The sequence below is a fragment of the Ambystoma mexicanum genome, chromosome 3q, assembly GCF_040938575.1.
Source record: "Ambystoma mexicanum isolate Mex_15411 chromosome 3q, UKY_AmexF1_1, whole genome shotgun sequence".
Classification (NCBI taxonomy): domain Eukaryota; kingdom Metazoa; phylum Chordata; class Amphibia; order Caudata; family Ambystomatidae; genus Ambystoma; species Ambystoma mexicanum.
The window spans coordinates 507,874,114-507,946,202 of record NC_090926.1 but is presented as its reverse complement, the minus strand read 5'-3'; positions in this window follow the sequence as shown (position 1 = coordinate 507,946,202).

Genomic DNA, 72,089 nt, shown 5'->3' with positions numbered 1-72,089 from the left:
TAAGAAAAACATTTATCAAACCTTCTACTGTCTCGTCATCTGTTTATCATCTAAAATCTGTGGGCGTGTCAAAGTATAGGACTTCACAGCCATCCTCTCGCTCCGTCCTCTATGATTGAATGCATTCCGTCTACCTGTTTCCTCCTGAAACCATGTGTTATACAACCCTCCACTGTCTCAGACTAACTTTCCCTTCTCTGATTTCCAAAGTGCACCTTAAGCCACCAGTTTTCCCAATTGAATATAGCGACTCCACTTCTTGTGTATTCCTGAGAGTAAGGGGATTTACACCAACATCACTAAGTGGTCCTGAGATGGTTCAGGAGCACACCCTCAAAACTTCCCCTACCTATCCCTATTTATGTGGCCTGTCCATTTTCAAATTTCTGGTGCATCGATCCAATAATATTTTTCTCCAATACTTAAACTGAACCGGATTATCAGAAAACATTTTAACCATTGCCAGACCAGAATTGCAAAAGTACAGAATTAACAGCTAGCCTACAGAACCCTATTATACCATAACTACCAGAAATCAAAACTGCCAGTACTTTAGCAGATCTGTATAAGGACACAGAATCATGATAATAAGCCATGCAAAGATATATAACGGAAACTGATAACCAACCAGAACTTCCAAACCATGTTAGCGTAACTCAGAAAAAAACCTGCATCTTTGCTTAGCCCACACAATCACACCACTTACCATCAACCTTCTCTTGAGCACCATTTGGAGTTCCTTAATCAGGACTCCTTACATCTTAGCTGTATAATGGGGTGTTCAACAAGAAGTGGGCCTGCAAGTCTGGCGGTGCACTCACCTTGTGCAACAGGTCAGAGTAGAGGTCCCAAATCTTCAGAGAAACCAGGTTCACATATCAGTTTCTGGCCGATATCAAACAGAGGCATCCTTTATTAATTGGCTTATAAAACAAGGGAACAGTGTCCTGCTGGAATCCCAGCAGAGTGATCTGTCCTGCCGTCTTGACCCCTCACTTTATAGAGCATTGATCACCTGGTAAAACAAAGGTCAAGAACACTACTAATATACTTTCAGCACACTTTCCCAACTACCAACAAAACAATAGACCAATTAACTATAGAGCAATCTTTCCTTTATGTTGATTGTTGCTTGTGACTTCATATGATGACTTCTGGTCTGCCAATCCCTGTTAAGGGGCACTTAACCTACACCCTTATGATGATTTCCAGTTGCAAATGTGTGGCTTGCTGTTCTTACCAGACCAAGTCGGTTTACTCCACTGTGAGAAATCCTTCGTCCTTCACCCATTTACCCTGGCTAGAAAGCAACGTTTAGTCCAGTTAATAGAGTGTATGCTTGACTGTGTCCACAGTCATGTCATTGGGAATGGAGAGTGATGCAATGTCTGCTAAAAATGAATAACATCTAAGACATATATGTGATGATGAGACAGCGGGCAGGGCCAACTTCATATTAGACCATGATCTAATGGGTCACCTGCTAAATAAAGTGTTTCCCTTCAATTCATTAAGCATTTATTTATTTGGAACTATTCTCTACACCATCAAACATAACAACGTCCCTGCTTGGCCAAAACCATGCTGTTTGTTAACATGTTCACAAGCTTTAATACCCCTTGCATAGTTTGGAGCTGAGGTTGGAGCAGTCTGTGGCAGTCTTTCTACCACCTCTATCGTGCTTGTGGGTGGAGACAACTTACAAAACCCACTACAGTCCGCGGAGCTGACACAGAGTTTGTAGCTGAGGTTGGAGCAGTCTGTAGCAGTCCGTGGAAGTGCCGGGGAGGTGGGTGCTATCCCCTGCCACCACGGACCTAATGGAAGAGGAGGGGGCGCGGCATTTGCGAAGTAGCAGGCCCACTCGAGAGGACTTGGGTCTGGACATGAGGAGCCCTCTGAAGAACCGGCCCCGCCAATGCCGAACTCTACTTGCAACCTCTACAGCTTTTACGACGTCGGCACCAAGCCAGGGACCAGGAGGTATGGCTCCATGAGAAATGAAACTCTTAGAATCGACATTAAACTGTGAAGTGCCCCCTATTACATACATACCGCTTCCCGCACCCCCACCCTTACTAATCCAACAAGTAAACCGCAGGAAAGAGAAAATACATGCAGTGGTTTCCAGCGTGCAAGACTCTTCTCACTCCCCCTTAATAGTTTAAAAACCTCCTGTGCCCCGCTTACCGGAAGAAGGTGAGGGCGCGGAGGGGGGGGGGGGCGAAGCAGAACCTTGGCCGCATCGGACACAGTGGGGCATCCGCTCTCTGATGACGGCGGGCGGGTTCCGGGGATCTGGGCGGACGATGCGGGGTGTTCTGGCGGTGACGTGGAGAGAGAAAAATCAGCGAGAGGAGCAAAGTCACTGGATGAGGTCTTTGGTGATGCGCCTCTCCAGAAGGCGCCTCTCCAGCAGGAGAACACTGCGGGTCGGGAGGGGGGAGCGGTGGGGGTGGGGAGTCAAAACACACCCCTAGACACTGCAGCGGATGTATCGGCCCAGCAGACTGTCGATTGTTACGATCTTGCCAGCATGGAGGGGTGGGAGGAACTCCAAGGAACACAACAGAGGCCGAAGGGAAAATTCAAATACAAAGATCTCAATAAATACTGTGATAGAGGTTTACTCTCAAATGATATGCCCAGATTTGAAGAGTCCTGACACAATGATCGTTTTGGACGATTCCTCATTTGAAGGAAATAAGAAATTTCAGGAATTTGAAAAAGAAGTAATAGTCAGCACTGAAATGGGGCTTGAACCAGGAGAGAGAAACCCTGAGTCCCTCTGCCCGCAGTCAGCACGCAATGATTTACACTCTACGTGCAACTTGAAGAGTTCAGACATCATTGTTGTCTCGGACAATTCCCTGCAAGAAGAAAAAAGGAAGCCTTTGAAGGGAGAAAAAGAGGAAACAGGGAACTTCAACACTGGGGACCTAACTGGAAACAGAACTCCTGATAATACCCGCCCCCGGCTGGCAAGCAATGAAGAACACCCTGTCTGTGGCCAATCATCGCCTAGGAAAAACCTCTCAAAAAATCCTGTGAGGAAACATTTACATAAACAAAGAGGCAGTAAGTAAAAAGACAATATTAGTGACGGTGAAAAGGTCTCAGAAAAATTGCTCAGGTGGACAAAATAAACGATTGGTGCGAAAAAACATCCATAGAGCAAAAACGACCACATATCTTGCAAACTCAGTCGCAAGATATTTCAGCAAACCACTGATTGAAGAATACTATAACAAGGGAGAACTATCAGATGCTGAGTCGCTCGAAGGGGACGTGTCTCATATAATTGTTACACCCAAAGAGGCAAGGTTTTCAGGGCCGGGGATGAGAACAGACCCCCCACGCCCAAACCTAAAAACAGGAATTAGATATTTTAAAGACCCTGAATTTCAGAAGGGGAACGATACGAAAAGATCCTCTATACAAAATAATACACAACTAAAAGAAGATGATGAGAATGCAAGAGACACTTCTGCGGAAATCCAAAAGCAAATGGTAATAGGGGGTCCCACCTCGGCACATGCAGTCAGTATACATGAAAAGGAGGCGGACCACCTTGAACCAAAGGAAAATATTGGGTCAGTCAGATGGGGAAAAGACCCAGTCCAAGTTGAAAGATACATAAGAGACTCATCACATGAGATTCAATCGGAAGAAAACGAACTTGAAAAAATGAAAGAAAAAGAACTACCCTATGGTGAAAAAACATAAGAGACTCCACACGGGTGGGAAAACAGCAAGCTGACACGCAAAAAATAACATCAAGTACAGAGTTTGTATTTTCAGCAGAAGAACCTCGGAGGTCCAACGAGAACAGAGCAGGCTTTATGCTAGATCCTCTTGTGCTATCACCTTTAACAAACAGGAGATTCTCAAACAGGTCTACAAATAATGAGAAAAGTACACCGACATATAGCAGAAGATCCTCAACAGGGAGCCAAGATAACGAGAAAGAATCGTCAACAAAAAAAACAGACATTTTTGAAATAATGTCTGCGATAAATATCACAATGAATCCATTCTGCAAGTTGTACGAATCTATACACGATACCTTAAAAGACCAGTTAACTATGGTAGCAATGCTTCATACAAAAATGATCTATGTTGAAGGATTTATCACGGCTATGGAAAAAAGGGGAGGGGAACCTCACATTTCTAACAGCCCATCGATCTATGTAAATGGCGAACAGAGTCAACAAAATAAACTGGATGCAGGGAATTACATCCTGAAAAAAAAAATCAATTGTTTCTCAGGCGGAGAATACAACAAAAACGACAGGGGAGGAATTAGTCGAGGAGGAAAGGAAAAAGCTGAGTGAAATCCTAACAACTAAAGAGAAACTGAGTGGCCCATGGAATAACCGTGAGGAACACGAAAAAGGCCTCCAAAGAAAACCACAAACTCAACAAGGAGAAACACAGCAGACTGTAACAAAGAAACAATCTACTAATGGTTGAGTGGTCATCATCTTGGAAAAAGATGCAATAGCATGATACCTGTTGAGGGTGATGGGGAAAGAGAGTTGCAAAAAGAGGCCCAAGGGGTCAAACACCAAAAGGGATTCCCTGAGTCAAGCCAGACTAAAACACAAAGTAGGGAGCATGAAATATATCCTCTCTTTGCCAACGAAAAAACTTAGACAAAAAGTGCAGGAAATAGAGTGATAACATCAGAATCAAAGTCACCCTATATGGAGAGGAAGAAGGACTTAAAAATCAACCAAAACAAGGGAACCCACGTAAATGAAAAAGTGGGAAGGAGAACTGTTTTCTTCCAAGACACGGAACCATCAATTGCAGAAGAAACAGCCTCATACCTCGTTTCAAACAGTCAACAAAAGGAAACAGAGGTGTTAGAAGAGAGTACCGACTTAATGGATTTATCGGTGTACTCAGTGGAAAACGAGGTCACCGATTTGAGCGAACTAATGCAACAACAGGAAGGTCCGACAAAAGAGGAAAGTATAAGAACTCAGGACAATCTAGACAAAGATCAAACAAGCCCCTTTCTCACCTTAAAAGAAAGGCTTGATAAATTAGCAGGGGCACTTTTGCATAGTAAAAGGGTTAAAATGCCCCCATTAGAAAAAGAAAAAAGGGAGGCAGACCCCAGAGGGAAAAAACTAGCTGAATGGAATTCGAACCATAGAAGCAGATCACCCCACACAAAAGGAACCAAGAAAACTCAATTCTGGGAAGAAGTTACAACGGTTAAAGGCCGAAAGAAAGAATACAATCAGAAAAAGCCAAGTGAGGAGAGAAAAACAAGAAATAATAGCAACCATAATTTAGAAAATGAGAAAGAGGTCTATATTCCATATAGTTAAAGAACTGGCAGTGAAAAGTCCTTCAAATTGGAACGGATGGGTGATATATGAGATAAACTGATACTGAATAGGAAGAACATAATGGCTTTAATCAATTGCATACCGAACCTGAGGCAGATTAACTCAGATGATATTAGATTCGTTGAATTCAGTTCTACGGGGAAAAGAGACTGTGTCTATCTACACATCCCTTCTCCAATCATTAGATCAATGATAACAACGGAACAGGAAAGTTTCCAAATGATGGGGTATGATTTGTATGAATGCTATGTAAGAAGTGGGAAGGTGCAGTATGACAAAAGACATGGGAAATTCAAAGGAGTACACAGTCAAACCAAGAGAATGTGCATGCCGGCTTCAGAGAATTAACAACTAAATTAACTAAAAGAGTGATACAGAAAGAAGACAAACTCATAAATTTAAAAAAGCTTGATTGTCTGGAGAGGTCGACTGAAAGACCAGAAAAAGGGATAATGGTAACGGAAAAAACCTCATTCCAGGATCCTTTGAATATTGGTAGATATATAAGGGACCTCTTCAGAGTCTGAAAATAACTTTTTCACAAGACGGTGTAGACAATGGAAATGAACAAACAGATGTGATTACTTCAAATAAGGGAGCAAAAAGTGACCCTTCCAAATGGGTGTGGTTTGCGACTGCATTAACAAAAAAGAGCTAGCCATCCACAGTGGAGATGAAGTGTGGGAAGGAGGGGTCAAGGAAGTAGAGAAAGATACCATCACAATGGAAAGTTGGAACACAAGAGGTTTCAGCCACCTTTTGGTAATAAGCGACGTAAATCTTGGGGACTTTGATATATTATGTCTCCAAGAGACATGGCTAACAAAGAAACCTTTCCTGGAAGGGTATGAAACTTACCTATCCCCAGCATCACGTTTGAAACAGGGACGACCATCGTCAGGTTTGCTGACAGCCATCAGATCATGGGTGGGAATCCAACATATAAAAACTGAAACATCAAATACTCACTTTCAAGTTCTCGTTTTAAAATGGTCAAAAATAATTGAGGATATCAATAAAGACCGGACAAAGAACGATACAGTGATTTTGATAAATACATATTGGAACCCTGCTGTGATTAAAAAGAGGATTTCCTGAAACTAGCAAATAACATATTGGAAAGATCATATAGGGAATGGGCGCCGAAATTCATTATCCTCTGTGGGGATCTTAACGCGGTCTGTCCCAAAAACAATACCTTCAATGGAACAAGGAAAAAAGTCCCACTAAACATGGTACGAGGCCACCTATGGAAAGAGATGATGTTGTCCTGGGATCTGCATAGTTTAGAGACATCAATGTCCCGCTGCGGTCCATCAATCTCAACATGGGAAAGAAGCAATCAGAGTGCAAATTTAGACCACATATTCGTTTCAATGGAAATGCTGAAAATTGTGGTCAACTTTGAGGTGGTGAAAACCTATAACAGCGACCATAATTTACTGAAAGTAAAATGGACCTCGAAGAGAAGTCTGAGACCAAAAATGACTGTGGACATGGAGACGTGTAAGTGGGGTACTAAATTGAGACTCCCGGCTAATGCAGTGGCATAATTAACAGACATCACCATCTGTGAGCTAAAAAAGCAAAGGGGGGGGGAAATGATAAAAATAATATTGATTATCAACCTTTGTTAAAAATCTATGAGAAGAAAAAGAAATTATGGCCAAATCCAGAGATAAAAACCCACATACATGAATTCAACAAATGTATATTGGAAGAGAGGAAAAAACTAAGGAAACTAAAATGCGTTGCGAAAAAATTAAACACCCCTGAACTGATGAATCAGGTAAAAACAGCACTGAGGGTGGATAAAAGCTGGCTACGACACCATAGAGCAACAATCAATCAAGCTGATGCTGCTGCAAAGTTAAATACAGTTTGTAGCAGGAGATCAAGAGATTTCTGGACACTGATTAGAACCATCTCGGGGGCCCAAGCAAACCCAATGAATAAACTTATTCCAGAAAGTCGGATGCCTTAATTTACCAATCCCACACACCTTAAAAACTCCATGGGTGATGATGTGGGACCAGGAGGACATTAAGAGAAAGCTTGCCCGTTTGAACAATTCAAGGGCCCCGCAGCCTGATGGCATAACAAACACAGATTTAAAAGAGCATCAAGTAGAAAGGGCGGAATTCATCCATGAGGTTATAAATAACTGTTTAATACACAGATCCATACCTACCTCATGGACAACAGCAATCATTGTGCCAATTTACAAGCAAGGACTGAGGGAGGACCCCAAGAATTACCGCCCAATCGCACCTCTAGATGTGATCGAGAAGGTGTTTGGGTCATTACTATTGGAAAAGTTTCAAAGATGGGCTAGAACTTCGGGCAATGAAGATCCACTCCAATCGGGGTTCGTAAAGGATGCAGGAACGGCTTTAAACATCTTGCTGTTAAGCTCCTTAAAAAGTAGAATTCATAAGGGAAGCCAAAAAATCCATCTGGCATTCTTTGACCTGGTCCATGCCTTTGACCAGGTTAACCGGGAAATATTATGGGAAAAATTAAGAGCAAAAAAATGTCCGTATTGTATTCTGGAACCCATTAGAGCCCTACATGAAAAAACTTCCATTAGGGTGCGTTTAAATCGGTATGGGCTCTTATCAGAACAAATTCCCATGGCCAGAGGAGTAAAGCAAGGGTGCCCCCTTGCCCCGACATTATTTAATTCATATCTTTGGGACATTAAAGATGGAGAATCAGAGATCCGCTCATTTCCACCAACAGTAGGAAGAAGTAAGATCTCAAGACTACTTTATGCGGACGATCTGATTCTATTGGATTACACACCGATTGGCCTGCAGCACCAATTAAATGAGTTGGCAGTTTACATAAAGAAGAACAACTTGGAAATTAACAAGGCCAAAACTAAAGTCATGACCATGGAAAAACAAAACATTAGCATAGAGCATTTCACATGGACCCTGGAGGGGGCAAAGATTGAACAAGTAAAGGAATTTAAGTACTTGGGGGTGATCCTAAGTAATAATAAACAAGAACGCCCAATGCAAAATCATCTTTTGGAAAAAACAAAGAAGTTGTCTAGCCAGGCCAAAGCGATAGAAGGCAGATTTTGTCAATTCACAGTAAACCCCCTGATACAATTCTATAAGGGTAAAGTGGTGCCTTCCTTAATCTATGGCGCAGATGCTATGCTGACGATTCCGCGAGAATTCTGGAAGCGTATTGAAGGCCTTTTTTGGCGAAGCGCTTTAAATCTACCAGCTTCAACGCCGGTAGTAACTATACACCAAGAATTGGGTTTGCAATCATTGGAATCAATGGTGATGAGAAATACAATGATGCTATATAGAAAGATCATAATCAGTCATTGCCCGAATGTAGCGTCCATCATTCGCACAGAAATTGAAGACCAAAAAAGTAATTTGCTGCTGAATTGGGTGGAAGAAAATCTAAAAATCCTAGATGAGATCAATAGCTCTGAGGATGAACTTATCCAAAACCCGGATAACGTTAAACAGAAATTGTGGGAGAGAGATTGGATCTGGACTACATCTTTGGAAAACAGAAGTACATTGATAAAACATCAACCACCAACAACAAGGAGCATAAATGATATACCGAACTATCTAAAAAAGTTTCCAAATAGGCGTGTGAGAAACACTTTTATGCGGTTTCGAATGAATTTGTTCCCCACAAATGAGATTAGAGAAATAAGAAAAGCCACAACGGACAATAGTTGCCACTTTTGCAAAAAGAAAGACCAAATCAAGTCACTACAACATCTGCTACTGTCATGTACAAGCTGGACGAATCTGAGAAGTAGACATATGGCACACATATTTAAAGAGTCGACAATATGTGGAGGGGAGGACTGGTGGAACAGATTAATAGAGGGGGACAATACCTCATACGTTATTGCGGTTTCGCAATTTTTTGTGAATTTGAAGCTTCTAGATTATGAATGAGATAGGACCGAGTGCTCCTTTGTTGATGTATTCCGCTATCCTCTTCACCAACTTGTGGACTATTGGGGAGCTTTCTTGTTCTGCCGCTCCCCTTTAGCAGGAATGGATATAATACATTGGGAAATGATGGGAACTTTGTTTTCTTGTAAACATTTCCTTTTTTTGTAAATTGAATCAAGTAAAATGAAAAAATAAATAAAAAATACCCCTTGCATACACAACTGCTTAAGAACAACCAGCTTGTTTTATGCCAATTTCACAATAATGACCAACACTGGTCTTATACATCAAATAATCATGGGATCTATGGGAGAATTGGACTGAGTTATGCTTCAGTCCACTCACTGAAGATAGATTTCTTGGGATTGTTAATGGACTGAATCCCAATGTCTGTGATGGAGATGCCTGTCTGGCTACTATTATCAAAGACTCAATTAATTCTCTTGCGCCTTTCATTACCAATATTATTTATTCCTTCTTTACCACCTGAGATATTTCTCAGTATTTAAAGTATTATGGATCACACCCATTCTGAAGAAAGAAACTCTCGATTTGAAGGTTGCAGGCAACTACCTCCCTATCATTAGTGTTCCGTTCTTATTAAAGGTTCTTGATAGGGCGGCTTACCTGCATCTGCAAGAGCACATCAATAAGCACTGTTTACTGGGTGTCCATCAGTGAGGTTTCCGTGCCATGCACAGCACCATGACCCTAATGCTTCATCCACAAGCTAATTTGGCTGAGATTGTGGATGCTGGTAGGGTTGCATTGCTCATGTTGCTTGACCTCTTGCCAGCATTTGATTTGATTGATCATTCATTGCTGATCGAAAGGTGAGAGAGCTCCTGTCATGTGGCGCCCCTCTAAGTGCATGTCTTTCGCCCACCCTATTTAATGTATACACACAACCGCACTTTGACCCGATGGATGGTGTCAGAATTAAGTATACTAACTATGCCAATGACACCCAGCTGGTCTTCTGGCTGAAGGGGAACCATGAACTTGATACTGCTACTTTTAACAAGATATATGATCTTATCCAGAACTGGATGATTGTCAACTCGCTTCCTCTTAATAATGACAAAACTGAGCTGATGATTGTGGACTCAGACAAGCGGTTAAAAAAGCTGGAGGCAAAATACAGTCATTTTAAAATGTTCAACTGTACCGTTCAGGGTAGCCCCTTTATGAAGACCCTAAGGGTTCTCCTTGACTCAGGACTCAATATGAAAAAGCATGTCCTACAGGTAAAAGCCTCTTGTGGATTCTTTATTGGTTAATTAACACATTGATTATTTTAATGGTCTACTGGCGGGTACTTCCAAAAACAATGTGAAAACTCTCCAGGTAGCCCAGAATGGAGCTGCGAGAGCAGTGTGGGGATGTGCCGAAGGGCCATATTACTGAGGCAAGGAAATCTATGCATTGGATCCCCATGTGCCATCGACTATCCAACAAGATTTTTACTCTCACTCATAAATGCATGTCGTGTAAGGCATCAGAGTATTTGACAAAACGCATACACAGGGTGCCTGTCATGAGAATTTTACACTCCAATGGATCCAACAAGATAGCAATTCCGAAAAACATGCTAAAAGACTTTGGTGGCACTAGTTTTAACATGTGTGCACCAAGTTTATGGAATTTCCTTTCAAAGAGTATATGCAGTATCTTATGTCTCACCAGCTTCAAGCAGGCCATAAAGACTTTTTTTTGTACTCCAATGACTAGGTTATTCTCTTTTCGGTCTGATGTCAGGCTCCTGTTCAGGTCTTCTATTTTGTTTGTATGTGATGCATCTGTCCTCTTTTTGCGCACACTGAGACCTTTGGATGTGATGCACAATATACTTAAATAAATAATAATAATAATAATAATAATAATAATAATAATAATAATAATAATAATAATAATAATAATAATAATACTAATAATAATAATACAATTCCTGGGCTACCACTTCTTATAGACAACACTGTTTCAGCACTAGGTCACTTTTTATAATGATTGCAGGATAACTCACTCAGACGTCTGAAAGACTTGAAAGAGGTTTTTAGCAGGACCTTTGAGAGGCTGTGCCCACTTGTGGCAGATCATGGAGGAAAGCGTTGTCAGTTGCTGTGCCCAGCAGTGATTATCGCCCCACTCCAGCGCCGGAGCAGGGTGGTAATAATCTCAAAAGGGTCCGAGCACCCTATTGTTGTTAAATGCGCCCGATCCCGCCAGAAAATTTAATTTCAAAATGACACTTCTCCAACCACGCCAGCTCGGGGTAGCCCTTGAAAGGCTCCCACAAGCTGGTGCCCTGGGGGCTAATGACACCCCGGGTGGTCGTCCAGCCCGCCCTGCCCTAAGGCCGGCTCTGGTGCCCAGCATAATACATAAAGCAATATGTTGTCAGCCACTATTAACAGATAGCTCCACAGACATGTGTACTCTATGACTGAACCAATAGACATCATTGGAGAATTGAAATATAATTCTAATTTTCAATACTTGTGATGCATGACAAGCACACCACAGCTGATTAAAATCTGTCTTTCAGAGGTCAGGTTTGTAGCATCATAAAAACTGCCACTGGTTAAGCTGCGGGTGGCTGTTGGAAAGAGAATTGCTGTGGCAGTCTTATGTGAGAATGGCAGGTGAGCAGAGGACAGAAGGCAGAGCGATCTGGAGAAGATAGAAGAACAGAGCTGACAGTTTTCGAGGTGGAGCAATATGTAAAAGAGAGCATGCACAGAGAGTAAAGAGCAGAGGAGGAGATATCAGCTAGGAAGCATGAGGAATGAGGACAAAGGAAAGAACAAAGCCGAATGAGAAAAGTGAGTGCATTTTGCGTGAAAAAGCTGGAGCAGAGAGGAAGTTAGCATGACAGAAACTGTATTTGACAAGGGAGGTTAGAGAGCGAAGAGAGCGTTCCTGCTGATGCAAAACGTATCAATATTGTGATGGTAGTGGCTGTGACAGCTAGTCCTCTGTGGTACATATCCAAGCTTTGTGGACCAGTGAGTTCTAAAGACAATTAACCAAGGTGTGGAAAAAACGAATGCAAGCCTACACCTCACATATTCAGGAGGCGGGGACGGCCATCTAATCAGGACTCACCATCCTAACAACAGCAACAGTATGGAAACCACATCTGCTGTGAGTGACTTTTTGTATGACCTCAAAGAGGTAATCCTCATTGATTTGAGGGACTGACTAACAAACCATGGTGCCAAAGCAAACTGTTTTTGCTCCTTTTTAGTTTTCTTAGAAATCCCTTCATTCATTTACCCAGGCCATCACTTGCCCTGGGCTCAAATAAATCAAAGTCATCTGTTTTTCTTTCAGTACCATGCACAAGCCAAGAAATCTCTAGCACATTTGATAACTGCTTTGGAAAACCCAGCAATCAGTAGTCCTCTCCATTCACCAGTCATCTTTGTGGGGATCTGGTGATGTTGAGGCTTTATGTCTCTTTAAACTCCTCTCATCACATAACAGACTTTTCCAAGAAGGCCCACTTTCAGCTGCACCTCCTCAGAGGCATTCTTCCTTTCCTCACCTCCCCCCAGAAACTCAATGTCTCCAGACCTCTGGTCCTCTCTAGGCTGCACTACTGAAAGAGCCTCTTCATCAATCTGCCTAACTCCTCCCTTTGCCCCTTTCAACTAATCCAAAATAGGACTGCAAGACTTATCCTTGGCTTCAAGACCAGGGACGGCATCTCTCCAGCCTTAAAACCTCTCCACTGACTCCCAGTTGCTGCAAGGATCAACTGCAAGACCCTCTGCATCACCCACAAGGCCTTCTGGGGCCTGGGACCCCTCAACATCCAACTCTCTCTCCCTAAACACCTCCCTGCTAGATCCCTTCAGTCATCTAGATCTAACTCCCTGCAGATCAGCCACTTTTCCCAGCAGAGAGTGGGGGATAGATCACTCACCACAGGTGCCTCCCTCTGGAATGCCCTCCCTCCCCATCTCAGACTTGACAAGAATCTCCTTAAATTCTGGAAGCTTCTCAAGACCTTCCTTGTTCTTCTGTCTTCTCTCTCACCCTCCCCTGCTAATGTCCCCATCTGCCTCTTGACTGGCTACCTGGTTCTCTCAGAGTCTAAAAGGGCACCAGCCCCCCCTAATTCCAGTTTACCCCTGCACTTGCTCTCCCCTGCCCCCCCCCCTGTGTTAGGAATCACCTGCAGTATCCTTGGGGACCACTACAGGTAATTAGGACTACAAGTGTAAGCACAATTTCACCGTGTTGCATGACTTTACATTGTGCTCAAGGCGGCCGACCTTACCACTGCATTCCTTGGACTCCCTTTGCTGTGTAAAACAATTCCTAATGCTTTGATTTCTGTTATTGAAATGGCTTTGTACTTTTTCTTCATTTGTGTGGCCTTCTAAAGTGTAGATACCTATACAGTGTTAATGTGTGCACGTATATACATATACATGTGTATCATGTGTTAAATTAGTATTGCTATCGCACACTCCTACATAACTTGTGTAGTTCTCAGTTTATATTACCTATGCTATTGTATGTTTATGTGCTTTGGTTAGGGCCTAATATCTGTCCCTATGTTTCCAGTCATGTTATTCTGTCATTGCCATTACTAGCATGTTTCTATCTGTTTATACTTGTTTGCTGGTTGCTATACTTCTCATGCAACAGCAAGAATTATCCCTACTACTAGCATATTATGTTCATAACCTAAATCTATCACAGCATGCTTGTCTAATCACTGGTTGATCTAGCTCCTACCATGCTTCTTGTCTCGTGGGCTTACTTACTTGCCCCTACGTGTCACATTGACCTTCGGTGTATATTTGTTGGTTCAAGATGTTTTTCACATGTTTGGCACATCTAAACCTACAGTGCATGTATGTTCTGATTTTCCATTTTATCTCTCAGTGAAAGGATATGGTAGGAATGACCGGGTAAACTGTTTAGTTTGCGGCCTGTAGTAAGATTCAGTGGTTGTTAGGCTGTGCTTGTCAGCGCCTCCCTATATTTGTAATTTGTAATTTGTCTTCTTCTTCTGTGTCCTACTGATAGGTATTGAGTGCTGCCTATCACTGGGGAAGGCTAACAACCTAGGCCTTATAGTAAGGCGTTTGTAAGAGGATCCCCCCTTATCGGTGCAACTCATAAATGATCCACGTCCTGCAGTTTATATATTGTTCACATTTTTGTGCATATTTTGTTTCATTACCTCACAAATTGCAGTGGGTTCATAACTTTGTGACTTTAACATCCTGACATGTTGGTTTAGTGTACCACCAACCTGTATGACCAAAATGTTTTGCCCGTTGGTCTTTTTCAAGTTTGATTGTAAATAATAAATCTCCAAGGTTAAACGTAGGGAGAATCTTCTAGTAGTTCATTGTTTAGATCGTGTGTATTCTTGCCGTTTCCATCTTGTTTATTTTTTAAGTCTAGTTAAAATTTCACTGCCTTGTATATTTCAAGATTTGCATGTTTTTTTCTGTGCTATAATTGTTGACATCTTGCAATGCTCTGCTTCGATTGTATATTTGACTTAAATTCAAGGGTTAAGTTCTCCGTCCTGATTTGCGGTCTGTACGGGAATGTGAAGGGATAGAGATATGGTAGGAATGACAGAGTAAACTGCAGCGGCCTGTATCGTTGGCCTTTGATGTGTGTCCTGATTCATGCTTCACAGGTATTCTTAGTTTCTATTTCCTCTTATGTGTGGGATGTAGGACGTTCATCTCAACAGCTGTTCATGAGAATAATATAATATTTCTTTAAGAGTTTGGAGGGAGATGTTATTTTGACTCAACTAAAGTTAATATGCAGTTTACAGACGCATTATCAATGTTAATGGTGCCTTTACCCAATTTTCCTTGTTAAGTATTCTAGCCTTTATTTGGAATAATGTGGTCATTAGCCAAGGTCACAGAGGGTATCCAGAGTCATCTGTTGAGGGCAAGGGAGGATGTGACAATCAGTTTTGTCATTGGTAATTCACACATTTTCTGCAGATAGATATGGATAGGTATTTCAGGGATAACAGGCATGCTTTTGGAATGTATGCACACTTTTCTTCAGTACCAGAGGTACAGTGTAAAACAATGTGTTTGTTAGGGGGCAAGCTTTGCGATTAGTCTTCAGTCTACCGGTATCTTTATACTGCCTATCTGATGAACAGGGTTGGCCAGTGGAGTGTCTTTTGTGTCTTAAATGGTTCCACACAAGATATGATTGGTAGTTTGCCATGGTATTTTCATGTGGTTGTATGTGTTGCTCTTGCTATATATATTCTTGCAGGATATGTCTCCTTACGTCTGTGTCCTCCCATCAAACTCTTTACACAATGTGTTAATTGGTCATCAAATGTGATAGATCCGTCTGTGATGACAGTCCTTTCTATGGTGTTGTGGTCTCATGTATAAATATCAAAGATCAAAGACCACCACTGTGATGATGGGCATTGTATAAATATTTGATAACACAAAATAAAGTGTATTTCAAAAAACGTTGAGTCAACTTATTGAGTCATGAGTGAAGCTGGGGGATCTTGCACACAGTCAATTTTAGAAACCAATCACCTTCTGATGGAGCATTGCATGCGTCTGTTACATAAGACATGCTCTCAAGCCCTGGATGGTACAAGGGCCATGTGTGTATATTCCACAGCATCCATGACATTGGGAGCCCCTACATGTTATGAAACCAACAGTTCGTGCAATTGATGGCAGCAGGAACAATGGGGACTGTTGTGTGGTTTCCCATGCATCTCATTATGGCAGTTTACACATGTTTGTGGATGCAGGAAAAGCAGGGTGGGTTTGCGTGATGTCCCAGAGCATGATGTAAGGTTCTATTGGGGCAGAAGGGGAAAATGAATAACTTCAACAAGAGGGACTGGTGGTATGATTTCCCTGTTGAGCTCTATATCTTGCTCTGGGTCTGCAAGGAGGATGTATACAAGACTGTGAGAGCACTTTAACTGATAACCATCTGAGTCAAATAAACTGTTCTATGGCAAGGTTCCGCTCATGATTTCGTGATTGCATGTCCGTCTGGTCCCACCTATAAGGACAGTCCAGTACTGAAATGCTCGCCAATTCTTCTCTGAACAAACCTGCCAACAGCAAATCCAGACATGTGGTCCTGCTTTGTTAGGCATCATCAGTAAGGTGAAGCTGCACCACTCTAAGCCCAGTGAGCAAGCAATCCATGTCTAGACGAAATCCCTAGAACATTGAGCAATGTTCTCATACCAGTTAATGTCACTATTGTACAGTTTTTCATACTGAACCACTTTGTGTTATACACCAGTTAAGGTGTCAGGGTTTGGAAGCAATTTATGAAATATAACTTTCAAATGTCAAGAGAAAGGAACCTGAACACATATATTATTACTCTTATGTAAGGAATTTCTAAAATATTCGATGATTTGTAGGAAACGTGTAGTGGGGGCTGGGCCAGACACATTACCCGTATTCTATGGCTGTAGCACATGCCACGTGATCAGGTGGTAGGAGTGAAGCAATAATATAACTGGAGAGCATGACTTGAGTTGAGTACCAAAAGATCATGGCTATAATTTAGTATGTTGTGCACTTTGTTTGAGGTGTAGCTGATGCGAATGGAATAGGCACAGTAACCATGGGACATGGCAAGACTGAAATCAATGATGATGCCATTTGTTACATCACATGCCATTTCCAATATCAATGATGATATAATTTAATAGGTTAGTTTGACATTATGAACACTTCATGGAAGGTAGGGTGTGATTTGCTAGTTATGGTTGCATTGCTATGCACAAATAATTAACTCATAAAAAACCACAATGTCCTATAAAATGAATTTTTATTGTGAATGCACAGTATCTTTTTTATTAACAGTGATAACTATCCAAGCAAAGTAGAGAACCATATTATTCATTGTTTTAATTGTTTTCGATGACTATATATGTGCACACACGCAATAAACACACTATAAACACACATACATGCATACATAGTAGTCATATGTAAAATAGATTAGCGTGGCAAACATAATGAAGTAGTACATATCTGTTATTTTAAATTCAAACTCTTCTTGTGTCTCCTGTTTCTCGGGTTTAGTTTTGTTTAGGAAGGAGAACGCATGGTTCACATAAGGCAGCTTTTTCATATTCTGTTAATGTTGGCAGTGGATTTTGTTGACATCTGATCAATAGTTTTAGTTTTTTACAAGTGAATTTATATTCACATTAAAATAGCAGAGAATTAAGTTTGCCTTTAGAACAGTGGCATTGTTCCATACATATATTAACTGTCAGGTATCAGTAGCAATTACGGATGATAAAGTGCCAATAACTTTGACAACTGTATGTGGCAGATTGATCATACCCTTAATACAAAATATTTAGGATGTTTGTTTACTTTTCTATTATGAATTCATAATTTAGAAGTTGAGCTGCTATAATATCCTAATAGTGTTCCAGAGTAGCAATAAATTCAATTTTCTGGCTACATGAAATCATAAATATATATAATTGCGAGTTCGGAAGTGCAATCATAACAGCGATTGCAAGGATGCAAATCATTACATTATGAGTGAGACGTCCTCCAGTGTTTAATGTGTGCAAGAAAAATGTGCTATGATTTGAAAACCAAAAATGCCAAACATAAAGCAAGTCATTTGGGTATGAAATAAGGAATACATATTGAACAGTGTATAGTAATGGGCGCATTAATAAGCCCTGGCAGAACAGTTTGGACAAAGCTCCAACCTGTACAATGTCCATTCTCTGGGGGTTCATCCAGGTCAAAGTGTGCACGTTTTTCGCAAGTTTGAAGATAAGAGGTTCGACCTTTTGTCTATACAAATGCAGGTAACAACTGGTGATAGTAACTGTTTTTCATTTGAAGAGGCGGAAGCAGCTCGGACTTACTAGGGAAAGGACTTGTAGTTTAGTTAGGTTACAGTAGACTTAAACTGATGAAAGGGTAGAGGTAGAATTAAGTAATTAGGATTTAGGGGTAAGGGGAACAGAATCTAGGGGTGGTGGTAGTTTCAATTGTGGGTGGAGATACAGTATAACACACATGCATGTTACATGTGGGGCGCACGCCCATAACACAGAGAACGGTATGTGCATTTAGTGGTCAGAGAAGAAGACCAAAACACTGAGAACCCCAGTGCATTTAGTTGTCAGAGGAGAAGGTCAAAGCACTGAGAACCACATGTGAATTTATTAGGTGTTGGAAAAAAAAAAAAAAAGGGCTGGGAACCCCATGCTTTTAATAGGTGGAAGGAGAAGACCAAAGCACTGAGAACCATGTGTGCATTCGGTAGGCGAGGAGAATGCCACATCACTAAGCACCACACATGCATTTACTATGCACATAAGAACCCAGAAAACTGAGAAACCCTTGTGCATGTATTGGAGTAAACTGATGAATTAAATGAACATGTCCAAATCTATTACAGTACCCAAAGATATTAGGAGACAGGGTATTTGTTGGGCATCTTTCATTAGCAGTTGTTTGAATTGGAGAAGCTCAGATAGTATGTGGACCTCGGCTACAATTATAGTGGTCAATCAATGCAGATACCTTTCTCTGACAATCCTGGAGCCTCTGTCTCATAGGAATGTGTTGTGTTGGGAGGAAATGCAATTGTACATGCAGTGCCTTGCCACTTGAATCAGAATCCAGAAGATGCAGTCATTAGCAAAGGGTGTAATTTGTGTAGCAACCAACCAAGGCTTAGCAACACAGGAGAAATCCACAGATAAAAAGGAAACATTGAATTCTGAAAATGTCTTAATTCTGATTTCCTTAGAAACAAATGACAATGATGAACATGTAAAAGATTAGGCTCCACCCCTAATGCAATATCAAGACTGTCCTTATTTGGCATTACGAGAGATACTGAGGGAGACCAGACAGAATAAGATAATAAGATAATGCAGGCATTAGGTACTGAGGGAGACCAGACAGAATAAGATAATAAGATAATGCAGGCATCGACTGACCCTTACGAGTGTCCAGTACTAACTCCGTACACAGGCAGCAAGTTTCAAACAATCCCCAGGTGCTAGCCCCACAAAGTCCTTTACAAAAAGTGTTTAGTGGTAGTACAACTTTGCAATCATCCACATCAACAGAATGGGGCCCTTCAATCAGTAGCACAAACACAGCATCCATTTCAAAGTACCCCAAGCGGACCCTATGAAGGAGCCTGGGTAAGGGCTTTTTTACACCCTCTTACAAAATCAGGAAAGTTGATTTATTTTACATCAGAAAAGCAAAAAGATCATCTTGACACCTATTATATATTTAAGAAAAGTGGCTTATGAGGAAAAGCATGTTTCAATGTGTGCACCTCTTCCCTGTGAGTCCACATGAGTTGCCATCATCTGCATACTTGACAACAAGAAAGGGAACCATGACATCCTTCAACGAACCCTTAACCTCAGGCCATGGGAAACTTCGGACCACCCTCCTGCATCACCACATAGGAGAGTCTCGCTGATTTACAGGTTTGTACAAGTTCACCATCTTCATGTGCAGATCACATTGTACACAGTTAATTTCACCCCGAAACGTGCCAGCCCACCACTGCTGAGGCTTTCCAGAAGTCCACAAAATATCAAAAAAGACTTCAAATGCGGTCTCTTGTCAATAACAAGCATTGGCAATGCCAAAATTGTGTGGGCTTTTGTGTAGGCTTGCGAAAACTCTTATATTAATGACAATAGTTTTGGATTAAAGGTAGTGCTTTTAGCGCCCCCTCATAGCCCAAACTCTAAACGAATTACAGTTTAAAATATTGTTGTATATGTTTTGTACTTATGCCCTTTAAGTACAAATCAATATACAGTATTTGAATTGCATGGTTTAATGTTTTTAGAGAGGGAGTACAGGGTAGCAGTAGCGGAGCAAGTGCAGTGTACTCTGGTGTTTTGACCTGGCCTCTGGAAGCTGCCTCGAGTCAGGTTTGGGCCTTTTCGTTGGAAGAGTGTTGCAGCAAGACACCCCATGGGTTAACTCAGATGAGATGCAAGACACAAAGTGTGGAGGGAGAGGGAAATACACAGGGTATGAGTCTTTTGCAGCTTGTGGCTCATGTTTGGCTGCTAGAGGCAAGCTCTGGATCAACTCCCACCGTGACTTTTCTGGCTCGCCCACCTCTACCGGTGCTCAAACGAGCTACTGGAATGCAATGACAATTGCTCCTTGCTCCAGGAAACCCCTAATGTAGCGGTTTTGATGGCAGTAGGGTGTGGGTTAAGGCTGATTCTATAAGCACAATCAGAGCTGTCAAAGTACATACATCATATGGTTCTACCAATGAGACCACTTCTCCCACCCACACCACAGATAATGTGCTTTCCCATGAAAGTATGCGTGTCTCCGGAGAGTTGCATGTGAGAAATAGAAAAGGGACTTACATAAAAACACATAGCCGTTGACAACGTTGGACATCTATTTGAGGTGCTTGTGATAAATATGGGGGCAATTCAAGCAGAGAATTAACAGAGGTGATTTGCTTACTGGTCTCATTTTAAATCTTAATATTTTTTTTCCAATAATAAGTAAGAGCGAGTATGGCCATGATTGTTCATTGATTATCAAACATCCTAATCATTAGAGGTTGAGAAACGATATAGTGGCAAATACTTGTGTTTAGCATTTGGTGTAAAAAAAAATGAAATATGGTTGGTGTTTTTTTTAAGCAAAGGCAATAAAACATTTAACTAAATATGCACAATTTGCTATAAATAAAAATAATTATAGGAAAAATACTTGCATTTATGGCTATTATGCGGTATAAGTGTCTACTTTTCATAAATATTTTGCATCCACTTGCCAAACATGGGTAGTGTTTTTCAACAAGGAAACTGTTGTCAAAAGAATTTTCATCAGTGTAAAAAAAAAAAACAAACTATAGATACATGGTATCTTTCCCAATCAAAGATGGCTGCTAGTTTTGGCTTGTTTCCAGAGAGCTTCCTTAGAGACAGTCATCCAAGCTGGCTGCCTACATGGAAGAGCTCAGAGCTCAAAGAGTTCTGAGATTGGCAGGAATGGGTGGGATTAGTCATAGGGATTAGCATGGCTAGGGGCAGGGAATGGGAGGAGATCCATATCCAAACAACACCAAATACACTGTGTATCTCTCCTCAAATGTCATCGCCATTAACAGACACTAAAGACTCTCATCCAGAGCCCATAATTGAATCTCATATGTTAAAGCTCTTATTTTAATGATAATAGTTTTGGCCCAAAGGTAGCGCTTTCGGCACCACTTAATAGCCCAAACTAAAAATCATGTAATAATGTTGGCAATACATGTAGTGACCTATCATTTTGTGAAAGACATGTTAAATCATAAGGCTCCTTGGCTTCATTGATACATGCTGGGAAAATCAGAGTCAACATGAACTTTACAACCACAACTCTATGACCATGTTGTGGATGCAGTGGAATGACAATGGACCACTGTGAGGGTAATACAGTACACCTAACAATGAACACGTGGAACAGTGAGTGCTGAAGGCACAGTTTGAATGGTCATCATTGGAAACTATGTCACACTCACCATTCCTTCCTCATCAAAACCCAGTACATGAGATGCCCAATGTATTTATTTATGTATGTATTCATGCATTTTTTATGTATTTATTTATGTATCTATAAAGAGAGGAACAATGCTGTTTTCATCACAACATAATGGATAATAGATACGAAATCAGATCAAGGGGGTGATGTTAAATGACATTCTGCCTAGGTTGTGGAAGGGAGTAAATGGAACAGTCACCTAGGGACAATACATGAGTGGACTTACATAGATTAAGGACAAGCAACGTTAGACATTTTTAAGTGCAGGTAGGCGGTACGGCCTGCTGTGTCAAATGCTGTTTACCAGAGGTCCTCCTTGTGCATGGAAGGGTTTGACAGCAGGTCCCATTGAGGAGTTGTTGTCTCTAAGATAGTAAAGGAGGCTGAAGTGCATTGGCCCACTCCTTAGGGTTTTCAAGTGGGTTTTGTAACAGCTGACTATGGACTTAATTTTGTAGATGCCTTGAGGGAAGGAAACCCATACATGTGAAGAGCTTTCTCCATGTTATTCATCTTTTGGTGACCGGCTACTTTAGCCGATACCCACCACTAAATGGTGGTAATTGTGTCACAAAAGATCTGTGCCCACTTTAGCCCCTACTATAATGCCTGGAACATGTGGTGACCTCTACCATGCCCTATTTCCCACCCTCATCAGCCTCCCCTTCCCCTGATTAGGAACTCCTCATGGGGAGCCTAACCCTCCTTTCTAGACAAGGACGCTTCAGTTCAACTTGTGTCCTGGCCCCTGTGAGGTGACTATCCCCATTCCACTCTATGTGCCCCATCTTCATTTTCATTCCTTAATGCTGTTTTTCATTCCTTTTTCGCACATTTCTTTTTTCCTTTTCTCACCTATCCACGTCTCTGCCTTCATATTTTCCCTACCATTTTGACATGTTTGCCTTCCTTTTTTTGCACTTTTCTTCCTCCTTTTGTCACCTATGCAGGCGTCTGCCTTCATGTTCACCCGTTTCTGCCATATTTCCTTCTCTGTTTGCTCCTTTCTCCCTCCTCTTCTTGCCTATCCAGGCCTCTGCCTTCATCTTCCCTCCTTTCTGCTGTTTTTTCCTTTCTTTGTCCATCCTTTATTCCTCCTCCTTTTCTAAGCTATCCAGTCCTCTGTCTCCATTTTTGATCCTGTTTGATGTTTTTCTGTCTTCACTTTCCAGCCCTCTCCCGTATCAAGTTGTCTTTTCTGATCGCTGCCCTGACCCATTTCCCACCACCGACGGCCTCACCTTCCCCTGAATGGGTCCTCCTTAGAGGGAGCGTAAACCTCCTTTCTGGCATTAGGACGCTCCAGTCCATCTTGAGTCCTGGCCCATGTGAGGAGAGTGCTCCCTTTCTCACTTTCTGTGCCCTCTGCCTACATTTTCACTCATTTCTGCCTTTTGGATTTCTCTTTTTGCTCTTTTCTTCCTCCTTTTCTCACCTTTCCAGGCCTCTGCCGTCATTTTCCTTCCTTTCTTACATTTTTCCTTATTTTTCACTCCTTTATTCCTCCTTTACTCAGCTACCCAGGAATCTGCCTCTATTACCGCTCCTTTCGGATGTTTTACTGTATTTTTCTCGAGTCTACCATCTTCTTTCTTTACACTTTCCAGGCTTCTCCCATACCTGGCTTTCATTGGTGAACTCTGCCCTGCCCTATTTCCACCCTTCACCTGCCTCCCCTTCCCATAATTAGGTCCTCCTCAGAGGGAGCCTAAACCTTCTTTCTGGGATCAGGACGCTCCAGTCCATCTTGTGTTCTGGCCCCTGTGAGATGAGTGAACTTCTTCTTGCTCTCTGTGCCCTCTACCTACATTTTTCCTCCTTGCTGGTGTTTTTCCTTCTCTGTTTGCTCTTGTCTTCCTCCTTTTCTGACCTATCCAGGCCTCTGCCTTCATTTTCTTCCTTTCTGCCATTTTTCCTTCTTGTTCATTCCTTTCTTCCTCCTTTCCTCACCAATCCAGTCATCTGCCTTTACTTTGCAATCTTGTTTGTAATGTCTCTTCTTTTCGCTCCTTTCTTCCTCCTCTTCTCACTTATCCAAGGCTCTGCCTTAATGCTCCCTCCTTTCTGCCATATTTCCTTCCCTTTTCACTCTTTTCTTCCTCCTTTTCTCAGTTATCTAGGCCTCTGCCTCCATTTTTGCTGTTTCTGATGTTTTAATATATTTTCTTGTTTCTTCCGTCTTCTTATTTTCTACTTTCTTGGCCTCTCTGTACCTGGCTTTCTTTGGTGACATCTGTCCAGCCCTATGTCCGACCCCCGCCTTCCTCCCCTTTCCCTGATTGTGTCCTCTTCACAGTGAGCGGTCTCTTAACAGTGTACCCAGTGCAGCCTTTGCCCGAGCAGCCTCTCTTTAAGGGCCAGAGCAAATGGTGGCTCCTGAAAAAGCAGCTCCACTCCATTTTTGCCCGTGTTCACCTGGAAAGCATGCCACCGTCAACCAGCAGCGACTAATAAGATAATTGTGGTCAAGGTGGGTATTGCATCAAAACCCTACCACTCGTACTACCTTACATAAATTTGCACACAGACGTTAGCCAGCTGGTAATTTTTTTCCAATCACTGGTGTTTCACAATTGTAGATGGTTTTCCATTTACTGATGTAGAGCAGTCTCAAATATGGGTACATGTATTCAGCAATCCAAACCAGCAAGAACATACACCTTGCAGAAGCCACTGCAAAGTATCAGAATCCATGCTTCAATTAGGCTACAATACACACACAGGCATGAAGAAAAGAAGCCCATTAGGGTAAAAAATTGCATATAAGCCTAACATAGCCCTGCAAATCCCTTTTTTAGGTAAGCACCCATATCTTTTGACCTAAACCCACCCCAGTTTGCATCAGCTTAAGAAACAAAGAAGAAGGTGTTCAGATTGATAAAATAGTTGAGTGCCGCTAGTTTGCATTAGCTTAAAACATTACATGAAAACTCCTAATCACGACTTTGGCGGTAACACCGGCGGTATTACCGGTGGTGGTATTAGCCCTACCGCCGAACTCCCTGGCGCTAATAGCGCCGGATCTCGAGTTCGGCGGTAATGTAATTCCCCATTGAGCCCATTCGGGAATGCCCCATTCCCTTTTGGGCTCAATGGGGAAAATGTGTGCTCTTACCACCGGATTTCCCGGCAGCGGTAACAGCGCAAATTTTCGGCGGATTTCCCCCCAGCCAAGAGATGGGGCGAAATCCGCCAAAGTCCTGATTTGGCAGACCCTTAAATCCGGCAGTCATAGCACGACCGCCGGATTTAAGGGTTACCGCCAAAGTCGTGATGAGGCCCTTAATCTGATTTTCCGTCTCAAAGAGAACTCTCCCGCACTTCTGAGCATAAAAAAGCAGGCAGTTTCTTATGGAAACACACACACACTATATATTACAAATAAAACATAGGGCCTGATCACGAATTTGGCGGTAACGGTGGCGGTATTAGCCCTACCGCCGAACTCCCTGGCGCCAATGCAATTTTTATTTGCATTGTACATATTATACATAGTGTTGACATGCTGAGTGAAAATTGGTGAAACTTTGAATGTGTGATAAGATTGGGGTGGAGACTGAATTGTGGGAGGTGGGCGTGTATGTTTTGGTAATTTTTCAGTTTTGAATTCTGGTAGTTGTTTTTGCAGTAGAGTTTTCTTTAGGATTCTTTCAACAAGTAAAGAGTTTGCCAAAATGGGGCCAGCACTTGTGATATATTGCTGAAGATTTTATTTTGTTTTATGAATTCTTCTTGATTCTAAGATTTAAGATTTGATGCGATATGATACAAAAGAAAAAATGTTTAGTGGGATTATCTATTGCAATAAAGAAACAAAAACATGAGTACTCCCTCAGAATACCTGCGTAGGCAAGTACCCTTTAAAGCCAGCTGTAGTAGACGCAGACCCTATTATAAGTCCCCTGCATACTGAGAACCAGTCCCTATGAAAGGAGCAAATACACCAAGTGAAAAATGAGCTTTAGTAATAGTGAACCTAGAAACCATAGTGCATACACATTTTTAAGCGGTAGTACACAAAGTAAATTGAAATTGTGCAGCACGACTCAGATAAGGGAGGGGCTTTGTCCAAAAGGGAATGCTGAGGCTTAGGCAGCAGGAGAAATACTATTGAAAATACATAGGGCAATAATTAAAAGATGTGCAAGCAGAAATTGAAGAACTGCAGGGTATAGATTATAAAACAGGTGAAACAGGAAATGAGAAAGAACCAGTGGGAAGTGAAGGAGAACTGGGAGACAGAAGAGGACCAGGAAGAGAGAATAATTATAAGATGTGCAAGCGGAAATTGAAGAACTGCAGGGTATAGATTATAGGACAGGTGAAACAGGAAATGAGAAAGAATCAGAGAGAAATGAAGGAGAACTGGGAGGCAGAGGAGGACTATGAAGAGAGAACTCCATGGGGGAGGCAACTGACACCCCATGATAGAACAGTGGCAGTGGTTAGCAGAAAAAAGAAGGGAAGAACACATCATAGCCAAAATCGGGAAAACATTTCCCAGTGATACAGAAGGGTGTAGGCAGATACGATATGTACCGTGGCCACTTATGGACAAGAATAATTTAATCAAGATGTCATTGCCTCTTACTGGAGGTGTTGGTAAATGGATTAGTGCAATATAAAAGCATATAGCATGGGCTACCTTATGCATTGGGGAGGGCGTAACCTGCTAGATTTCATTTAGGTGTTTTAATGGCATGAACAATGAAACATAATGAAGACCTTGCAGTATATATTCAGTCTATTTAGGAAATATAGCACAAGGAGACAGGGGAAAAATAGGAACAAGACACATTATTGTTTTACCATGTATATAGATAGAGTCTACCCACTGAAGTGCAAACAGAGCTAGACATAGTTGTGGGCATGGAAGCAGAGGCAAAGGGAGAAATACAGGCACATATAGTGCATTTTTGTAAGTGCAAGCATGAAAGTGAAACAGCAGTTGAAGAAAAGCGCTGCAAATGGAAGTTGCACTGGTACCAAAGAAGCTAGCGAAACTCAGTATGAAGAGAGTGGTAGTAAAACATCCTGCAGATACACAACAGCAGTCAGGACAAGCACAAGAATGGGGAAATTCACATGACAACAACAACAGATGGGATAGGAGAAGGGTCCATGAAGCATGAAACAACTCACAGAAGGGGTAAGGAGAAGGATTCTGGGGATAAGATCACAAATTGGGGGATTAGTAGTATTGGTGATTAGTTTGAAGCTGAAATGTAGGATCATGGGTCTGCCTATTGGTCCAATGATAGTTGAATATATAAAAACAGGTGAGGCATTTGACTTGTTATTGGATGAGGATGACTAAGAAGGACTGATTACATGGGTGTTAGGTGGATGAAGGTTGTGACAGAGCACAGTTATGTGAGTAGCAGTAGAGTGAATGTTGTCTATCTGGAGTTGACCTACAGTCCTTAAGCTGAGGGGTTTTAGGTGTGAAAACTGGAGCTGGGTGGAGTAACTCAGTTCTAGTGCATTATTTAGCAGCTTTTTTCTCTTGATATCTTTGTCATGAATTGTTTATCTATATATAGTTTGTATTATGTGTAAGTTGTATTATGAATTGTTATGTTATGTAAGAAATGGATAGTGGGGTGTATAAGATTAGGTCACTTTTCATTAAGGTTTATCAGTGAAAATGCATGGTCCCAAGCGCAGATGTATTAGAAGTTGGTAAAGTTAATGGCCAGTTGCAGGTTATCTACATCCTGTTTTTTCTAAATCCTGTTTTCTCTGTTATGTCATGTATTGGGTTTTTACACATCACACCCTTTTTTTTGGATGTGGTGTGGATGTCGAATTGCTATGGTATGTAAGGAATTGGTAATGTGGTGTATAAGATGCCAAATTAATGGAGTTGCATAGTGGGTTGGGGAAACAGTATTATTGATGATGTTTCTTCAGAAAGTTTTCTGGGGCTTGTAAGGGCATATGGCCTTTGAAACATTAGTACAGTTGAGATGGACAGTGAAGGGAGGATATATATGCTGATATCTTTTTGTTTATTAGCAGTAGTAGTTATTTGTTTGTAGGGAAAAAGCAGGATTGTGCATTCAGCTCTTGTGTTATTATGCTAAGATCGGTGGAATCAGGTGAGGTAGTTAATTGTGCATGCTTTTATATTGAGGATGGCTAAGGAGGAGTCATTAAATGGGTGCTGGGAGAAGCAAGAGTGTAATACACCCTAATGTGTTGTACAAACAAAAACTTCTTTATACTGTATTTGTTAATTTGGAACATTAGTGCTTACGATGGGCAAAGATGTTTTACCCATGAATGGCATCCTAAAGAGTTCTTGTTAAATGTGCACTTGATAATCAAAGGCATCTAAGCAGACCATCCTGAAATATTGATGCCTTCCCTTGGCTGTTATTATTGATGTATTGAACTGCTATGCTGAATTTCCTGTGAGGTGTCTACTTCAGCATGTTTATTTATTTATTTTGAAGCATGTATATCTCACTGAGCCCAAAGGCATCTGTGCACTTTCTTACAGAATAGAAATGTTACAGTTGCAGTTGTCACATAGAGAATATATACAAAACAGACATAATGCATGGTATTAACATTACAGACAAGACATAGTATATACAATATTTCCAGTAATTACAATATTTTAATGTGTGCGGTGTAGTGTGAGGGTGTGTGTTAGTTACCCCCGGCTAAGAGTGAAGAGGTGTGTTTTGAGTTCTCTTCGGAAAATCCAGAAGGATTCTTGTGATGTTTCTGCTTCTTGTCTGAGCATTACTGGAAGCAATGCTACATTACCGTTTTTCTCAAATGCAATTGTGTGGTGTTTATACATGCAGTAATTACTGTCACTGAATGTGTGGCGGAAAAGATTTAATCAACCAGTACAACTCTCTTTACCACATATGGTATTAGTATTTACCGGATTGATTTTCCGCAGACATTTTATCACTATCATCTTTGAGTAAAGCAGTGAGTACTTTGGTTTCACCTCTCTTCATGAACAGCTGACAACATTTCTGAGAATAATAACAGAGCCGCGCTGCCCTGGATGTACCTATTCAGAACATTTGTGTCCTGTTTTACCCTCCTGTCTCACTTGCACGTCCTCCCTCCATTTCAGTTTGCACTTTTCATTCTTGCACTTGTATAATCTGAATGCCACAAGGCCTAGTAAGATCATATATCTTGCATTCCCTCTGTCTTCCCTGCCTTGTCTTGTTGCCCCTAGAAATACTTGTGAACAGGTGTGTTATAATTGATTTATGATATCATATAATTTGGGATGTTCTTGGGGATATATTTGATAATTGTAGTTCATATGATAACTGTCCACCTCTAATCAGACTTGTTCCATCACCCTCTCTGTCACAGGCAGTGTCACATGTGCCCTCCACCTTAAGAACCTATGAGTCACTACCTTGTCACTCCCTTGTCACTCTCTATGTTTCACTTACCAAGGAGACATTCCAGTTGTCCCATGTGTGTGGCCATGATCCAGGGTCATGTTTTACAGTAGCATGAAGTCCTGTGTGGACCTAGAGATCCTGGTGAAACAGTGAGCAGGTCATGTCTGTGTCACATGTAATCTGTACATTTAGGGTTTGCTATTGTTTACAATTCTGGAAGACATGCTTCCTTCCGATGAGTGTCAAACAAGGCATATCACACATGTGTGCAATTCAGGAAACCGTTGGAGTTTGGGTAGTGGTCAATGATGTAAAATCATATTTTTATATTATCTGTTGCCCCTCTGATTTTCCGGTAGCCATGTGTGCTGTTGCATGGTGTAAGGGAGCTATTAATTATGTAAAAATTGGTGTGTATTTAGGAAGGAGAACAACCCCTTACACAGGTCAATTGCCAAAACTACAATTCCCTGCTGTCTAGGGTCACTGGGACAAATATCTCAGGATATATAAAGAGAACAGAGCTAATTAAACATTCAACCAAATCACACAGAAACAGTGGAAATAAACACAATGTTGCCAAACCAAAACCACCAAATTTGTAGGAAAAATAATCATACAATCATTTTTATTGTTGTTATAGACATATAGTGCTAAACATGTCTAAAGGAAAAATGTAGATATACCCTAAAACCAGGTAAAACAGGACCAAATACAAGAAATATACAAATGTAGAATTGAGAAGACTAATTACATATAGGACTAACCAAATGAACACAAACACACTGCAAATATTACATAACGGATTATACACAGATACATTTGTTGCAGTTCAAACAAGAAAGACCCAACATGTTTCTGTCTAATGACGTATAGATGTCCGACATTCATCAGGGGTAGTGTATTCTCTCACTCCAAAAAGTAAGAGTCCGTGTTGATCCTGGTCAAGGTGGATTTTGATAGAAAATCTACAAAAAAAAATCATACTATTAACTATTGAACTGTGGCACCCCAAACGGGATACAGTGACTACACATCTACTAGTTTTACAAGTAAAATGGCAAAATGTATGGCTTACCCTTTCACTGGCTGAGGATGAATCCACTATTCGTACTTCACAAACACGAACTGGATGCAAAGCGGATTGCTATTATTTCGGAAAGCCGGCTAGTATTACGTACTTCAATGCAATAAAAACAGGACTACGCATCTTTATGGAGCAGAGTGGACAGTCCTTCAAATACAACAAAGATGAAAAAAAGGACTACCTATATTCTTTCAGTGTAACGGGGTAGAAAGTCCTTTGAATACAGCAAACGTGAAACAAAGGACTACCTATATTCTTTCAATGTAAAATAGAGTGCAACCAAAGCCTTCCATCCAAAATCTCGCAAACCTCCACACCAGAACCTCACGAAGTCCAATACTGCTCTGTGCCTCAAAAAATCAGGGCGGGTCTGGGCATAAGGCAAAAAGTCCTTCAAATAAAACAAACATGATAAAGAACTAACTACATGGACAAGCGTCATCTTTCACACTTCATTCCCATTCATATCAGAAGTTTAGAACAACATTTCTTTTTAAAATGTAACATTTTTTGCAAATATGAAGTTTGGACACAAAAAACGTTCAAAATCATCAATACATGTTGGAGACCTACTTACAATTTACAATTTCATATTGACTCGAAATTAAGTATCCATAGGAGCTGCATATGGAAAGTGGTGGGTACAGATTCCTTTCTAGTTTAAGTGGTAGCAAGCAACAAGTTGCCAATGTCTATACATGTACATTATGCCACTCAATTCCTTTGTTTAAACCATTTACATGGCTCCCAATTAAAAAAAAATGTTCTATCGTCACACATTTTTTGTCCATATCTTCCTTGTTGGTACCATGTACACGTATAAGGATAACCCAATGAAGAGCTTCATGTGTGTGTCCCTTTTCCAGATAATGTTTGACCACAGGGGCTCCTAGCACTTTAGCCTTTATGCAGCTCCTATGTTCGATCATTCGGGTCTTACACTTGCGGTTTGTCTTACCCACATACTTCAAGCCACATGGGCAACAGATTAAATAGACCACATTAGCACTATTACAATTACAGAACTCAGTGATTTTCCACATAAAATCCAGACCAACATCCACTTCCTTACACATATAGGTGTATTTACACATTATACACCCTCCACACGGATAACCACCCACTATCAATGTGGATTGTTTCACTATTACACTTGGGCTGACGGGTAGACACAGGCTTTTCTGTTCACTCTTTTCTGTTCTGCAGGTTTGTTTCGCTTGGCCTTACAAATCCTGGTTTGGCGGCCTGTTAAAGTCCATCTCCACATGTGAGCCTGGCCTTGAAAGTTATATTTTATACTGAAAATATAAAGAAACAAAATGCGTGAACGTATTTATTTCAATTTTGTTTTTATACAGCTTTTATACAGCTTTTTTTGTAAGTTGCCATCAAGAAAACAATAACAACGAGCTATAAGAAAGGGTCGTGTGCAGGGAAGTAGAGTTAAACAGTATCTTTTTTTAAAAGGTGGGGTTTTTAAATCTGTAGATACAAATCCGGTAGGAAAAGCAACAATTTCTAGTGCTGAGGATAGTTTTAAAAATGTTGAAGTTGAAATAAGAGATATGCCAACACAAAGGGCCTCATTACGACCCAGGCGGTAAGTTACCGTTTACGCCATGGTGGTTGGCGGACTTACCGCCCCATTCCGAGGTTGGCGGGGCGGTAAGTCCCCAATCCCCATTTACCCTTCCCCATTCCCATTTTTGCCCCATAGGGCATAATGGGAGTGGGGAGGCGTTAATTACGCCACCGTAAATTACGGTGGTGTAATTAACAACAAGGTCCCTTAGCGCCAGGTTTTAAATCCTCCATGGCGCTAAGGGACCTCGGAATCAGGCGGTAAGGGTCGGCGCTGTTTACGCTGCCGTAAACCCCTTACCGCCTGGGTCGTAATGAGGCCCAAAGATTTGCTGGAACTGATGTTTTTATTGAAAGTAAAACAAGAAAAATGGTTTCAAATGTGTTACTAGCTAGTAAAGAAAGAAAGATTTTTAGAAAAAAAAAGTTAGCGAAAGTCCTATGAATTCGAAACGTACCACTCCTGAGTTTTTACCAATCTTGGAGAAGCGTGAAACCCAAATCTAGATATGTGATAAAATGATTTTTGGAAAAAGACAAAAGTAGAAGTAATCATTAAAAAAGCTTTGATATAAAAAGAACATTGTTCATTTTCATATTAAATAAACTTAAGACATTGCTTAAGGTGACTACACAAGTCTATACAAATATACAAATAGTTCCTGTGCTTACATGTGACAACTTTTGTGACATCCTTGGTGGCGAGTGGAAACACACTTCTCATATGATATGATATGGCATTTGTAACGCGCCTATACACAAGTGTTTCAAGGCGCGACGAGGCAGGGAGGGGGGAACAAGGGGAAGACAGACAACGATCCTACTAGGCCAGGTGTCATTCAGACCACGCAAGTGAAGGGAAAAAGTGCAAGGGGAAGGGGGGGGAGTGCAGTACAAATAAGTAGAATAGAAATAAAATAATAAATAAATAGGGCCAGCTGGTGGCAAGTGCAAGGTAAGTGCAGACAAGTGCTGGGGGGGGCTGTAGTGATACAGAAACAGTCCTGCAGTGCAGGGGTTGCCAGGGAGGCAGTGCAAGTGAAGAGTGACTGGGCCCAGGACCGAGGTCGGTGAGAGTGGCCCAGTTGCAGAATCAGTGCAGTTTTGGTGAAGAATTTAGCAGGGGAGAGGGAGAGAGAAAGCAGAAGTGAAGAGGAAGGTTTTGAGGTGCTTCCAGAACCGGAGATGGTTCTCCTCAAGTTTCAGGGCGGCAGGAAGGCTGTTCCAGAGGGAGGCCCCTGCCGCGGAGAGAGATCTACCCACAGCTCGTTGCTTCGAGAAGCAGCTGACCCTGAGGGAGTTGGAGACGGATGAGCGTAGGGCTCGGGAAGGAAGATATTTAGGAAGAGAGAGTTGAAGGTATTTAGGCCCCAGGCCCCAGAAGGCCTTGTGGACATACTGAAATATGTTTTAATGAGGAGAATTACATTAAAGGAAAGAATGTTGCACTAGCTATTAATGAGAGTGGACATAGTTATGAAGTCCAAAATGATGTGCTTTCTAAAAAATTAGAAATCATACAGTGTAATAATACGGAAATGGAAACTGTAGGTCAGTTGAAAATGAAACTAAAGAATGATTGTGAGGTATGGACTTGCAATTCTTGGTGCAATATTTATATGGTTTCTAGTTTTAAAGAGATTTTTGCAAGTATTTCACAAAAATGATAATGTTCAAAGACAAATCAAGATGCTACAAAGAATAGATGACTGTGAGGTTCATGAAAAAACAGGAATGTTGGCTCACTCGCTAGCTTGTCTTTTACAAGTAGATGTAAGAGTCAGTTTCATCATATACGGATGCTGGCTGCACATCATACTAAAATGAAATACCTTAGAGTTAAACTGTATGTGCCTCATTACGGGTTTGGCGGTAGCCATGCCGCTATTGGCGGCATGGCTGCCTCCAAAACCAGGTCCGGGCTCGGATTCCCTGAATGGGGAATTACCGGGACATTCCAAGTTCAGAGGGCCTGGTAATTCCTCCCTCAGGGAACCCGGACCCGAACCTTCCCCATTCCCATTCGAGCCCCCTTAGGGCTCAATGGGAATGGGAGAGGGACCTAACAACGGGCCGATTATGACCGGCCCGTTGTTAGCTCCCTGGTCCCCTCGTGGGACCCGGTAACAATGCCTGGTTTTACCAGGCGTCCTTACCGGGTCTCGCGAGGGGACCTCGTAATCAGGCGGAATGGGAATAATGGGTCTGCACGCAATGGGTTAACCCATTTCGCCTGACTTATAATGAGGCCCTATGTCTCTTGCCGTTTTAAATCAAATACTTATAACTGAAACTGTAGAACGTTTTGTTTCTACAATGCAAATGATAAATATGATACATTTAAAAGAGTATGTGTATGTAGATGAAACACTTAGAGGAAGTGGAAGTGATGATCCTATGCTTTCAAAGGATCAGATTTTTCAACCGTATAAAAGAAGTATTGCAATGTTTGAATTGTCTTCTACTGAAAGACCTGACATTGTTTGTGTATCTTGTTGGCACACTTTTTATAAGTCACAAGTGCAACTAGTGTATGTTGAGAACAAAATTAAACACAATGTAGAAGATGTTTGGAAAGAATGTTATCTGTATTTGTTTGTAGAAGAAGGATTTGACACATGTGAGGCACTATATGTTTGTAGACACTCTGTTGTATTTTATAATCAAACACGTATTCCACCAAGAAGTGTTTTAAACACTAAGGTAGTGCCTTATATCCCTCTTGTGCTTCACAAATTGAACATGTTTGAAGTGATTGCATTGCAAACTGTTCATCCTTTTCAAGTTATTGTTAGACAGCAGACAAAGATGTCAAATGTGCCTAAGAAGTCATTAGTGCAAGGTGTGAGAGGCGATGTTGTGAATTTACCACTGATTTTGGAAGAGAATGTTAATACTCTAGGGGAGAAGCGTGACATTTCAGATTCTTTGTTTGTTTCAGTAAATGGTGTTTCCAGTAAAGATAAGAGAATTTGGCAAAGGCTTATCAATATTGAAAAAGTGAAAAACCGCATTGGTGTTTCTATTGAAGCACAATGATTTCTACAAAGGCAGACTGACTGTACCGGGCTTGTCAATGCTTCAAGTTGAGTCCCCAAACAGGAGCAGTGAAGATCATTTTCACACTGATACACTTGTGTATAGGCGCGTTACAAATGCCATATCATATCATATCACCATCGATCTGTTGCAGAAGGGCATAGCTTGTGTGAACATTACACTATTCATCTTCTGCACACACGTGAAGTTACGGGCAACAGTTTAGAATTTTTGTTTAGAAATTAAAGCAACGAAAGGTGCACCAATTAGTATCTGGGAAAAGACATTAGAAGCCCATTGTTTCCCTAGGCTTTTTCAACTGGTACTGGAGAGAGATTGAATGATCGGAAGGTGAGAATCTCTGCTTCAGAATATCGTTGTACAAGAATGCATTCAGAAGATTCACGATTCTGCCGCAATGTTTACTATATTTTTCACTAATAGTATGAAAGTGAATTTTCAACATATGTTATGCTGTTGCTCATACACTTCAGACCGGAACTAGATTTCAAAATCTTTCTGCATGTGAGATGCTGCAACAGGTGAAAGAGGGCACATTTATGAATATTCTTGCTACATCGAGTGGAACTAAAGAATATTGGTATATGAGACACTCCGAGGTTTGACGAATGATCAGACACTCACGATCTCCAACCTGGTTTGTGGCTTTAAGTTGAGTTGAGTATGGTTGCGATGATCTTGCACAATGGATTCAGGAAACTAATGCAGAGAAAGACAACATAGAACGCATGACACAGGGATCATTGTGCTCTATGGACCCTGTAAGTGTATCACGTTTTTGTTTTAATCACACTTTTTTAGCCATGTTACACTTTATATGTAATAAAGAAAATGGTTCACTAGGCCCTGTGGAACATTTCATTCAGAGGAAAGAGTACCAGGCATGTGGGGCTTCACAAATACATATGCTAATGTGGATTAAAGATGCACCTCAGTTTGGTAAGGAAAGTGAAGGCTGTGTGATGGAATTCATTGAAAAATGTGTTACTTGTTCTATTCATGCTCAGCATGTGAATGCTGATCTACGGCAAAAGGTGGCTAGGGGTCAATAGCAATCATGTGGAAAGTACTGTCAAAGCAATATAAACCTAAAGACAAGTACTACTCTAAGTGCAGATTTGGCTTTCCAAGACTTGTGACACCAGTAGCTTGAGTGAATAGGTTAATTTCATCTGTTCAACACCATATTACTGGTAAGTCACTGAGAAACACGTATCATTTAAAAAGGAATAAGGAATGCCAATTTAATAATGATTACAATAATGTCATTGCTCAGCTATGGAATGCAAATACTGTTGTACAGTTTATTGCTGATAATCCAACAGCTGTTGCTCATTATGTTACAGCATATATGACAAAAGCAAAAAAGAGCAATGCAGCTGAAGTATGGGCAGATTTATCATCTGATAAAAGTCTTGGTCAGAAACTTGCAAGCTTTGGTTTGAAGATGCTTTCACATAGAGAACATCTTTTTTCTAATTACTTTTCCTAATTATTTACCACCCACATGGCCCCCTCACCTCCTTCTATAATGACCTTGACCATCTCCCTCATCTCTCTGACCCTGTCTCTCCTAACTGTACTTGGTGACTTTAACCTTTATCTCTCCTCCTCTCAAAAGACTTCCCCTCTTTTTTCTCTTATTGACTCCTATCTTCTCTCCTACCTCCCTACCTCTCCTACGTACTCTTCTGGCTCCACTCTCAATCTTATCTGTGTCTCTTCCTTCTCCCCCTCCCCTGTCTCCACCCTCCCCAACTATCCCTCTGACCATGCTTTACTCTCATTCTCCCTCACTCCACCTGTCTCTCCTCCCTCTTCCTCCATCTCTTTCTCTCGATGAGACCTCCGTAACTCTAACCCCTCTCACTTCAACGATTCCTGTATCTCCTCACTCCTGCCTCTCCCTCTCTTTTCCTCTCTCTCTGCAAATGAAGCCTTATCCACTCTATCCTCCTCCCTCTCTTCCAGTCTTGCTCAACTTCAGCCTCTCTCCCCCTTTCGCCCCTCCCGAAAACTCGCCCAACCCAGGCTTTCCTATCACCTTCTTTCAATGCGCCGCTTTCTCCAAAGTCTTCAAAGATGTTGGCTTAATCACCGCTCCCCAGCTAACCAAGCCTCCTATTTCTCTAATGACACCCTTTACAACTTCTGCCTTAGCTCAGCCAAACAATCCCACTTCTCTAACCTTCTCCATTCTCAATCCTCTCAACCCTGCCTACCTTCCAAACCTTAACTCGTCTTCTTTCCCCTTCCACTCCTGACCACTCTACCGCCTCTCCTCTTCCACCTTCCGACTTCGCTGACTTCTTCTCCTCTAAGATTCTCACCTAATGACAAAACATTCTTTGATCCCCCTCTTACTCTCCTCCTTTCCCACCTCTCTCCACCCCTTCCCTCTGCATGTCCAACTTCACCCCTGTCACTCACTCTGATGTTTCCTTCCTCCTATCTAAAACTCACCCCACTGCTGCCCCTCTAATCAACTTCCTAGCCGTCTAATTCCCAAAATCTACCCTTTCCTCATCCCCTACCTCACCTCTTTCTTCAACATCTGTCTTACTACTGCTACCTTTCGTTAAGCCTTCAAACATGCTATCAACCCTATCCTGAAAAAATCCTCTAACCCCCTTCAGACTTCTGCATTTGTCTCCCACCTCTCTCTCCTCCCCCTACCCAATCTAGATTTTGCCCCAAACATTCCACTGAAACTGTGCTCACCTCCATTCTGAATTCCCTCCTCACTGCTCGCTATTCAAAAGACTCTTCCATACTCATTCTCCTTGACCTCTCTGCCGCCTTTGACACTGTAGACCACACCTTACTCCTCAACACTCTCTCTTCCTTTGGCCTCAATGGCTCTGTCCTCAACTGGTTTTCCTCCTACATTTTCTATCACTCCTTTGCCATCTCCTGGGGCGCCCGACCTCCCCTACTCACTCCCTCGACTTTGGTGTCCCCCAAGGCTCCGTCCTTGGCCCTTTCCTCCTCTCACTTTATACCTCCGTTCTTGCACTATTATCACTTAGTTGGGTATCTCTTACCACCTCTATGCTGACGAAACCCAGCTTTTCCTCTCCTTCTCTTCCTTTACACTTGTCATCCACCTCAAACTCTCTTCCTGTCACACTGCTATCAAAAACTGGATGTCCTCTCACCTTCTCACCCTTAACACTGACAAATCAGAAGTGTTATTCTTTCCTGCCAGCACCCTTCATCCCCCTCTCCTCTGCCTTTTATCATCTTTTCTCCTACTCAGCTCCCCTTCTCTGCCACTGCCTGTAATGTAGGCCTCCACTTGGACTCCAACCTCTCCTTTACCCACCATATTTCTCTTACCTCAAGTGCTTTTCTCTACCACCTCTACAATATTTGCAAAATCCGTTCCTCCCTCACCATCCATGCCACCAAATTTCTAATTTCTTCCCTTCCCTTATCTTTTCTCGTCTCTTTTCCTGCCCAGCTCCCCTCTTTGGCCTCTCTTCCTCTCATCTGGCCCCTGTAAATCCTTCGACCATTCTGCAATCTGCACTCTTTGCACACTCTCTCCTCATAACTCTATCTTTTCTTCGCTTTCCTCTCTAGGCTGGCTCTCCTTTCACTCCCAACTCAAATTTAAATTCCTCTGTCTTGTCTTTAAATCCCTTCATGATCTTGCCCCTCCCTACCTCTCCTCCCTTCTTTCTTTCTACTCTCCCTCTCGCCCCCTCCATTCTGTTGACCACTTCCTACTCGTTGTCCCTCCCTCTCACTGTGCCCTTTCCCATTTCCAATCTCTCCAACTCCTGCCCCTCTCCATTGGAACTCTCTACCTCTCCCCATCCACTCTATCTCTTTTTTCTCTTACTTCCACACTTCCTTAAAATCCTACCTACTTCATCCCCCCTCTGGACAATTCTTTACTATCTCCTCCCTTACCATCTCTACCCAAGTTCACAATGTTTCAATCATGGCAAATTGTTCTATTTACTGTTCTTGATGAATTGGTTCATGTCTTGTACCTACTGCTTCTATTGTATTCATGTTACAAGGGTCCAAAATACCTTCAGCTATCCCTCTGCAAATACCTCCCGTCTCGAGTTCTTCACTCCTCTACCTCTAACTCCCTCAAGGTCAGTCGTTTTTCAAAGAAAGGAGCTGGGGGTAGATCTCTGTCTTCGTCTGGAGCCTCCCTCTGGAACAGCCTCCCTGCACTCTAAAACTTGAGGAGAACCATCTCCGGTTCCAGAAGCACCTCAAGACCTTCCTCTTTTCTTCTGCCTTTGCTCCCCCTATCCCCTGATGATCTGTTCTCTCTTGGCACCGTGCACCTGGCCACCCTCCGACCCCTGGTCCCAGGTACCTGCTCACCCTGCCACCCTCCTGCACTGCCTCCTGGCCACCCCTTGCACTGGGGACTGTATCTGTACCCATACAGCCCCCTCTTTTTCTTCCTGCACTTATCAGACCTACCCTGTCTGGTGCCTTAAACCTAGCACTTGCAAATTGCTGGTGGCCCTACCACTGTTTGTTGCCTTTATTATGTATTCATTTATTATTATTTATCTGTTTCTCCTCTGCTTCTGCACTTTACACTTCTCCTCAATGTTGGTCTTTTGTAAAGCGCTTTGGATTAAAGCGCTATATAACAATTAATAAATACAATTAAAATACAATAGAAAGTGTGGTAGCTATGAAGCTGCAGATTGGCTAACTAGTTTGCCTCTGTATGGACGTGGTGTTAATGTAGTTTGGTTAAGTCTTTGACCAGCTAGTATTAGAAATCGGGTATTGAGGCCTTTGACTTAAATTGAGTAGTTAGCTGAATCAGCACCTGGCAGTACAGGATTTTGAAAACCAACCTGATCCATACATATTATCCAAATCGATCTGAATTGCTGGAGGATCTTTGTTTATATGAAGTAGCACAACGCTACTCGTATCGAAATATTGAAGCAAACAGTAACTGAGGGCAGATTTAAGTACATGGATGTAGTGGTTGTCTAAAGATACATGAAAAGGCAAGTCCCATTAACCAGATGAAACTGTCTTGCCAAAGTGCAGAGAAAAAGGAATCATTTTATGTTTGTATTTTGCAGTTGTTCATCCCATGGTGTGCAGAGAGTGATTTACCTAGAAAATATTTTTTTGCTAAAAAAATGTTTAATTACATATCCAAAATTTGAGGAGTATTTGGACTAACTGGAGAAAGAACTATGCCAAGAAGAAAGTTTGCCAGCTGAATTGGCAAAAGAGACTCATGAGTACAGTCAAGATTCTGCAGCAGGAAGTCAAAATGTTCTTGGTGTGCCAATTATTCAAACTTATGTTGAGGTTACTATGGTGGAACAAAGAATTGCAATGCAACAGAGTAAAGATGCAGATGTGAATTGTGATGAAATTGTTAGTAAAATTAATGCAGAGCAAAAAGAAGTTTATAATAAAATTAAAGATAGGTTCTTACCTGGTTTACTGCATGACACGTGAATGCTCTTGTGTCCAATACAAACCTGTTCTGTTGTATGTAAGTGGACAAGCAGGAATAGGTACATCTTTGTTAATTAATGCAATAAGAGCTATTATCCAAAATGAAACAGATTAATCTTTGTCATGTATTGTAACTGCTCCAACAGGTTTAGCAGCATTTAATGTATGAGATGTTACTTTACATTGCCTATTAATGTTGCCAGTGGAGCATGACACCAAACTAGAATATTGGAAACTTGTATCAAGTGCATCACAAGAAGTAGGAAATGTTCTTAGAAAATGAAATACCTTGATTGTAGATGAAGTCTAATTTGATTCTAGCTTTCATTCTCTTGCGAATGCAAGAGGTTTTGAAGACTGACTACAACACCTGGTATCCACGGGGGCACCACACGATACTGGATGGAGGTCTAAGCGCTATCCCGGACCCCTCTCTACTTGGTTATGTGCCAGACGTTGGGTAGCACCTTAGGTTTTTGTGCGTTGAGCTCTCCATCCTGTCTCTGTGTGCAGGGGTGCGTGGTTGGTGTGGGCGTTCCGTGGACCCAGTTGCTTCACTGGTCCGTGTGCCCTTATTTCGGGTCCCTCCGTTTTCTCTGTCTTCTCGGCGTCTTGCTCCACTACATTGATCCCTAACAATGTCCCTTTTTGTTTTCACAAGGATAGTTGCGATCTCGGAGTTGCCGTGCCGATGGCGAAGACCACGGTGAGTTATTGATGCGCAGAGCGCTGCGCTGTTTATTGGTGTTAATTGCTAACCTGTGTTCTCTTCTCTTCTTTGTACAAGTTGCGGTGATGTTCCGGAGTGATGAGTGATCGAAGCGCTGCTTGCCCAGTTAAGTGCTTTGTTAATGCTGACCTTGTTCTTTCTCCCTGGCAGGTTGTGGTAAAACCCAGAGATGGGCGAGGTAAGAGAAGCGCAGGGTGCTGCCAGGACTCGCTGCAACCCAGGTAAGAATTGTTATTAATGCTGTCCTTGTTTCTTTACCTTTGCAGGTTGCGGCGAACTCCGGAGATGGGCGAGGTAAGCGAAGCACAGGATGGATTCAAGGCCAGTTACTTCACAGGTAAGTGCTCCTGCTTGCTAATGCTGTTCTTGTTCTTCCAGGTTATTAATGGAATCCGGATCTAGGGCTTCAGGATCGGGCTGCCGGAGAAGCAGATGAGCAGGAGCTGAACACGGTGAGTGTTACGCTGCAGGAGTGCAGAATAACTGGAAGCGTGTTCTGCTGTTCGGTTGTGGTTTAAATAGCCCAGGTAAAGTAGTTCCAGGCCAAGTAGTTCCAGGCCCAGCCACACCCAAAACACTAGACCGCATGGCTTGGTTCTAAAGAACTGAGCTTTGTAATAGGCCTGCATATTGGATTAAGGTCCAAAACTGCTATTGCTTTTTTCCTGATAATGAGCCTGGCGCCAAAGGCGCCAGGACTGACTCCATGTATGGTTCTGATGGAGTTTTAAGGCCCTTGGGGCCAGTGTGAAGGGCTTTACCCCCATTGCTGCCAGGGGGCTGTTATACATGAGGGGATCAGGGGCATAGATCGTGACATAAACATGTTCTTGTTTTTTAGACTTGTTAAATTAACTCCTGTGAAAGGTCAACCAGTTTTTACAATGCTGCATTCTAAGGATGCTCAAAAAAGTATAGGAATTATTGGTCATTTTAACTTTAACCTTTGGAATTGTTTTGAATTCCAGTAAAGTACCATTAATATAAGGCAACCTGGAGACTCAGGGCCCGATTCATGGAATGGGGTGCAGAAATGGCACAAGGGCTGCGTGCCGAGAAGGATTTTGCACGAGGCGTAGCACAGAGAAATAGTTGCGCCCTCCCAGGCAAGGCCAGCCCCTACACCAACCAAATCTTGCACCAACACTTCTCAATCCCCAGCCGCGCCCCTCCATAATCAAGTGAAAACACCCCGCAAACCCCAACTGCACCCCAGCTTGATCATGAGAAAACATCCTGCAAACCACAGCTACACCCCTGCCAAATAGCAGTTCAACACCTGGCAATCTCCTGCAGGCAGCCCCTACCAGATGGGACATCCCCACCCCAACTCCATCACCTGCTGTCCCCCCTGCAAGCAACCCCCACCAGACAGGATACCCGCACCCCACCCTCATCACCTGTTGCCCCCTGCAAGCAGCCCCCACCAAACGGGACACCTCCAGCCCCCATTACCCATGACACCACCCTCCAGGCAGCCCCCACCAGATGGGACACCCCCACCCCAGTCCCCTCACCTGTTGCCACCCCCTGCAGGCAGCCCCCACTAGACGGGACACCCCCACCCATTCACCTGTTGCCCTCACTGCTGGCAGCCCCCACCAGATGGGACAGCTCCAGCCCCCATTACCCATGACACCACCCTACAGGCAGCCCCCAGCAGATGGGGTACCCCACCCCAGCCCATTCACTTGTTGCCCCCCTGCAGGCAGCCCCTACCAGACGGAACACCCCCAGCTGCCATTACTTGTGACACCACCCTGCAGGCAGGCCCCACCAGATGGGACACCGTGACCCCAGCCCCCTCACCAGTTGCCCCCCTCAAGGCAGCCCCCACCAGATGGGAGACCCCACCCACCTCACCTGTTGTTCCACCCTGCAGGCAGCCCCCACCGGACATGACATCCCCACCACAACCCCATCGCCCGTTTCCCCCCTGCAGGCAGCCCCCACCAGATGGGACACCCCCAGCCGCCATTACCCATAACACCAGCCTGCAGGCAGCCCCACCAGATGGGACACCCCCACCCCTGGCCCCTCACCTATTGCTGCCCCCTACAGGCAGCCCCCACCAGACAGGCTACCCCAAACCCAGCTCCCTCACCTGTTGCCCACCCCGCAGGCAGCCCTCACCAGATGGGACACCCCCAACCCCCATTCCCCAAGGCATCACCCTGCAGGCAGCCCCCACCATACAGGACATCCAACCCCAGCACCCTCACCTGTTGCACCCCCCCTGCTGGCAGCCCCCACCAGACAGGACACCCTCACCCCAGCCCCATCACCTGTTGCCCCCCTGCAGGCAGCCCACACCAGATGGGACACCCCTAGCCCCCATTACTCATGAAACCACCCTGCAGGCAGCCCCCACCAGACGGGACATTACCTGCATGCTGTACCCTGACATTGTGACACATCATTACTGCTACGATTGTGTGTTGTGCACCTGGACCGCCATTTTGTGACATCAGCCAGAATATCCTCAGGAACATGTATCCTGCAAAGCAAATGAAATGACTCACATGTGCCACATCCATTAGTGCAGCATCTGCTCACACACAATTGCTGGCCGTATCCATCTCCCAACATACACATGTGACAAGTGATTGTGTAAATGATGCCCTGCCCATGTGACAATGTCATGTCATCAATTTCCAGGGACCACATGTTTAACAATGACACAAAAAAACATACCCTCAATGTGTGCCACAAGAATAAACAGTGGAGAGGTGTCTCACAGCCTGAGCCTCATTGAGCTGCTATTTCCCAAAAAGATTCCATAACAAGCACATCACCGGTTCTGGCATTTGTGAAGGACATGACAATCAGAGAGAGCACTACTCACAGAGACAGCTGAATTGGTCAGCCTATGTGGAATATAAAGAAATGCCACTAGTGTATTCCAGTGCACGAGGTTGAGGAACACCTGAGATAATGAATAATGCAGAAACACATGCTAGTGAAGGGTAAAAGCATTACATGTGTGTCACACACCATTAAGTAAATAATGTGCCATTATCCTGAACATGTAACACTCTCACAGTCAACCCATCCATCACCCTACCAAACACAGTGAGGGCTAACACAGAGTGATGCAGCACATGTCAAAAGAAATATCATTTGATAGTGCACAACTATACCTCCACTTCACACCCCAGCACCAGTCAGCAACATGTGTATACTGCCCTCGGAGAAAAAGCTCAGCAACAATACACATGCATGTAGGCAACCACACACATGACTACCAATGCTCAGAATCTGAGCGACTAAATGGACTAACAAACAGGCACACAGCAAAAAAAAATACTACAAACAATGACTGTGAGTAAATAAAAATAAATATTATACAGTTGTATTACTGACATAGACTGCAAACAAAAATACAAAAGATGTCCATGAAAATTATTAAAACAATAAACACCCACATCTATAAAAATAGATGTACAATCCAAAAATAAAATAAAGGTCCATAAAGTCTGGTGAAAAGTACAAGTAAAATACAAATTAAAAAAACATGCACAAAATAACCAGGGACGATTGTCCAATTAGTCAATTCCTAAAGAAAACAAAATAAAAAGGAAAGTTACATCTACCCGAAATATGTACGAATAAATTGCGTTTTGCCCAAAATGTCAGCTCAAAATTATACTTAAAAAAAGGAAACTTCCTACTACGAATCTATGTACACAGGCAGTGGACTAGTCCTCCTTGTCACTAATCTCATGCAATGTCTTGTCCAGGGCATCATTGAGCACTGCGTCCAATTCCCCCAGACGGGCCTCTGTTCTTCCATGGATGGCTTGCAAGGCCTCCAGCATGGTCCTCTCCATCCCCTCCGCCTCCCTCCACGATGTCAGCCCGCTTCCTTCGCTGACGCAGTGCAATCTCTGCCCTGGCCATTGTACTCTAGCCTCACAAACCCACTGTCTCTCTGCCCCGATTTGCTGCCCATAGTGCACAAACACGGAAGACATGCAGTTTCTGAGTTCCACATTTGCATCCTGCCTGACGCCGGATACCTGACCCCTCACGATGGTATGGCCTGAGTACACTAGCTTCCTCCTCAGAGCCTGCTTCTGCCGGTGCCTGATTCGTGTGGACACCCTCTGGGTTGATGACATTACCAGGAGGTGTCTGGCCCGTGCCCTGCTCCTGGGGGCCTGCTCTCCTGCCATTGCTGTTTCTCCTGTCATTCTCGGGATCAGCATGGTGACCACCTCATCTGATCCAGTGCCGACTCCCAACTCAGGCTGGTATGTTTGCTCCACAAGATGGGCCAACATGGGTGGGACTGGTGCTAAGGGGGCTCTGGTGTAATCTGGACCGAGGCACCCCGGAGGATGACTGGAGCACAGAGGAGAAAGACGAGGAGGGGGTCACATTAGTGGACAGGCCGCGCAGCACATTTGAGACCAGGAATGCAATTAGCCAGTTCATGAGATGCCAGATGTCATTGTGATGATGTGCAAGCACCCGACAGGAAACCCACATGTATGTCGACAGAGCGCCTCCCAATACTGACCAGCAGAGGTACCAGTCTGTCCCGAATGGCGACAGCCGCCAGCATTGAGGTGTTGGTCTGGGTGGAACCATCCGACACCTGCGGCTGGGTTCGAGTTGAGGCATGCCTGCAGGTGCATACAGCTGTAGCTGCTGTTCTGTAAGTGGGCATTGCGCCTCTGCCTGGTGGAGGCATCCCTGCGGCCTTGCTCCATACCACCGTCTCCATCCTCTTCTTCCAACGCAACTGCACACAAACATCAGGTTACTGCACCAATGTGTGCTTAGCATCAAAATGTTCACATGAAGTACACTGCTAAAGGGTACAACCATCATCCCCCTCCACAACATACATGTATATGCAATGGACATACATGCACATACATGTCTGTCCATCACAACAGACAATCACATTCAGGGACATGGCACTGTCGCAACGTATCATTCGTGCATGCTGCACACACATGCATCATGTGCACATACACATGTCATGCACACACATCACCTGACAGTCCTCAAGCAATGCAATGAGCAATAACATCAGAGTACCGTCAAAGGCAATCCCGCAACATGACCATGTCAGACATTGTAATGCACCTGTTTCATCCATCCATGAGTGATGGACAGTCACACAATAACATATTTGGCACATACACATGAACACCATGGATGCACCTGAGGTTGCCAACACCACCTTATCTGTCAATCTTGTCACATGGGAATGTCTCAGACATATGTAACAAACCATGTGCATGTTGTGAAATGCAGCAGTACAGCACACAATGTAATACCATTGAAATTACACATGGTTCACTGCACATATGTAGAGCACTGTCTGTGACATGCACACACACATCAGTACAAGATGCATACTTGCTGTAAGGCCAAGGTGCACACTCCCAACAAAAATGAACATGGACATGCACTGTGGAGCCAGGCAACACATGGACACTCACCTGACGACTCCAGAGTTTGCTGCAAATTGCTGACTTGGGTGTGCAGCGCTGGGTAGAACTTCTCCAGGACCTGCATGTCGGTGTTGTTCATCTGGCCCCTGTGCCCCCTCCGTTGGCACCGGCCTGGATGAAGTGCAGGGCATTCATGTGGGTCCTGGATTTTAGGTCCTCCCAGCCCTTGTGCATGTGTCGGAAGTCACAGGATGCCACCCGCTCCACATTGATGGCATCCACGATCCAGTCCCAGATCAGCTTCCGTCCTTCCTTGCCGACTTGCGTTGGGGCGTTGAAGAGGGCATCATAATGCCCCAGGGCCTGCTCCACCAGGATGTCAACTTCATTGGTGCTGAAATTGACAGCCCTCTGCCTCGCTGCCGTGGGGTTGCCACTTACCTCAGATGATGTTGCTTGAGACATGGCAACCCACGAGGCAGGTGTGGGTGGGCAAGGTGGTCCTCCTGGAATGTGGAGCAGTGGTGATGCTCTGGCGGTTGGGAATCTTCTTTATCAGCTGAGGTGGTCATAGGGCCAAGGACAGGAGCCCTGGCAATAGCTGGACAGCTAGCACTCAAATTGCAGGGCAGGTGGGCAGCAGGCACACACAGTGGGCTGACAGCAGCAGGTGGATCATAGGCGCAGCCCAGGGCAGTTGGAGGCAGGTAAAAAGGCTTACAGGCAGCAGCGTGTGTCTTCCATGTCTATTGCGTCGGCAGCCGGAAACAGAGTGATGGTTACGCTGCACATTTGAAATTAGCGCGAACACGTGACATCAGAGGAAAGGTCCTCATTGCGTAAGTTACATGACACGCCCTGGACGTTGGCATTCAGAATCGGGATGAAGAAGTACATAGAAGCAAATCCAACATCATGTGCTTTTTATAATGGATGGATGAATGCAGTACTGAGGTTTTTGGGGTGTCACGCAAAACGCTACCTACTGCGAGATTGCGAACTTTGCCTCCACACACGCACGTGTACTTTTCTTTTTCAGAGGCTAACAGTGAGTCACGCACGCATCATTCATATTAGCTTTCCTTGGATTCGCATGTGCAATTTTTGTGTTGCTGGGGGCCATAGCGTATCGCGTAACACTTTTTATTTTTACAGGAGCTACCGAGGTGTTGTGTACATGCATTTCTGATTTTTGGGGTGCCTGTGCGTTACGCGTCCCGTATATTTTTTCACCAGGGTTAATGTTGAGCCTTGCTGGACCACTGAAGTATGTGTACCATCACGTACACTGCCCCCTCACTCTGATTGCCCAGGACAATTGCTTGGTGTGCCTTCAACTATACGAGTTAGGATAGTATGCACGCGCTAGTGTTAATTATTTGGCTGCTTCCAAAGCTGCGCTTACGTTGGAACCCAGAGAGGGAAGCGAGTTCATGGATGTAGCCGAAGAATGTAATGTAAACAGTTCCGTCTTCTCGGCCGCGGTGCGCACACCAGAACTAGCCTAACAGACACTGACACTTGTGTAGTCAGCGTAAAACAATTAAACGACATAAGCAAGTAACTCGTTTAGATGAGTACCCTAAAATACACACGTCGCCCCTTATTAACGAAACAAAGAGTCTCCTTTCTCCACGCAGTCGCACCAAGCACTGTGCTCATGTGGTTGCTTAGCAACAAAATGAAACAAATGGATATGGAAAGACTAACGCAGTTTTAAGAGCCAAATTAGTCAATGTAACTTAAGTTTTCAATGATACTAATTGCCTAACAAGTTTCTAACACTATTTCTGATGAAACTCTTAACTGGTTCCACAGCCCCTACTTACTATATTTAAATAGGAACAACCATAAAGTTCACTTAGCTTATCTTCTCATTGGATGAACACTGTATTTGATTCCTGGAATTCCTGACTTCTTCCTGCACCTCCTAGGGCCAAAGTTAAACTGGAAGGCCCAACTTTGTTTAGAATTCACTAGAGCTCTTGGCAAAGGTCCCTTTTGCTGGGCTGCTGACAATGAAAGGCAGTTCGAATGTTCAGAACCTGCCTTTCATTCACTCCAATCCAATCAGGAAGCTGCTGGCTGGGAACCTCCATCTTGACTAGGTAAGCTCTCAACAGACACTCTGAACAACAACGTTAAGGCCCAACCAACCTCATAAGAAAACACTCATTACCTGCAACACACCATAACCAAGATACCTGGACCTGACAATGGTCCACTGGCAGTGAGTCACAGATGTGATCAATGCATTGGAGAATGAGAGGCCCACCACTGGTCAGGTCATGAAGCGATGGAATAACTTCCACCATCTAACCCAACACAAGCTGGGTGCCAATATGGTCTCTGCTCTGGTGACTGGAGGAGGGTCACCACAGGTGCAGGAGCACACACCACATGAAGAGGTCATTAGCTAGTTGATTCATGTGGATCAGGTGCAAGGCGTTGGAGGCCGGCCAAATTACGAGGACACGTCCGGTGAGTGATGAAGCATGTGCATCCTGAATATGTGTATGTAGATTAAATAAATTAGTATGATTTTGTAGCACTTCTGCCTGCAGTTGTATGACTGCCATGGGAGAACCTTGTCATGGTGTACTGACTCGTGCTTAGTGTACTGCAGAGTGCATACAACCCGTGTGCTGCACATCCATTGAACATGGCTTTGGGACAGTAGTCATCACCAACCATCAGATACAAAAAGACATTTCCGGTATGCCAACAGAACATGGCATCTGGGTATTTTCATCAGTGATCTTAGTAACTCGGCTATGCCAGTCAAGTGCTTGTGTCTGAAGCATGTGCTACAAATCATATACTGCATGTAGTAGAAAGTCCATCCACACATGTCCGTAGGTGGTTTCATGCTAGCCATACCATCCATGAACACTGGCAGCGAGTGTGACATTGTGCCTTGAGTGACGTAGCATTTTACTAAACTGTGCATGTCCCAGCCGTAGCTATGGCACCAAACCCTTTGTAAAATATTTGTCAGGAGTCACCCCTGTTGACCTGCCAGACTCATCACAAACTCCATGGGTCCATGGCCCTGTCCCTCGTGTGTGTCACTCTCCCCTCATCCTATCTCCCAGCACATGTCATTACTCTCTCCACATCACACACCTGGGACTCCACACTCTGGGCATTTCCACATTGTGTTCACTCCCTGTGCCAGTGGTACACACTGGGTTTACATGTAATTGTAGTGGACTTGGCTGTGATTATGGTTGCGCATGTTCTCATGTACGTTAATGGCATGTTGCATATCCACTTGATGAGTCACAATTAGCATGTTTTACTCTACTGTTTATTTACTGTGCCATGGGACAGGATGTGCGTCCACAGATACATGTCTGTTGGCAATGTGTGCAGTGCTTACATGGTCAGGGACATGGAATGTAGTGGCAAGTCTGCATACGCCATGATCTCAGAACGTTTTGTACATAGTGTGTGTATGAAAATTATGGCATGGTAATATGCATGGCAATGTGTTGCAGGACATCATTGTGATAGCAATGCATGTAGTTGATGCAATTAACATGATTCTTCATATCTTTATATGTCCATGTGCCGGTTGATGAGCCACTAGATGCAGGGGAGGAGGTAGAGGAGGAACCGAAGATGGAGCCGGAACCGAGCACCAGTGGAGGACGTGTTGAGGCAGCCCATGAAAATCCACTGGTGCTTCAGGCCATCCAAGGTATGGCTCAGTATGAAACCGACTCCAATGGAACCAGTAGCACTGGTGGTGAACTGGATGTCCATTTTTCTATTCTGTCGGAGGTGAGTGCATCAAGTGTTGGAGCTGTTTTAGCCTGTGCGTCTGCAGGGCGTCACATCCCCTCCAGGGCCAGTCAGTGTTGTCAAGTCCGCCTGTGGTGGTTACGGCTGCAAGGGTCACCCTCCATAGTATTGATTTCAAGTCCTGGGATGGATGACAATGGGAGGGATGCAGTCCTGCAGCCACACATAGTGGCATCACATTAAGGGCCATGCTCACGTGGGTCAGGCAGGTGTGGGGCCTGCACAAATGGTGGATGTGTGGCAGCTGCAGAGACAGTGTGGGAGCAGTCAATGTTTCATGTTGCACAAAAATATGGTGCTTCCTATGAGATGTTGGCCCAGGGCATGGATAGGGTGGCCAATTCCATGATCCCTCCATAAACACAGGTAGAGCACCAGCTGCAGGCATTGTTGTCCACATGCCCCTCACACAGGCTACACATGGAGGCCAGTAGCAGGAGCTGATGGGCCAATCTGAGGTCTCTGAAAGCATCCCTGGTTGCAGAGGGTCGGGCCCACAAGGAAGCCCTGAGGCAAGAGTTTCTGGCCCTCAGAGCTTCAATGGAAGTGCTAGAGGCAGCCTGCAGTACACAGTACCAAAGGGAGATGCAACTATTGAGGCAGACCATCTCAGAGGAAATCCGGTGAGGTGTTGCATGAGGACCTCTGAGGATCCATGTTGCAGATGCATTCATCTGAGTCCCGCCTGGCCGCTGCCACTGAGGACCAAGCCAGGACTATATGTGGTCAATCTCCTTTACCACTACCACCTTCGAATTGTACAAAGGAAGGTGGCCACAGCAGTGACAGGCCTCCCAATCCAAGATAGACGTGTGGTCCTTGAGCCCATGGAGGGAATTGATATTTTCAACCTCCACCAATGTGTGAGTTGACTTGTACCCTACCCCAGCCCCCTCCTGGTTGAGCCCTCTCCCGATCCAAGATGGTCATTTTTATTTTTGTTTTTATTTTTTTACCCCCTCCCCATGGCCAGTTGGAATATCATATTTTGTTTTGCCCTTTCCTGGTTGTGTTGTTTGTTCATTATTGTATTGTTTATCCTTGAGGTGTGTCATTAACTCCTCATGGACTACACGTGTGCTGTGGTGTACGTGCAAGTAAGCCTAGTGAAATCAACTAGCAGGTTTGAATGGGGTGCACAGGATGGCATGTGCAAGTAATTATAAGTTTGTTGTTAGTAGCACATATGCTGTGAAAATGGTACTGCACAATGGCTGTTTTAATATGTTCTCCCTTGTTGGTCCAGTAATCCGTGATGTGGAGGTGACTGATGTCCCGGATGAGACACCCTGCACTATTCGAAGTCCATGCTCCTCATGCCCTCCACCAGACACTATCCTTCCTTTAACAAATTAGGAAACACACTTACTGGTGAAGGTCACGTGGAATTTGCACCATGCAGACACAGTAATTGGGTAAGATTTTGCACTTTCTTGCATGTTGAGCATGCTTTATTGTTGGACATCTTTTCTGCATGTGTCGTTTGTCTTACATGTCCTTTGCATGCGCACATGGCTTTATGGTAATTAGATTATAGTTCATTTCACTCTGTAACCTACCTATGTGGATACCTCAATGGGCACACCGACTGTGCTGTGCAGCATGTCATTGTACATCTGAAAAAACAAGGGGGGTTCTGGGAGTTTCTCTACTATATCCCGGGTTAGAGTCTCAACCAGAGTCTTTAGATCACCATCCTTTCACAGAAGAGACATTTATACTACATATCAGTCTTTGTCCTGCCCAAGGGGAGTACAGCACCGAAATGCCTGGCAACAGCAACCCCAGACACGTGTTTCAGCATGGTTGGACCTCATCAGTGACGTGGAACAGTGCCTCTCCAAGAACAGTGACCAAGGGTTCCATGTCTGGATTACCCCCATAACTTAGGGTGAAAACCCAAAGCTACTTAATATGCCAAATGAGGGGGGTTCTGGGAGTTTCTCTACTACCGCCCTATATCCCGGGTTAGAGTCTCAACCAGATTCTTTAGCTTACCATCCTTTCACAGAAGAGACATTTCCATTACATATCAGTCTGTGTCCTGCACAAGGGCAGTCCAGCACTGAAATGCCTGGCAATTCTCTTCTGAACAAGAGTACCAACAGCAACACGAGACACATGTTTCAGCATGTTTGCGCCTCGTCAGTGAGGTGGAGCTGTGCCTCTCTAAGAACAGTGAGCAAGGGTACCCCATCTGGATTACCCTCATAACTTAGGGTGAAAACCCAAAGCTACTTAATATGGACAAACTAGGGGAGTTCTGGGAGTTCCTCTACTATTGGCCTATATCCCAGGTTAGAGTTTCAACCAGAGTCGTTAGCTCACCATCCTTTCACAGAAGAGAAATGTCCACTACATATCAGTCTTTGTCCTGCCCAAGGGCAGTCCAGCACCAAAATGCCAAGGATCATGAGCTAAAGACTCTGGTTGAAACTCTAAGATGGGATGTAGGCCGGCAGTAGAGAAACTCCCAGAACCCCCTTTTTTTTGCATATTAAAGTAACTTTGGGTCTCACCCTAAGTTACTAGGGGAATCCAGATGTGGAACCCTTGCTCACTATGCCAGCCTACTGATGAGGTCAAACCAGACCAAAACACGTGTCTGGGGTTGCTGTTGGTACTATTGTTCAGAGGAGAATTGCTTAGCATTTTGGTGCTGGACTGCCCTAGGGCAGGACAAAGTCTGATATGTTTTAGATATTTATCCCCTGTGAAAGATAGTGAGCTAAAGTCTCTGGGTAAGTCTCTCATAACCGGGACTAATGTCTGTCAGAGGGACTTCCAGGACCCCCCTTGTGTTTTGCATTGTATATCTGAAAACCAGGCCATGAACTCCATGATCTGTTATTTCCTTGCTATTCACTCTCTGTTTCACACTCTCTCTCCCTCTCTCTGGTGTGGTACACTGTACATCTGTACAAATCAATATCAGTGGCCATTCACCCTGTGTCACCCTGTATTGTTCCTGCACTCTGTGTTCTATGCATATTTTCTTTCTGTGATCAATTATGATCGTGTATGTGCATGCAGTTTTGCTGTTACTCTGCATTGCATTCCATTTGGGTAAAGTGTCTCCTGATGGTGTGCATCGTATGCAAGGCAGGTAAATTCCACAGACAGGTGAATGCATGGCATTTTCTGACACTTCTGTGGTATTTGCATGGGAGCAGAGCACTGTGTGTGTTCACTCTGGATTTACTAACCTTGTGCTCAATCACTGTTGCTCAAGGGTGGCATTAATCACCCAGGGATGATTCCAATGATTGTTATGGTCATTTTAATCTGATGGATTGCCGGTGCCACTGTTCACTGATTATGATAACTCTGCTTTCTGTGTATCAGACTTGTATGGTTGTTTGGGAGTGCGTAGCATGGTCAACATTTTGTGGACTGTGGCAGGTGCAGATGTTTGAGCTGAGGTGTGCCTCATTCAACTTTTATCAGGTCTAATGAGTGACACATCTAATCCCTATCAGGGTTTGTGGGATTAGGGATGTTTCCCAAATTTGCCAGGTCAAATTTATGGTTCAACTATTAGTGTGTGCTACAGCATTGTGAATCCACAAACATGTTCCTATGTCTGCTGGTATGTGGGCTATTTGGTCTTAAAGCACTTCAGGTTTGGTATTGTTAGTGGGTTTTCTTTCTTTGCTCATACATGTGGCAACATGGTGTATGCAGCTTCTAGTGTAATGCATCTGGGTGCATGGTGGTGCGGCATTGGAATAGATGCAGCATTACAGCATTGGTATGCGGTGACAATTAAACCTGCATTGACCATGGTCTGGTGATTTACAGTGTACTTTTACCATTATTTAAATCTTTATGATTTTATATATTTGCTTGGTGTTGTTGGCTTATGTCTTCCCATGACGCTCCATTGGTGTGCAGTAGTATATTGTGCCATCAAGCAGGGTTCTGGCGGAGAAGCAAGGGGCGAGTGGCTGATTCATTGTGAGGACATCCACTGTATGTTTGCTACAACCTCCTTCACAGCACCTTTGTTATGCACTGCACCACATTTGTCTTGCTAATACACATGACACACTGAACCAGCTACTGACAGACTCTTGAAACACATCCCTCCGCTCCTCGACGCATCCTGACACTCACCATCATCATTATTAATTCTCCTCATTCACTCATGTCTCCCCTGAAGTACTCAACCAAGTTGGCAAGTACATGCAGGTGTCAACCCTATTGGTGTACAGATGCTCATACAGAACCATCATTGCCAACATCTCCTCTAGGTCTAATTCTCTTGCTGATCTATACATACTCTCCTTTACTGGTGTTCAGTTTCAATCTTCCATCAGGCACTCACTTGTGCACATCATCGTTAATATGACATAATGACAGCCTTCCTGACCACCAACATACTGGTGAATAACTTGATACGCCTTCCGGGAGAACCTGCTAGCGAAGTTGGTTCACACACAAATGTACGCCCATTAGGGCATTCTTGGAGATGTATGTCAACACCAGTGTGCATTCAAACAGCCCAGAGCAACAGACACTGGGGTCACATGATGAATGGTGGCATCCCTTATTCATAATGCACTGCAGTCCTCATCATCCTTCATGTCTCATTTGCTTTTCACACAGTGGTGCATTCCATCCTCATTTTGATGAACCATGAACGGACAGTGGACTTGCTTATGTCATTCCCGAGAACCCCATAGTGTGTCCTTTCTTCTACGCTACTTCAGCCACCATCTGGTGTATCATGCAGGAGTCCATTCCTTTTCCATGCATCTTTGACATATACATTTGCCTGTTGCAACGAATATTTGAAACATTGTCATAATGATGAATGTGCTATTATGATTATGAGGACAGATTACTCTTCAGCACTGTTCCTAGTCACACACTGGCACCCCTATTCACCATGTCTGCCACACAGCCATCCTGGATGGTTCCATTCAATTGACCTTGACTTGGGCGCCATTTACAAATGTGCATGTCCAAATTGGCTCCACTGCAGCCTACTTGTGGTACTCTCCAGGCTAGACTACTGCAACATCAAACTCATGAGTGTTCATTGTACCCTTTAACACCTACAGCTTAGCCAGATTATGTATGCTTGACTCGTCAGTTGACTCTGGGGAAGGACCAATGTCTTTCCTGTAATATGAATCCGTGTGAGGCTCACAAACTCTGCACGTATTACATTGTGATACCGGGATATCATCTACAGGGATGGCTAGTCCCTGTACTGTCTTCAACACTTCATGAAGATATACTACCCTTCTGTACTCCTGCATTCCTCTGGAAACTTCTCTCTGCGTGTGAGGTACTTAGGTATTGGAACATATGGTGGCTGTTTAATTTGCTCTGTGTGATGCCTCTTGTGTAGTATACTCAATCTCCCCTTGCACATTGAGGAAGTACTCCTTAAGGTCACATTGATCATGTAGTCATTTGTCTTCTCCGCTTCCATGTCCCACAGTATTTGGTGCTATTAATGCAGTAGTGTGTTTCATGTCCATGTGCCTTATGTATCCTTGGTTCCCTGACCCAAAACATGTATCATGTGAGGTCATGTGTATATGGTGTACTTGCTCGCGATCAGCATCGACATGTGACTTATCACTTCTTTTAGTGTATTTTTTTGTTGACATTTCTGCACAAGATGTTCTCCATGCACTAATCCCAACCTTTAGCCTTAACAACTTCACCTGTACACTTGCATGTTGTGAACACTGACACGGCATTGCAGCCTTGTCTCCCCTTCAATTGGTTGTCATGATTTTTGGGAAGTATTGATTGTCTGATCTGTGTTTACTCATTACTTTCTGACCACCCATCAGAGGTACACAACTAAAGTTTACAATCTTCTATGGCTCTTGCTAACAGTGCAGCTAAACAGGGATGTTAGCTATCCCCGTGGTGAATCTACCTGTACTTGGCTGACTTTGCACACGTGATAGGCACTTTTACCTCTGGATTGAAGCGTAATGTGGATGACACAGTACTTTATTTCATGCTACCCTCAGCCGCATCATCTTCATCATGCATATCTGACTGTCCATGTTTCATTCATGGTTTGCTCAAAATAATCTCTGCCTTGACACCAGCAGCACTGGGTTCATTTGCATTGTGCCCCAGAATCAGCTTCCCCACTTTCTCTGTAGCCAGACTCCCTAGGCCGTACAGCCACAACCACCTGCACAGATGTTAATAATTGTGGTGATTTTTGCCTTAATTCTCTCCTTCTCATGTCCATTTTCAGTCATCTCTTGGAAGTATAACTATCTGATACACCTCCTCTGAGGTACTGCACTTTTCTCTCTTTCCAACAGCAGATCACTGTCTCCACAGCCCAGATTTTAAGCATGCTGCACTACTGCTACTGCCTATTGCACCACCTCCATGCTACTAATCCACACCCTGTGTAAGTCATTCAGGACAAGACCGCAAGTATTATGCTTGACGTCAAGGCCATGGACCACATCTGTCTGCCAATGATTGTCCTTCACTGGCTAGCCATGGCAGACATTGTCGAGTCATAGGAAGTATGCATTGTACACTGGGATTTGTGAGGCCTGCGTACTACCAATCTGCTAATATTAATTCCTCAATGATGTCCCTCCAGAGCCATTTCATCATTTTACTCTGACCGTGTTCAAGTGAGCCAGTTCCTGATGGAGATTTTTTGCAGGGGATCTTCATCATCATCATCATGGGCCAACCTCTGGGATACCCATCCTGCCGCCCTCTGTTTTGGGACTGATATCCTTAAGTTCCATGAACTACTTGTGTTTCATCTTCTACTCTTCCTTCTGTCTCCCTCTTCCCTGCTAAGTGATCCCTTTGCTCTCTCACTCTCTCCATTCCTTTTGTCCTTGCTGCTTGATGACTGTCTATTTGATGTACCTCAAGGTCTCACATGCCCCGTCACCCCCAGCAATTTATGGGGCAGTTGCCTCCATGACCTGGACTAGTGTCATCATCTCTGCACTTCGGGAATGACCCAAGAGAGTTGCATCTCTCTGCACGTACCCACACACTCACTGACTGGTTGAACTTGAAACACCCCTGAATTTGTTACCACCCTCCGAATACCAGACCCCTCTAAACATCTGTGCACTTGCTCCTTCTGATTGCACCATGCAGGTACGCTGTCTGTCTGTTGTACCCTGTCCTCAGTCCCTGCACGGTGGCACATTCATGAACTTGATGAAACTGCGACTTCATCAGCAAACATAATCACTGTTGCCACCACTGTTGATTGTGTGACATGCACAGAGGCGGACTGTTATGGTTTCAGTGATTCTAGGGCTCCGTACAGGTGTTCTTTTTCACCCCTTATCCCATACATCTTTGAGCTCATTCAGAAACTTGCCTTGTGCATCAGTCATTTTGGTGGATCCTTTTACATGATGTGCCATACCGTGACACAGTATGATATTACATATGGGATGGGTTGAGTGATACAGAGGTGAGTGAATGGAAGGTTTTGCATGTTGGTAGTGGTTTCATTGTTACTTGTGGTGGTAAGAGAGGAATGTCTTTTAAGCTGTAAGGGATGCACACAATTTAGCACTTCCATGGGCACATTCTCAGGGTAGTTTTGTGGACACTGTTGATTGGTCCATTGTCATCATTGAATGGCACATGAACGTGTGAACTCTGAAGGGGATGGGGTTTAGGTGAAAAAAGTGGCCACAAGCACGGTACGGCAGCCTCTCTACGTGCCGTTTGGCCAGCCATAAGCAAGTGGCATGCCGGTGGATGTGGATGTGGGGCAACACCATGTCAACCGGTACACCACACTGTGCTGCAACATTGTGCTTGACACATGCTGCCACAATGATCCTGCACACTAGTGGTGGTGCATATAGCAACTCACCACTAGAGTGGTCAATGGAGCGGAAATGTGAGTTTAGCACTCCGAATGTGTGCTCCACTATGGATTGAATTGCAATATGGACTGTGTTTTATCTTACCTGGTCAGGTATGACAGGGTTCCTTATTGGCATCATCATGTAGGTGCTCAGAGGGTAGGCACTGTCCCCTGGAGAGGTGACAATGTTTGATTTTGGCATCTATCTGTCTGTGTCTGACATGCATGCATGTGCATGGCCATGTATACTCACCAATGAGCCATGTGTTGCCATGCCTCCCAGGCCCGGTATAGGGGTGACATTCTGAATATATACCTATCATGGGTGAACCCTGGATAGTTAGCATATACAGAAGTAATGATGCCCTTGGCATCACATACAACCTGTATGTTGATGGAGTGCCAATGTTTCCTATTGCAATAAATGTATTCTGTTGCCCTAGATGGATGTAGAGTGACATGGGTGCAATCAATGGCACCAAGTACTTGGTGGAAGTGTGCCACCCTATAAAAATCTTGGACGACAGCCTGACTTTCTTCTGGTGTTCTGGGCATGTTGCTGTTCCTGCAGACTGAGGGGCGTGCAGTCATAATTGCCAACACCTGGTGTAGGCAGTGTGACTGTGTGGCTTGTGAAATGCACTCAACAATGGCAGTGGTCTGCTGAAATGACTCAGTGGCCAAAAAATGTAGAACAGTGAGCACCTTTTGCAATGGGCTCAGTGCTTGGAAGCACAGGGTGGGTGATGTAAGATCATCTTCCCACTCTGTGACCAGGTCTAAAACCTATACCTGCTATATACCTGGTCATTAGGCATCCCAAAAAGTCAGGTCCTTGGTAGGAAAATGCGGGACCTGGCCATCCTCCTTCTCCTGTGGTGTCCCACAAACACTGCTGTTACAAATGGTACATTAATCGTAGCTCTATATGTGCGTTGGTTGATTGCGTGGGATTTTTAAGCATTTGTTTTTGTGCGCATTGACATTTACACCAGCTATCATGTGGCATATGTGTCCCTGTTCAATTCCATGAATATGGGTATTTAGCGCACGTATGAGCGTTGCAAGGATTTTAGTGTGGGACATCCCTCGTAGCGCCCACATTTTTGCTTGTTGTTCCCCATTCCACGTGTTCTACCCCCTTTTTTGGGGACTGAGCAGACATGGGTGGGCCCTTGCTTGGAGTCTCACGCAAGGCGTCCGTGGTGTCGCAGTTAGGTGTTGGACAGGCGCAGATTCCTCGCAAGTCCCTGGTATGCCCCGTGCATTTTGTTCCATGAATCAGTGAACAGGCGCTTGCATGCGATTTTGCGTGCAAGTCCCCTATTTTTCATGCAAATAATTCCATGAATCAGGACCTTAGCGAATGCAGAAATGCTTAATAAGATTTGTATAGATGATCTTGAGGAAAATGTGAAAGCAGTCTTAAAGGGAAGACTGATTTCTAACATGTTTCATGTTGATTGTAGTCCATCTGATGTTATGTTGACTCTTAAGAAAAGAAAAAAAAAAAAATGTGTTTTTTTGATGTGCACACTGGCAGAGTGTAACAAGATTAACTCTACAATGCCACTGTCAGAGAAGCAAAATATTGTAGAGATAAAATCATGTGTTGTTTTAGATGGTCATGATATGCCTTTCGAGTTGGATAAGAGAGGAAAAGCGTGATTAGGTCAACTAGAGAATTCAATTTCTAAAACAGCAGGTCTGAAAGGAGTTTTCAAATTGTGCATCAATGCACCAGAAGTGTTGAAGAGGAATTTGAATGTAGAAATTGGTCTAGTCAATGGAGCGATGGGAAGAGTGATTGCATTTCACACTTTTCCTTACAGTACAAGTATTTAACATGTTGAAGTTAAGTTTGTTTGTGTAGAACAAACATACTCGATTTCTCTGAGCTCTGCATTCTCATGCATTTTAAAGATACATTTGTGAAAAGAGCTCAGTTTCCATTGTGCTCCGCTTATTCAATACCTATTCATAAACCACAAGGGTTGACTTTAGAAGCAACACCTATTGACATCGGTCATACAGCATATAAGGAAGGAATGCCAAATGCAGCTTTGTCGTGTGTGAAAAATGTGGAGGTCTACTTTTAAGGAACATTGATGAAAGCAAAGTGACAGCTGACATTTCCTGCATTGAATAATATGATAGGTTACATGTACTGCATGCTCCTCACGTGAATCTTATACCTGTCCCTGTGACGCAGTTATCCAGGAAACATAAATTATCAGTAAAAGCACATTCAAATGAAATCAGTCCTTGTAAGACTAAAAAATACATAATTTAATGGAGTTGGAGAGTCGTTTAATTGTAACATACTGTCATTGCAGCCTTAGTAATGAAAGAGGAGTTGAATGCTATTGTAATGCAGCTATGTGTTGAACTTTAATTTCTTAAAATGACTGTAGATGAACATCTACACTGTTTACATTCGGCAATGTCAATCTGTAATGTAGTAGCTGTTGTAAGTGGAAATAAAAAGTTTTCTCAAAATACGCAGGAGGATAGTCAAGAATATTTAATGAACATCTTTGAGATAATAGTGAAAGAAACTGTTAATGTAGATAAGTATGTTGGAATTAGTTACGAGTGGAAGCATATGTGTCCAAAATGTAAGAAAGGGCATTCTTCTCCAGATCTTTGTGAATGGTTTGTGTATCTACATGTGCCTGATCAGAAAAGTGTAAACATTTTTGATCTTGTAATTAAAGCAAATCATGACATGCAATGCAGTGACTGTGGTTGGAATTTACAATCAAGACAGCAAAATCTTGTTTTTAATAAGTATGTATTGGTTATGAATTGTGTAAATAGTCAAGTTTCTGTTAATACGAAAACTTTTAAAACATGTGCAATTATTTTTCATAAGGGTCATCCATTGAATCTGGACATTTCACGACATGGGTGTGTACAGAAGTAGATTGGCTTGTTTGTAATGGCTCTATAGTCACAAAGCAAGGTAGATTGCCAAAGGGTTCAATGAATGCTTACTTAATGTTGTTAGAAGCAACCTTTTAAAATATATATGCAATAATCTTTGTGAATATAAAGATGCAAAATACAAGTTTAAAATAGAAAAATAGGCTAATAAGTGGTTTATGTAAAGTGGAAGATGATTTACTACTAGGATGTTGTTTAAAACAGTACTAAATAAATTCAGAGGTACTATTGTGAACATTATATAATTTAGAAGAGAAAATAACATTCTGCAACCTTCTACTTCTGTTTTATTGTATAACATACTGTACATTTTAATATGTACAAGTGTTCCCTATAAGTACGAGGTTACACAAATGGTTCCATGTACATTATTTAAAGTGTGAGGGAGTGGAGAAGCTAATTACTGTTTATATATGAAACAAGTAAACAATAGGTTGTGGATACAAACACATATAGTGCAATTGAAATACTAAATCAATATAAGTGACTGAAAAGGTAAGTTTGTTAATTGTATAAATATGTTTTATGTGCAGCGTGGAGTTATTAGAAAAGTCATTAAACTGTGCATATTCTTTCATTTTGTATGGTAGGTTTCAGATAATTGTGATTAGCTTCTAAATTGTGCAGGTTACCAGAAAAAAGACGCACACAAAAAATTGCAATGTAGATATTATTTGTATAATTTAGAATACATTTGATATAGAAAGAAATAGGTATTCCACACTGTGTAGCATTTATAGGGGTCACAGAGGTTTAGATAAAAATGTGTACTCTTACGTTTTTTTAAAATATGATGTTTGCCGCGTTACTCTGCTCCTGCATTCAACCTCTGTTGTGGACTTTTGTGGAAGTTTGCATTATTCACTACAATTACCAGCAGGCCCTCTGGTAATCCTTGTTGGAGTCGGGCGCTTATAAGGAGGAAGTCGCGCGCACCGCGCGCGCGCATCCAAGCGAGTACCGTGGAGTCCCGCTTTGCCGCGTTACTCTGCTCCTGCATTCAACCTCTGTTGTGGACTTTTGTGGATGTTTGCATTATTCACTACAATTACCAGCAGGTGAAATCCATTTCAAAGAAAGTGCTTTGTGTATTAAATAAGAGTTGAGCACTAGTATTTACATTTTGTTTACATTCATCTAGGCCCTCTGGTAATCCTTGTTGGAGGCGGGCGCTTATAAGGAGGAAGTCGCGCGCACCGCGCGCGCGCACCCAAGCGAGTCCCGTGGAGTCCCGCTTTGCCGCTTCGCCGCGGCATCCAGGGCTTCACGGGGCTCCAAGAGTTGACCTCCAAAATACTAGCCCGTGTCACCTTGCTATTTGCCCTGGTCTTTAGCTTGGTGGCAAACTTTGCCTCTTATAAAACATGTCTCGTAAAACAAACGGTCCCTACCGCTTCACATCTGCCATGCCACCAAACATTCGTCAACGGATTATGTCGGAAACACAGCCGATGCCGGACGAAAGACTTTCACCTTGTGCAGCAGCAAATTTGTGTTCAACGCCCGTCCAACGTTCTGCTCGAAGCAAACTCAAAACAAAGGATAAGACGAAAATGCTTCTTAAGGACAATGTTGATATTCGGAAATACGGATTTGGGCTTCTGAGTGGCCCAAGCACAGTGGTCCATCCTTCCATTCAAGTGCCGGTAGCTGCTCTCGCAACTGATGCTGCACCGTTGCAGTCTGAAATATGCATAGGTGTTGATCCCGTGCTTATCACGGATGATAACACAGACTTGGAAGAAAATCTGAAATCTTCTGAAATGCCTACATCCATGTCAGATAGCATGTTATTGCAAAATGCTCTGTCTGGTACTGTGCAGCCTGGAGGTGCTGCAGTACTTGAAACATCGAAAGAAGCAGTAATTGATCTTGAGGCTAATAACTCGTGCTTCTCGACCAGAGCAGAAGGCTCCGGGCTATCTCAATTATCTGACATGTTTCAGCGTTCTGATTGTGACATATCGACGTAGAGGTATCATACATCCCTCCAACCCCACGAAGACCTAACAATGTTCATCTGCGCCCTGAAAGATCCTCTATCACTCCTAAAACCTCAAATTTGACTCTCGAAGTCATGAACATAGCACTTATGGCCCTCGCAAATCTCTTTGAATCTGTGGACAGCACTTTGAAGTGCCTTACCGACAATTTCAAGGCTCTCGAAGTTGACCAAAAAAAAATGACTTCAGATGTGAACTACCTATATGGTGACATTAATGGAAAACTAAATGATGTCACCATTTTACAACAAGAAATAGCCCAGTCTCTGGCCCAGAAGTCGGGTTGTAAGACAAAATAAATTGTGACAGGGGTATGTGTGTGTACTCAAACCATTGAAGATCCAGATTGTCAAATCATAGAAATTATTATGGACTCTCAAACTCGCTTACCCCCACAAACGTCCAGTGTTTCACATAATGCCAAAACAGCTGTCCCTTTTGTGCCAGGCATTATAATAGAAAAAACTGTACCATCAGGGTCCCCCCTGCCGCCATAGACTGTCTTTCGACGCAAACAGGAAAAAACATGGACTGTGCACAAGTCCCTAAATCAACTTATTCTGTTTTTGATATGAGAGCTGCCAATGAGGCAAACAAGAAATCAATAAAGAAAAAGTGTAGCAAACAAGCAGTCCAAAAAAACCCCAAAAATATGAAAACTGCGTAAGTGGCAGCCTCTTCGTCCACTAAACAATTAGTCAATAATCTCAAAAGGGCAAATTCAAGATCGGTTTCAGCCGCGAGCCTCATAACTAAAAAATATGTTGCTCTGGCTAACCTAAAAAAAAAACACTTTGACACCAGTCAGTCCTCAGGAGTTATTACAGATCATCCTCCACTTAATGAACTAATTAAATTGGCTGAAGGTCGACAGCCTCCAAACCAAAGTAAATCTCCCAGCGCACCTTCGACTTTACCACCTGTCAATTCTAGTAATGACTTGAATACACTGGCTGAAGGTCTGCCTCATGGAAAACAAAATAAGTTCTCTAGTGCGCTGCCGAAGGCTACATCTGTCAATTCAAATGTATTGAGTGACCTTAACACTAAAGCTGTTGAAGATATTGTTGCCTCAAGAGAAGCCCTAAGGCATGAAATTGACTTATATCTTGAGACCCGGAGATTTGAACCTCCAATCTTCCAATCATTACCAATGGCCCAGCAACATTTTCAACAGCCAGTCCATCTGATCTAGTGTCAAGTGTGATGTTTAGTGAAAACCAAAGGTGCCTGTAAAGCGAGTCTCGTTTGCTGACTCAGTTCCACATGATGATGAGAAATCAACAGGGGACTGGCCTGTTAATAAAAATTTGTCGCAAACGGACTTAAATGAAATTAAAGAGTCTATTGCTCGTCTGTGGATGCTTAACTCTAGATCATAAACTCAGTCTCCTCCAAAAGATGAGAGAGTCAAAAAATGTTTAAATCCACAACAGTTTGACAATCGAGTGGCTACAGTATTGAATCCCTCCTCTGCTAAACAAACTACGTTTAGCAGGAAGCAGCCAATAAAAGTAGAAAACAGACACTCCTTGTTATTGACACCTCGAGAAGAACTATCTATATCTTATAACATGAATCGACAGAGTATTCTTAGACTTTTCTCGGATGTAAACTCTTTACAAGAGATTGAATCCGATGACCTTGACCAAATCGAATTTCCAAATAAAGAAGATCTCACAACAGTCCTTATATGGTCACGTCATTAATCATTCATAATATCATCTGGGCTGCCTGAGAAGATTTGTTTAAATTGGGTTTTGTAATATCGCGCAACAATAAGGGGAAAGGTTCTTCCAAATCCTGTCTTAAATCCACACATAGATTCCAACCATATACTCCCAGACACATTACTGAATCAAATGCGTCTGTGCACAGGAGTCAAAATGTCATGACTAGAGTATAACTAGATCAGAATAAGGAGCAGGTGGGGTTGTCTGTATTGAGCTGGAACACACAAGTCTTCTCGCACCTCATTATCAATACTGAGAGCATATTGGGTGATCATGACTTAGTTTTTTTGCAAGAAACATGGCTGTCCATTGCACCAACTTAGAACAATTATGATATACTACTTGAACCAGCCATACGAGCTACGAGAGGCAGACCCATGTCAGGTCTGCTTATTGCAACTAATTCTCTAGCAAACATCCAACTCTTTCCTTTGCCTCCTGCCAATCCGTTCATCCAATGCTCTTACATCACCATTAGTTCATTCAAAATCGCCTGCATCAATTTATACTGGAACCCCATGGGTATCACAACTGCTAAATTCTTGAAAAATCTAACAGCTGTCTTGGAAAATGTTATGCTCTCACGCGAAATTGTACATTTAATTATTGCGGGAGATTTGAATTTGCATCATATAAATAGAGAAACATCAAAAGATCTTGAACGCATATGTTTGTGGAATAAATTCACAAAATCATGGAATCTGGTTATGTTGAATGGCACGAGTGCAGCTGACTCTCCTCCTCTACCGACATGGTTCAGACAAAAACAGTCAGCAACCATTGATTATATCTTTGTCTCTAGAATTCTTTTTGCATATACCACCGATTATGCCGTTAAGTCTTCCCAACACAGTGACCATTGTCCTTTATCTTTTAAGATTATGCTGTCTCCTGTACCAAATGTGGAAAGACAATCCCTTGTGGGCCTCTATGAAACCAACAATTTTCTGAATCGGCTAAAATGGTCTCATGACTCATTAATACACTTTCGCGACCACATTATGCAGAGACTTTGTTGGTTTCTTTAGAGTTAAAAAAGGTGGTTCCTTTTGATCTCATGCAATTATATGCCACAAAACAAAATAGTAACCTAAAAGTAACCCAAATATGTGACAATGCAATTCGTGTTAGGAAAGCTCTGTTTAAAACACACAAGAGACAAGCTCTCAAATTACCTCCGCTCTTAAAGACACACACATTAAGAGCCATCAAAACTGCGTACAGAAACTGGTTAACAGAATATAAAATTACAAAACAACAAAAGGATGGGGAAATTATGTTAGATCAAATAAAAAATAAAAACACAGTGCAAATTTGGCAGTCACTCAATTCTGTCACTAATGCGTCCCAAGTGTCCTCACACATAAATGGAGTGTCGGAAAATGACTGGTGTAACTACTTTTCATCCTTGACTGAGACTTCCGACATGCTATTTTCTCCTTTTATTCTCAATTTTGATGAGGATGATGTTTATTATTACAGCAATAAAGCAAGCATGTCCCGTGCCCCTGGTCCAGATGAACTTTCGAATGCTGTCTTATAGAAGAACATCGATCTGTGGGCCTCCATTCTGTACTCACTCTTCCAACTAACATTAGTCTTCAAAATATTCCGAGCTCTTGGACCCATTCCATCATTGTCCCTATCTACAAAAAGGGCAATAGGCAAAATCCTCTGAGCTATCGCCCCATTGCCCTATTAGATGTTCCGGGAAAAATGTTCTGCAGGTTGGTATTCCATGATATAAACAGCTGGTTTCTCCACTGTAATCGAAGAGACCCTTTTCAAACCGGCTTTGTTTCGGGTCTTGTCACTGCAGTTAATTTGACCATCCTTAATGCAATCAAACTAGTTTACGCCACGCGAAAGTAACCCTTATATGTCGCATTTGTGGACTTTCGCATGGCGTTTGATTCTGTTGATCGAGTGCTACTCCTTAGGAAACTGGTGAAATATGGTTGCCCAGAGAGATTGATAAAAATCGTGAGCTTATTACACTGTAATACTTATGTCCAGGTAAAGTTAACCATAGAGGGCTTATTATCTAAAACAATCCGGACTGAGAGAGGATTAAAGCAAGGATGCATACTTGCCTCGACTCTCTTTAATTTGTTCTTACTTGACCTGGCCGATGATTTTATAGTGGCTCAATCTGATCCTCCAAAGTTGGGAAACCAAGCAGTCGCATGGCTTTTATATGCTGACGATTTAGTCTTAATTTCTCAAACTCCTTCTGGGCTCCAAAATCTACTGAATGTTTTTGACTCTTATGTGACGAAAAACAATCTCACAGTGAATGAAAATAAAACTCAAATCATTATTCTTGGCAAACAAAAATCCTCACCACGGATTAAACATCAATGGTCGATATGTAACAAAAAGCCACAGATTGTTGCAGAATACAAATATTTGGGAGTATATTTCAATAATTCTGCCTCAGAAAATGCGCTTGAGTCAACAATACAAACCAAACTAGCAGGACTGATTTCGCAAGCTAAGAAAATTCATGCAAGATATGGTAAATTCACTTGTACTCCGATTATGAGATTTTACCAACAAAAGGTAATACCTGTTATTACGTACGGTTTGGAATCTGTGCTCCCGAGGACCCTTAAATTTGGAATTGTATTGAAGTAAAATTTTGGAAGACTTAACTTGGCTTGCCAAAGTGCACCCCCAATATGTTGTTGAGATTTGAACTCAGCTTATTGTCCATCCATGCTCAAGTAACATGGAAAATGTGCATTCTTTTAAGGAAATGTATCATGGGTATAATTAAGCGAGATAGCTTAGCCATTTTAGTGAACTACCTTTTGACATCGTCTCATTAATTTCCATTAAAATGGAGGACACATTCTATGAATGCCCTCGCTGAGGCAAATATCTCGATTGACCTCTTAATCACTAATCCGAATTGGATTAAGACCAAACTTTATCAAACTGATTGGTCTGTCACGCAAGAAAGTTGCCTAAAATTAAAGGACTTTAATAGAAATCTTTTTGGTCATAAAGAGCTTCGCAGAATGGCTGACTATCTCATCAAATGTCCGTCTATAAATCTAAGATTGAAAATTCTGCGTTTACGTCTCAATTTATGGCCGGTTAACGAAAATCTGCTAAAACGAGGACTGGTTACAAAGGATTTGAGCTATTGTCGCTTCTGTAAAGATAAATTTACAACTGAAACACTTGCTCATATCATCATGTATTGTAATGCCTTTGTTTCACAACGTCTTAAATTGATAAAATGCATGACATGGAAACATGCTGATCACACCCATGATGATATATGGTGTGAAATTTTCAGTGCAAGAAAAATCTCAACTAGCATTGCCGCAATACAATTGCTTGACATAGCATTTCCTTATGTGAAAAAAATCTCTTAAAGGAGTTTTACCAGTTTGTTGAATTTGTGATACCAAATAATAAGGATGGAATGAGACACTTTGTTAACACTTGAATACTGCTTATTAATTTACTTCAAGTTCATTGACTATTTTTTATATAGTGTTTTATGGTAGAAATTAATGTTGTTTTTATTTGAATTATATAAATATTTGTAAAGTTGTAATTTCAACTAAATCAAATAAATAATTTTTTTTAAAAAACACAAAAAAATATGATGTGTATGATATGAAATGTTATTATGAACTTCTCATGTATGTAGGTGGCCAAACAAAGGACGCACACAGATTTTATAAGTATGGAAAAGACATCTGTTATGTTATTAGTGTAGTTTTTGATAAGTGTTAATATGTTTATTCACATTTTTTATTGTCTCCATATTATTTATAATATAGGTATGACTATAGTTTAAAAAGATTCAGATTTTACAGTGTTGGCATGTTCATGTATTTCTTTGTAAAACTGAAGACATAGGTATGTTATATTTCTTGGTTTCCTGGTGAAGGTTGCATAAACTAATCTGTAAATTAGTCATGATGTAGCATAAAGTAATCTCTCTATGGGATTTTACCATCTGTGCATTGTAGTGAAATGCATTTATTGGTGTACAAACTATGGATGTTGTAGGCAATTGTTTTTCAAATTTGCTGATGCAGAAAGTAGTTCGTAATCACTTAAATGTTAAATATTTTTTAAATAACAGAATAGAACTTTTTTTTTTCCTCCATTGAGAAGTTTCATTCCTCTATAGCATGATTAATTAACACAACTTGGTAATGGCTGTATGCTTGGAATACAACCAGTATTCTTTTATTATCATTATTAGAAAAAAATATATATATATGTTGTATTTATTTTGTGATGTTGAACACCATATTACCAATGCAGTGTTGAGAGTGCATGGTCTAAATGGCCTTTACCATTAATACCCCTTAAGTGCCAAGGAGGAGTATGCTCATCCTTTTTACATAGACTTGCATAATTGCCTGGCACTTAAGGGGTCAAGTACATTTTTTTCAGAGTTCATATATGGAAGAAAACTAATTAACCATATGCTGGTTTAGACAGCACAATTCACAGACAGACATATATATTTTGGCCAGCTCATTGACTACCTAGACAAGTGTATCTAATGTCGGTCCCTCATACCCCGTAAGTGGAAACCAGATTGGACCATAATAAAGCAATATTCTAGTTGGTTTCTAGGTGGTGGGGACATTTCTGAGGGGATCACAGTTGTAGCCATGTTTTTGTGGGGCTAAACGGTCCTGTTGTGTGATAACTTTCAAAAGATACATATTTTAGCCCTCTTGAGTTTGTGTTGACCCTGAGGAGAGCAAAAGAGGACCTCTGTGGAGAAGCTGACATTGGACCTGCCACCATAAAACACCATGTGGACCACAGTGGGCCACCAATGTGGTCAATGTAGCAACTGGGCATGGTGTGCATGGTCACGCCCACTCTTCGAGGCCTGGGAGGCCTCAGATTAAGGCCACTGGCTATGGTCAATTACCATTTCAGAATGAACAGTGGCCCTGAAATGATCAAAGGTCACTGATACAGGTGACATCCAGAGGTTTACGATTCCATGCTTGGACATCTGGGTCACTAGCTCTGGCTGTGGAGCACACCAGTGGCCATCTCAGAGCCAAATTGGACATCTGCCCATAGCCACAGGCTATGGCCGGTACAAATAACATAACTAAAGTCACCCCTGGCCATGGAAGAAGGTCATGGTCACTACACTGTTTGGCTTTAGGTGATTCGAGACAGCCATGCCCTGGGCAATGACTAAATGTCTTATTTGGGTGGCTTGTATGTTTGTGATTCAGTCAATGAAGCTGTCCTGGTCAAAGTATCAACAGGTCATGTCTATTGGGTATACCCAGTAGGATTATTGGATGGCTTGTGATTTCTCTGGTAGAGGTCTAATAGCTTGATCTTGTGAAAGTGGCCACAAGGTGTACCTGAAATGCCCAGTGTACCAATTCTGTTGTTTGGGGTTTTAAATAAGATAGATGATGTTCCTGACATTCTCAAGGCAACATGAAGTAGGTGGTTTGTGGATTCAGACCTGCCCCGGTCAATCTGGACACTGTGCATGGCTGTGCGCCTTTCTGAGTGGGTACTATAGACAGAAAACTGTATAAAATTGAAATTCCATGTTAGTCAAGTGACCTAATGTTCACTAAAGAAGGTCAATTGTCCCTTAAACAGAAAAAGTTCAGTTAAAATTGTTTTTAAAAGGAATGTTATGGTTGAAACAAAAAACAATATAACCTGAAAACAGCACAATTCCCCTTTTAGGGTTTCAAAAGCAAGCCGGGCCAATTGTGACAAGGCCAATATGCTAGCTTTCTCATGAAATAGTGGGAGGTGCTTGCCACACTACAACTCAGAGCCAGTCCTGATCCTGAGGAAAAAGGCAGCTGAGGGGAGTTCAACCCTTACCCCCATTCCCATTGTGTCTATCTACAAGTCAGGTCAGCATCACACCTTTGTCTCACGCCATGCCTCCTTGTCCAGATACATGCCTTCTCTTTCAATTTTTGGTTGGGACGGTGAAGCAGACAAGTAGAAAGTCACACCTCCAAAAATGGCACACGTTTGTGTCACAATCATAGAGAGCGAGATACCTGTGAACTGAACTGAACTGTGTAAATACACTTCAGTTGTAAAGGAAGTAGATATTGGGCTAGGTTGTATGTGGAAAATCACTGATTTTTATAACTGCAATACTACAAACATAGTGTGCATGATTACGTGTCAATGTGGGCTCAGGTATGTTGGAAAAACCAACCGTAAAAGTAAGACCCGGATGATCGAGCACAGGAGCTGCATTAAGGGTAAAGTTTTGCAGACTCCTATGGTGAAACATTTTATTGAAAAGGGACACACCCATTAAGATCTAAAATGGATAATCCTGAAACAGGTGTATGGCCCAACAAAGGAAATCACTGATAGAAAACTAGTATCTTTAGAGCAAAAACGAATTTTTAAAACCAGGAGTCATGAAGTGGGTCTGAATGCGGGTATTGAGTGGCACAACATCCACTTGTAGAGTTTTGTTTGTAAAACAAAATCTTGTAAATCTTAGTAAATCTTAGTTTGTAAAAACGGCACGTCTTGACTTGTGTTTGATTCGATCTATGCCTTATTTATAGATCTCTGTAGGCATAGAGCCTGTTACAGCGGTAGACTCCGTAGATGCACCTTAAATGAGGACGGTGAAGACCGAAAATCCTTTCTGTGGTCCTGTTGTTTGATCGATATACACTGTGCCAGGACTGAAGGTATGTGGCGTGCCATGAGGGACATTTTTTGTTGGCTATTTAAAAGTGTTGTGTGTGAGATTTTGAGTAATAATATGGTGACATACGTTTGTGGTTTTCTACACAGCATACCTTTTTCGTTGCTCAGTGAAGGGCTTTTTCTTTGATGCGACTCGAATAGAAGGGTCTGCCTCCAGACGTTCCATTAGGCGGAATTAAGGAACTTGTGCATTATAAGGTAATGGGCGATATTTCATGTGCTAAAAGTTGATTTTGGGACTGAATATAGGGCTGTTTAATGTTACAGAAACACTGCCAGATGATATATTGACGTTTTGGTTGGAATTGGAATTGTTTGTAAGTTTTAATTAGCCCCGGAAACGTCTGTGGTATTTAAGTGCTGATGTTTTTTCACAGATTTTCATGAAGACTGATCCTCACCAGGAATGACATGAACTTTTATGTTTCAAGT